Raw genomic sequence first — 72,089 nt, forward strand, 5'->3', positions numbered from 1 at the left:
CAAACTTCTGGGTGATTATTTTTTTTTCCATTTTCAGCTAGATTATTTTGGCATCAGAGGCACATGGCCTTTGTTACATTGTCTCCTTGAAAGCAGCTACCACACCTATCATGTTTATTGTGTGTCTCTTTTGATTAGTATTGTCTTGGCTCATTTTTGTACTCAATAAATAACTGTTAATGTTGTAAAAACTTACAAAGTTTTAAAAATTTCATGATATTTTTGTGCAGAGGGCATTTGCAAAACAGATTATAATAACCCAAACTATGACATGTAATTGCCATTATTAGACATTTAACTAGGTATTCAAATAGTAGTTGCATTGAAAGGCTCATATTTTCTAATCAACCCACCTTAAAACCAATGGTGTAAATCAGTGAATTGCTGCAATTTTGTAACAGCTCAGAAAAAATAAATTTAATAAGTATACTATAACTATTACTGAATAACTTGTCACTCACCTGTAACTCATAGAGTACTGAAAGTGTGTTAATTAAAATTAACACATATTTTTATCAGCCCACATGCTTAACAAGTGCATGATACCTGACAGGCTTCAAAATGAGTACGGACTGAGAGACAGTAGATGCCACATCACTGACAAGGTGGTGTTCCCCTGTTTTCTTTTTATTAACGACCCAACTCCGTTAAAGACTGCTCTTAGGACTTTCTTGCTTTATGCCAAATAATGCCTGCTCCAATAAAGACAATTCAAAAGCCCTGGAGAAAAGAAAAAATGCCTGCCTTACAACAGACTCTGATAGGCTCTCTCAATTCTTACTTAAAGATCAAGGAAGCAGGGGCTTCCCTGGTGGTGCAGTGGTTGGGAGTCTGCCTGCCAATGCAGGGGACACGGGTTCGAGCCCTGGTCTGGGAGGATCCCACATGCCGCCGAGCAACTAGGCCCGTGAGCCACAACTACTGAGCCTGCGCGTCTGGAGCCTGTGCTCCGCAACGGGAGAGGCCGCGACGGTGAGAGGCCCGCCCACCGCGATGAAGAGTGGCCCCCGCTTGCCGCAACTGGAGAAAGCCCTCGCACAGAAACGAAGACCCAACACAGCCGAAAATAAATAAACAAACAAATAAATTTATAAAAAAAAAAAAAAAAAATCAAGGAAGCGGGTAGATTTTGAAGAACAAAAGTGTCAAACTGAACACTGTCTTTTTGCAGTAAAGGGGAAAGGTCACCGGGAAAGAATGCTTAAATTAAAATTGAAATCTAGGGCTTAAGGATCTAAATGTGGCTCTAACCTTTCACAAAATAAGCACAGCACTGTAAGATGAGGTGTTCTTTTATAAGCCCCTCTTTTATCGTCACCTCTTCAGGGAGAATGTCATATACGATATATAGATATTAACTCTTCTCTTTGGCTTAGGTTGGAAGAGCTATATGAAAATGACCAATATGAGAAGAAAGTCCTTACATAACATCTTGATTTAGAACAGGAAGGTACTTTACTGGGTGAGGTTATCTGTAATCAAAAGTTCAGTAACATTAGCAGAGGTTGTTTATGGAGCCCCAGAAAGACTGAAGACCAGCTCTTGCCCCTTGCCAGTGACCTGTATTCTTTTGTTGAAGTCAATCTGGTCATATCAGTCAATCTTATCTCCCTGATTCTTTTCTTACTTGTTTTTTTTTTTTTTTTAAATAGATCTTTACTGGAGTATAATTGCTTTACAATACTGTGTTAGCCTCTGTTGTACACCAAAGTGAATCAGCCATATGCACACATATGTCCGCATATGCCCTCCCTTTTGAGCCTCCCTCCCACCCTCCCTATCACACCATTCCTCTAGGTCATCGCAAAGCACCAAGCTGATCTCCCTGTGCTATGCTGCTGCTTCCCACAGGCTAACTAATTTACATTCGAAAGTGTATATATGTCAATGCTAGATGCTACTCTCACTTCGCCCCAGCTTCCCCCTCCCACCCCGTGTCCTCAAGACCATTCTCTATGTATACATCTTTATTCCTGCCCTGCAACTAGGTTCATCAGTACCATTTTTTTTTTTTTAGATTCCATATATATGCGTTAGCATACGGTATTTGTTTTTCTCTTTCTGACTTACTTCACTCTGTATGACAGACTCTAAGTCCAACCACCTCACTATAAATAACTCAATTTCATTTCCTTTTATGGCTGAGTAATATTCCATTGTATATATGTGCCACATCTTCTTTATCCATTCATCTGTCCATGGACATTTAGGTTGCTTCCATGTCCTGGCTATTGTAAATAGTGCTGGAATGAACACTGTGGTACATGTCTCTTTTTGAATTATGGTTTTCTCAGGGTATATGCCTAGTAGTGGGATTGCTGGGTCATAAGGTTAGTTCTATTTTTAGTTTTTTAAGGAACCTCCATACTGTTGTCCATAGTGGTTGTATCAATTTACATTCCCGCCAACAGTTTAGGAGGGTTCCCTTTTCACCACATCCTTTCCAGCATTTATTGTTTCTAGATTTTTTGATAATGGCCATTCTGACTGGCATGACGTGATACCTCATTGTAGTTTTGATTTGCATTTCTCTAATAATTAGTGGTCTTGAGCCTCTTTTCATGTGCCTCTTGGCCATTTGTATGTCTTCCTTGGTGAAATGTCTATTTAGGTCTTCCACACATTTTTAAATTGGATTGTTTGTTTTTTTGATATTGAGCTCCATGAGCTGTTTGTATGTTTTGGAGATTAATCCTTTGTTGTTTCATCTGCAAATATTTTCTCCCATTCTGAGGGTTGTCTTTTTGTCTTGTTTATTGTTTCCTTTGCTGTGCAAAAGATTTTAAATTTAATTAAGTCCCATTTGTTTACTTTTGTTTTTATTTCCGTTACTCTAGGAGGTGGATAAAAAAAGATCTTGCTGTGGTTTATGTCAAAGAGTGTTTTTCCTATGTTTTCCTCTAGGAGTTTTTTAGTGTCTGGTCTTACATTTAGGTCTTTAATCCATTTGGAGTTTATTTTTGTGTACCATTCTTTTACATGTAGCTGTCCAGTTTTCCCAGCAACACTTATTGAAGAGGCTGTCTTTTCTCCATAGTATGTTCTTGCCTCCTTTGTCGTACATTAGGTGACCATATGTGCGTGGGTTTATCTCTGGGTATTCTATCCTGTACCATTGATCTATATTTCTGTTTTTGTGCCAGTACCATACTGTCTTGATTACTGTAGCTTTGTGGTATAGTTTGAAGTTGGGGAGCCTGATTACTCCAACTCCGTTTTTCTTTTTCAAGACTGCTTTGGCTATTCGGGGTCTTTTGTGTTTCCATCTGAATTGCAAAATTTTTTGTTCTAATTCTGTGAAGAATGCCATTGGTAGTTTGATAAGGATTGCAATGAATCTGTAGATTTCTTTGGGTAGTATAGTCATTTTCACAACATTGATTCTTCCAATCCAAAAACATGGTATATTTCTACATCTGTTTATGTCATCTTTGATTTCTTTCATCAGTGTTTTATAGTTTTCTGAGTACAAGTCTGTCGCCTCCTTAGGCAGGTTTATTCCTAGGTATTTTATTCTTTTTGTTGCAATGATAAAAGGGATTGTTTCCTTAATTTCTCTTTCTGATTTTTTGTTGTTGGTGTATAGGAATGCCAGAGATTTCTGTGCATTAATTTTGTATCCTACTACTTTACCAAATTCATTGATCAGTTCTAATAGTTTTCTGGTGGCATCTTTAGGATTTGCTATGTATAGTATCATGTTATCTGCAAACAATGACAGTTTTACTTCTTCTTTTCCAATTTGTATTCCTTTTCTTCTCTGATTGCCGTGGCTAGGACTTCCAAAACTATGGTAAATAAGAGTGGCGAGATTGGATATCCTTGTCTTGTTCCTGATCTTAGTGGAAATGCTTTCAGTTTTTCACCATTGAGAATGATGCTTGCTGTGGTTTTGTCATATGAGGCCTTTATTATGTTGAGGTAGGTTCCCTCTATGCCCACTTTCTGGAGAGTTTTTATCATAAATGTGTGTTGAATTTTGTCAAAAGCTTTTTCTGCATCTATTGAGATGATCATATGGTTTTTATTCCTTAATTTGTTAATGTGGTGTATCACATTGATTGATTTGTATATATAGAAGAATCCTTGTATTCCTGGGATAAATCCCACTTGATCACGGTGTATGATCCTTTTAATGTCTTGTTGAATTCTGTTTGCTAGCATTTTGTTCAGGATTTATGCATCTATGTTCATCAGTGATATTGGTCTATAATTTTCTTTTTTTGTGATATCTTTTTCTCACTTTGGTATCAGGGTGATGGTGGCTTCATAGAATGAATTTGGGAGTGTTCCTCCCTCTGCAATTCTCTGGAAAAGTCTGAGAAGGATTGGTGTTAGCTCTTCTCTAAATGTTTGATGGAATTCACCTGTGAAGCCATCTGGTCCTGGACTTTTGTTTGTTGGAAGATTTTTAATTACGGTTTCAATTTCATTACTTGTGATAGGTCTGTTTATATCTTCTAATTCTTCCTGGTTCAGTCTTGGAAAATTGTACCTTTCCAAGAGTTTGTCCATTTCTTTGTGGTTGTCCATTTTATTGGCATATAGTTGTCTGTAGTAGTCTCATAATCTTTTGTATTTCTGCGGTGTCAGTTGTGATTTCTCCTTTTTCATTTCTAATTTTATTGATTTGCATCCTCTCCCTTTTTTTCTTGATGAGTCTAAGGGCTTATCAATTCCGTTTATCTTCTCAAAGAACCAGCTTTTAGTTTTATTGATCTTTGCTATCATTTCCTTCATTTCTATTTCATTTTTTTCTGCTCTGCTCTTTATGATTTCTTTCCTTCTATTGACTTTGGGTTTTCTTTGTTCTTCTTTCTCTAATTGTTTTAAGTGCAGGGTTTGATTGTTTATTTGTTTATTTTTCTTGTTTCTTGAGGTGAGATTGAATTGCTACAAACTTCCCTCTTAGAACTGCTTTTGCTGCATCCCATAGGTTTTGGGTCATCGTGTTTTCGTTGTCATTTTTTTCTATGTATTTTTTTTTTATTTCTTTGATTTATTCAGTGATCTCTTGGTTATTTAGTAGCGCACTGTTTAGCCTCCATGTATTTGTGTGTTTTACAGTTTTTTTCCTGTAACTGATTTCCAGTCTCATAACATTGAGGTCAGAAAAGATGCTTGATACAATTTCAATTTTCTTAAATCTTCCGAGGCTTGATTTGTGACCCAAAATGTGATCTATTCTGGAGAATATTCCGTGTGCACTTGAGAAGAAAGTGTATTCTGCCACTTTTGGGAGGAATGTTCTATAAATATCAATTAAATCTATCTGGTCTATTGTGTCATTTAAAGCTTGTGTTTCCTTATTTATTTTCTGTTTGGATGATCTGTCCATTGGTGTAAGTGGAGTGTTAAAGTCCCCTACTATTATTGTGTTACTGTCGACTTCTCCTTTCACGGTTGTTAGCATTTGCCTTATGTATTGAGGTGCTCCTATGTTGGGTGCATAAACATTTATAACTGTTATTATCTTCTTCTTGGATTCATCCTTTGATCATTATGTAGTGTCCCTCCTTATCTCTTGTAAGATTCTTTATTTTAAAGTCTATTTTATCTGATATGAGTATTGCTACTCCAGCTTTCTTTTGATTTCCATTTGCATGGAATATCTGTTTCCATCCCTTCACTTTCAGTATGTATGTGTCCCTAGGTCTGAAGTGGGTCTCTTGTAGACCACATATATATGGGTCTTCTTTTTGTATCCATTCAGCCAATCTGTGTCTTTTGGTTGGGGCATTAAATCCATTTACATGCAAGGTGATTACTGATATGTATGTTCCTATTACCATTTTCTTAATTGATTTGGGTTTGTTTTTGTGGGTCTTTTTCTTCACTTGTGTTTCCTGCCTAGAGAAGTTCCTTTAGCATTTGTTGTAAAGCTGGTTTGGTGGTGCTGAACTCTATTAGCTTTTGCTTGTCTGAAAAGATTTTGATTTCTCTGTTGAATCTGAATGAGATACATGCTGGGTAGAGTAATCTTGGTTGTAGGTTTTTCTCTTTCATCACTTTAAGTATATCCTGCCACTCCCCTCTGGCCTGCAGAGTTTCTGCTGAAAAATCAGCTGATAACTTTATGGGGATTCCTTTGTGTATTACTTTTTGCTTTTCCCTTGCTGCTTTTAATGTTTTTTTTTTAATTTAATTTTTGTTAGTTTGATTAATAAGTGTCTTGGTGTGTTTTTCCTAGGGTTTATCCTGTATGGGACTCGCCGTGCTTCCTGGAATTGGGTGACGATTTCCTTTCCCATGTTAGGGAAGTTTTCAACTATACTCTCTTCAAATATTTTCTCAGACCCTTTCTTTTTCTCTTCTTCTGGGACCCCTATAATTCAAATGTTGGTGCGTTTAGTATTGTCCCAGAAGTCTCTGAGATTGTCTTCAATTTTTTTCATTCTTTTTTCTTTATTCTTCTCCTCGGCAGTTATTTCCACCATTCCGTCTTCCAGCTCACTTATTCGTTCTTCTGCCTCAGTTATTCTGTTACTGATTCCTTCTAGTGTATTTTTCATTTCAGTTATTGTGTTGTTCACATCTGTTTGTTTGTTCTTTAGTTCTTCTAGATCTTTGTTAAACATTTCCTGTATTTTCTGAATCCATGCCTCCATTCTATTTCCGAGATTCTGGATCATCTTTGCTCTTATTACTCTGAATTCTTTTTCAGGTAGATTGCCTATTTCCTCTTCATTTATTTGGTCTTGTAGGTTTTTACCTTGCTCTTTCATCTGTGACATATTTTTTTGCTGTCTCTTTTTTTTTTTTAATAAGTGGGATTTTATTCCTGTCTTACTGGTTGTTTGGCCTGAGGCTACCAACACTGGAGTTTGTAGGCTGTTGGGTAGAGCTGGGTCTTAGTGCTGAGATGAGGACCTCTGTGAGACCTCATTCTGATGAATATTCTCTGGGGTCTGAGGTCCTCTGTTAGTCCAGTGGTTTGGAATTGGAGCTCCCACTGCAGGAGCTTCAGCCCGACCCCTGGCTCATGAACCAAGATCCCACAAGCCGTGTAGGGTGGCAAAAAAAAAAAAAAAGAACAGTAACAAAATAAAAAATAAAATTAGACTAGGAAACTAACAGATATGTTAGAATATAAAAATAAAAATATAGATGAATCAACAACCGGAAGGTACAATAGTACCACAATAGTAAAAAAGAGGAGGGAAAAGAAAAAAAAAAAAGAAAAAAAAAAAAGGGGGAAAAGGCCTTGGCTGTGGAGGGCGGGGCCTAAGCAAGGGTGAGGTTTGGGCAGTGGGCAGGGCCTATGCTCAGGACCCACAGGACTGGAAAAGGCCCTGGGGGCTGTGGGGGGTAGGGCTTAGGCTCAACAGAACAGAAGGGGCCCAGGCGTGCCCCCCACCCCTGGTCTCAGAGGGCAGGGGACCTCACCTGGGAGCCCAGCAGGCTTCCTGGGTTCGAGTGGGCAGGGCAAACACCCTCCTCTTCTCTCCTGCTCCTCTGGTCCTGGAGGGCCCCTCCCACCTGCCTCTCCTGTTTTCCCCTCAGCCTCCTTATGACCCCAAGACTAATGCGTCCAGGGGGGGAGTGGAGACCTTGGATGGCAGGGGACCGGCCTGGGAGCTCAGCAGGCTCCCCGGGCCCGAACGGATGGGGCAAATGCCCTCCGCTTCTCTCCCACTCTTCCTGAAGGGCCCCTCTTGCCTGCCTCTCCTGATCTCCCTGGCCTCAGGGGTACTGATCCTGTCTGGCCTCCACTTCTCCTCCCCCTTCTGTCCCCCCACATCCTACCAGTTCATTTGGGGGTTCCTCCCATCTCCTTGGGCATCAGGGTCTCCCACCAGCAGCCAGCAGGCGCCCTAGTTGTGGGGAGACGCTAACTCTGTGTCTTCCCACACTGCCATCTTGACACCGCCCCCTTGCTTGTTTTTATCTCCGATCAGAAGTATTTTTAGAAATATGATCATGTATACATTGAGCTTTTTTCTTGTCCTTAAGCTGCCATACTTTCTTCATTCAACTTTGTTTGGTTTTGTGTGTATTGTTTATTCATCTTTGTATTGTGAGTATAAAAACAAGGCTCAAGTTGCAGCTTTCCTCTCTTGCATCATATATGAGGACAGGGCAATGCATATTTTTCCTAGGTGAATTTTGAGGTCTTAATATTCAAGTTGGGTAGGGTCTCCACTGTAACAAACTGTCACTAAATCCCTGCCCCATATTTATACAAATAAGTCCACTTATCACTTTGTCATAATTTTCAGCTTGATCTCAGTAAGTTTCACTTATGCAATTTCCTTAAACAATTTATCTTCACAACTTTATATTAACTTGATAGTAGTTTATATCTTGGATATGTTATAGTTAGAAATGCTTCAAGCAGAATGTAAACACCACCACCAACATTAATATAATTTGAAGCAGTGGAAATTCTGAGGGAAGAATGCATGTCTACTAGACAGAACCATATTTACTCATTATATATTTTATTGCTTGTTGGTTATAAATTGCAATGTCATAAAACTTGTAACTTTAAATAAATTTGACAAAGATATTTAGCACACACCATGCATTGGGCTCGCTAATAAGTGCTGAGGACTGAGATCCCAGAGACCATAAGACATGGAAACTGCTCTCCAGGAAGTAAGGGGACCCTGGAGAGAAAAAGGCATGACTACACAACTCTAAAACAGTGAGGTTGCAATAAAATCACAAATACAACACTTTGAGAGTTTAGAAAATGGAACACTACTTACAGCTTTTATGCTATGTGGGAGAGAGGAGGAGATAACGAGAAAACTTTATTTTTCATTTACTCTAATATGAAGATGTGATGAAAATGATTGCTTCTTTCCATGAAAAAAAATGCATGTATCCAAATATAGAAAATAATTTTATGAACAGTGGCATGCTATTTGGAAACCAGTTGCATGCCATAAGGGACCCAAATTTAAAAAAATTTTAAAAACTTGACATATTCACCAGTGATTTATTAAATATTTATGCCATACTAGGCCCTAAGTTAGGTCAAGCAAGTACTAATACCAGGGCAGATACACAGAAAGTGGAATTAGATTTTATTTTCCCAGGAAGGAGCTGCAATGAATCTGGATATATTTAATCTATCAAAGTAGGTTAAGTACAAGAATTTTCTAGTTGAATTATTAGCCATCCATAATTTAAAATAATTCAGGGATTGTTAATTCCCTATATACAATATAACCCATGACCTTCTGTCATAAATGCTCCATCGGACTCAAAGAACCTTGAGCAATGGCCAGCACAAGCTCTGGTACATAGAAGGTACTCAGTAATTACTTTATGAGTGATTAAAATCTTTTTTAAAATATTGATTAAAAATAATTGATAATTTTATTTTTTAAAAGTTCAATAAACTGTTTGATAAATTTAGCCTGATAGAGACTCATCCACCATAAGAGTAGTGTGCTGGAACTAGCTTTTACTGGCTCACAAGAGCTAATTGTTCACATTTTCAGGAATTTTTTGAGCAAGGCTCACATTTTCATGGTAGCGTGAAATCAGCCATGATGGGAGAATTACACTACAGAAATCAGCAAATGTTATAAATGTTAAACATTTATCAGCAAACTTCTGATAGTGTATCTTCAGCATTGTGCGTGTCTAACCTGTTCCCTGTATTCTTACATCTAGATCTTTCATCTAAACCCAGGCTCCTGGGAAAATTTTTTTCCTGGTCAAGGATTATTTAAGAAGCCATTGTTCACAATTCAGATTTTGAAATAGCAAGTCAATTTTTCTCTATGTTCTTCCTTGAATTTTATATTTTGACTCTGAGATGTATAAAGCTCCATCCTGTTCCTAGGACTGCTAATCCCTATAAGACTGTGGTTTGCCTTGTTCTTGCTTACCCTTCAGGTGATCTAGAAGTTTGACCCCAAAATTTAGCTCTGTGACAAACTCCATTTGTTAGTATCTCTGCATCATCTATTCTTTCATTCTTAGCCAGCCTTCTGGGATAACAATCTGTCACTCATTCTTGATCTCCCTGACACCAGCCTCCCTTTGCCTGGCCTACTCTTACCAAGGGTTAACCAGAAGATGCTGCCATGGTCTGTTTTATTGCACTTCTGTTGTCTCTCTGTGGTTCCCCCATCCTGCTTCTACCACCCCTATAGACACACTAACACATCCCATTGACCTCACTCACTGCCAGAAAAGCTTGTGAGTAGCCAAATCCAGAATTAAATACTTTGATTTGTTGGACCTGTTTTGACATGGTATTAATGGTGACATGACCAATTTGGTCATATCAGAGTCATTAATTCATATAGATCATGCGTGATTAATCGACAAGATGGCAGCCACATGTAAATAGCTACTGGGCACTCTGCCACATGCAGATGTTATCTGATTTTATCTGTATCAAATGTTCAAGCAGCAAGCATTTTATCTGAGAAGAAATGTTAAAAGGTACTCCCTTGCTCGATACATTTCAAGTCTCATTCTTTACAGAGCTACTAAATATTGTGCAAAGAATTATCTGACTCATTGTATAAAGATTTGACAACTATTCATACAAGAGAACAACAAATTATCCTTAATGGCAAAGAAATCGCATTAGCTAGAGCACTTGAAACTCTCTGTTTGTCGATAATAGACACTAATCTAAAAAGCAGTAATCTCCCCACTTACTTTCATTTTGATATACATTTGTTTGATCAGGAGAAGTAGTGTTTCATCAAGCATGATAATTCTCCACTAGTTCTGCCAGCTACAGAGTAAAGCTACAGCCATAAAATATTTTGCCTTTCAAACAGAAACATGCCAAGCCAAAAAATAAAAAATAAAAACTATTTTCCCCCCAAATAATTTTATGTGTATAGGTATACTACATAATTACTCAAAAATGTAGTTGTTTGTGCCAATTTATGTTAGGGAGATACCTCTCAAAGCTTATCCTTGAAAAGCCTTCATACAAAACGTGCTTGTTGTAGCAGAGCTTCTTAGACATACTGCAATAATTACAAGTTCAATGCATGCCTCTCTAAACATATCAGTTTAGCTGTGAAGTGATATATGAGGGACATGAACAAACACATATTGAACACTTCTATATATCAGGTACTGTGCCTGTTTCTTGTAATATAATGGGTCTCGAGTCTAAGGTTGAGGTTAATACTGTTCCGCTTATTGTTTTCCTAAATTTCTTACATTCGTATTTTTTAATACATCCAACTATGACAGCAATTTTGTAAGTTTTACATGACTGATATTGATTCTCATCTTAGAGCTACCAAAAATACAATAGAGAAAGAAATGACTTGTATATCACCCAATCCATTCTGGGCAGACAAAGGGCTACCAGATTCTCTGCATCACAGTCCCTGCATTATACTTTCACATAGAGAAAACCTTTTCATTATAATATTCATTCATACATATTTATAAGTTCTATTTTATATTGAGAATTTAATTAGAAGATGCAAATAAAAGGACTTAGATACAGCTCCTTTCTTCAAGGAGCACATAGTCTGCAGAAGATGAAAACACGAAAATATGTATCAAATAATGACACTTGAAATGTACTAAATTGGGATATGGGGGTCAGGGATGGTTTCCAGGAGGAGTGATATCAATCTAAACATTTGTGTGGGAAATTGCTACTAGTCAAATTAAGTGAGAGAAGTAGAGGAAATTGGGGACAGTGAGGATACACTTAAGAGTACACTTAAATGCCTAGAGATGAAGAGAGACCAACACATTTGGAGAACCACAGAGCTGGACCACAGAGCTTGTGAAAAGGTAAGTAGAGGCCATAAAGGGTATGGATTAGTTTTACTTTGTTGTGAGAACACTGAACACCATGAATTCAGTACAAGTGATGAGACAACTAGTTGTTGGTTTAAATGTGAAAACTCTTGATAGATGCCAATAATTTTCTCAAAAATGCCTATGCTTCACCATCAGTATCCTACTGTTAAAAGATATTTCCCTAAGCAAAATGTAGTCATATTATGAGAGGCTCCAACTATGACCTCCGTTTATAACTTGTATTTTATTTGATTTGTAGAAAGGATTTGAAACAACAAATTACTTATGTAATCTATCCCAACAACTGGTCATCCTAGTCTACTATTTGGAAGTAATTGTTTATTCAAGTGAATCACTTACTTTTCAGCTTAATTTAATGCACTGGTTTGCATTTATAGTTTTGACCACTACAGCCATGATTTAAATTTTAAGAAAAAACTAAAATATTGATGATCCTTGAAGAGATGATATTTTAGCAAAGTTAGATCACATGTTTATAACACATAAGTAAAAAACAAAAAAAAAACCAAAACAAAACACCAGACTGTGGACAGAAAATGTGGGCAGAGGAGAAGAAATAACCACTGATAACTGTCTAAGCTGGGTGATGAGTTCTGGAGCATTCATTATACAATTCCCTCTAATTTGTATGTTTGATGATAAAAAATTAAATAAAATTAATATTTCTTTAGCATTGGCTTCTTCAAGAGTGTCAGCAAAAGAATGAATTCTGAGCTAGCTGGGGAAAAGTCTTACCTCTTTGAAAGATTAAGAGGTCTTCTGACCCTGCATTTATAATTAAGAGCCTAGCTTGTATGTCAATTTTCCCAAGCCAATACATAACATTAATTTGATCTCAAAAAATATTCCAACAAAAATTTTTTTTCCTGGAGGTAGAAAATTAAATTCTAAAGTTAATACAAAAAAATAAATATCCAAGAAGATATAAGAAACTCTGAAAAATGAGAGAAATGGGGAAAGGGAACTAATACCAAATATTAAGACAGATTATAGAACATGTATAATTTAACAAGTTGGTACCGGGACATCAATAGATAGATCAATAAAAGATTCTAAAGAACAGCAATTAGCTTGATTTCTTTAAAATGTCAATGTCATGAATGAGAAAACATAAAGAAACAGTGGTACTGTTCTACATACAGCTTCTTCCTTCAAGGAGCTTAAACAGACATGAAAACCAAACACAATATGTGATCTCTGATTGGACTCTAAATTTTTATAAAAGGGGGTAATTGGGTAAATTTGAATATGGACTGAACAATATTCTGATGTAACTATTAAATACCTTGGATGTTACAAGGGTATCATGGTTACGGAAGGAATGCTCTTGGTCTGAGAAGACAAGGTTGAATTATGCAGGGATGAAATTTCACTATTCTGCCACTTAAAAAGTCTAAAATGTGGGGTCCTGTTGCCTAAAGAACTCCAGGGTTTGCGGAAGCCCAGTGATCCTGGCTGCCTAAACTTAATGAGACTTGGTGCTTGCAGACTCAGGGACTTCGAAGTTCATTACCAATCACCAGGTCTCTCATTTCTGCATAGACACTTAAGCTTCTGAGAAAGCAACAAAGCGGTCAAATGAAAGACTAATGGGTCTTGTAAGTAAAATTTCACCTTGATAACAGTAAGAAGTGTTTGTCTGCTAATGGGAAAGCAAGGTAGACCACCAGCTCTAAGCCTATTTGGGCTCAGTGTGCATATGCCCTCTTCCATGAGATCCTGGAACCAGATAGCTCCTGCCTGACAAAACCTGTGGAGGAGAATGGATCTGGCCCAGAGGTGAGAAGAATCATACACCTCTCTCAAGAACTGTCTGAAGGGTCTGGACCCTGATGACATAAAGCTGTAAATAAAAGACAGACCTATTGATACATTATGGATGCCCCGATGCCACATCTGTTTACGTATCTTATCTGTTCAGAATTTGTCCAAAGAATACTAATGCTGAGAGGTATGGAAGCAAAAGCTGACAGTTTTCTCTGCTTTGAATATTACTATGCACTTGAGATGATGCATAGTAAGGAAAAAAGCATATTATACTTGAATATAAATGAAAAATAACAGGGTCATTTTCTCGAGTTCTAGTTCTCAAATGAAATCTTGAGCATCTACTTTAACCTGAACTTCTTAGCAAAAACAATTTTGTCCCTGATTTTTGCTATGGTGATGTCTAAAGATATGACATGATCTTTCAGAATATGATAATCATGTGAGGTTATTCCACTATGGACATGATAATGTACACTTGGTAACTTTGCAAATTTTGTGTTTTTCCTTTTAAATGCTAGCTGGCTTCTTTATTTGGCGAGCCAGTCTTTGTAATATCTGACTCTCTTGCATTTTTGCAAGTAAACTTTTCCTTCCCTTTTATAATGATTTTGTCTCTGAATTTCCCTTTGACTGAGGTAGAACTGCATATCCCCAAGGCAGGTCACATTCTAAATTCCAATGAAGTTGGTGTCAGCAATGCATTTAAGGCAGCAGCAGTCACCACGCTAACTCAGACAAGGGGAGAGTGTTCACGACAGACAGGCAAAGCTAGGAAAGCTCCAGACCAAGAAGAACTCAGACAGACCATCAGCGCTAATAGCAGGAAACCTTCAAAAATAGTTCTGTGCCGATAATGATGGGCAGCAGAGGTGGTAGGAATTGTGGTAGCTGAATTCTAGAGGGCTCCAAAGCCAGTTTAATCAACTGATTGTAACAGCATTAGAAGGTACCTTAATTGTTTACAGGACACAAAGACCAGGCACAATGAAAATAGATGTCTTATAGGGGGCAGGGCAGCATAGGGAAGAGAAAAGTCTCTGTGAAAGAAGATGCAAGATGTTGGCAGCAGGGCCACAGAGGTAATACCTGCTCCCTATGTTAATTCTTGGCTTTAACAGTCCATAAATATTAGTTAAAACATAGTAAGGCAAATGCATATGAGTGTGCGTGTGCATGTAATATCCTTCAGAAGAGCCCACAGCCATGGTGTTCAGTGGGGAATGAATTGGCTATTTGCCTTATCATGGGGCTTGGTCTGTCTAGAGAAAGAGGTACCTTTTTCTAGTTTCACAAAGGTGTCATTTGGGTTAAACGTGACTTCGCAAAAGAGTGTCTTAAGAGCCAAACTAAACAAGATGCAGTTAAGATCAGAACAGACATAGATGGAGAAACAGTCAGTATAAGTTTGCCACTGGGGCTAGGAGGACTATGTCAAGACAGGCTTCCCAGGAGGGCAACTTGTATGTTTGTACAGCACCTGCATTCAGAAGGGCCCTGCATTTGGCTTAATGCTGGGCTGCCACCATCTTGAAATTCTTAATAATCTTATCTTTGATCTTGTGCTTGGTAAATGAAGCACGGCAATGGAGCATGCACACAGGCAAAGGTGTTATATGCAATATGCATGTTTTTACCCCATTTGCATATAGAGGACATGCTGCCATGTGAGCACAGAATTCCAGTGGATACACAGTGCTTGGTTGTCCAGCAAGGCTCAAGAGTACAAATAACTCTATGCTGAGTAAGCAGAGGCACTGACCATCTCTAGAGACCAAACATGACATTTGAATCAGATCTTGCTTCAAACACAGAAAGAAGACATCAGTGTTCTAAGTACCACCAATGACCAAGGCATCTTACCATATCTTTTTTTTTTTAACATCTTTATTGGGGTATAATTGCTTTACAATGGTGTGTTAGTTTCTGCTGTATAACAAAGTGAATCAGCTATACATATACATATATCCCCATATCTCCTCCCTCTTGCATCTCCCTCCCACCCTCCCTACCCCACTCCTCTAGGTGGTCACAAAGCACCCAGCTGATCTCCCTGTGCTATGCAGCTGCTTCCCACTAGCTATCTATTTTACATTTGGTAGTGTATATATGTCCATGCCATTTATACTCATATTACTTGCCTAAGTTAGCCAACCACTTTTGCTGAAAAAGATGACACAGAAGGAAAGGAAAAAGATAGGGCAACCCACAGTTCCTTTTCCTTTCAGTTCTTCCTTACTCTTCAGGAGGTAGAAGATAAAGAATGTTAGTAGAATATGCATATAGCAAGAAGTAAAATAAAAGACCATTAAGTTAGTTTTGTATAGAATTCCCACTGTTTTTGATGAAAATGAAGTACATATGTATATGTGAGCTAAGAAACATGAATTGTGTAATTTTGACACTTCCATTTATGAGATAAGCACATATTTGCATTTAAAACTGTCATTGCACAATATGAAGAACAATAAAATTCAGGCTAATAATTTAAATTTTTAGTGTTTCTTTAATTAGAACAAAAGTAAATGGCAAATAAAAAGCATCTTGATATATTGATAGACAGGAGAGGAAAGAGAAAACTTTATTATTAGTATTTATTTTTTAGTATCTTTAGTGGCACTTTTTCTCCCCTGCTTTTTGAACGTGGAATTCCATATTTTCCTTTTGCCCTGGCCCTACATAATGCAACGAGGAAATTAGAGTAGAGATTTCCACACTTTGAGGACAGTGGATCTGCCCCAGAGATGAGAACTGTAAACTTTCCTCCAGAGAGCTGAGAATTTAGAGGATTTTGGAAAAAGGTACATATACCCAGGAGTGACATAATAGTGACCTTGCTTGCAGAATGTAGAAAAAACAAGAATAAACAAATAAAAATTAATCCTTTAAAATATAATTGTGCAAGGGAAAAACAGATATGAACTTTAGAATTAAGCATTCCTGTCCAAAAACAAACATCAAGACCAAGCAAAACTCAGGAAAACAAAGCAGCAGCAATGACCAAAAAAAATTAGAAAACTAATGAGAAACTAACTTGGGCCTAATATTATAGACAACAAATCATTACTAAAATTTTGCACGTAAAGTACAGTTAAAACTACTCTTAATCGTAAGTAATGTGTTCATGAAAAATATATAAATAATTTGGACCTGTGAGAATACAACTTTTAATGATCTCTAGAAGCAGATTTGCTATTTTCTCTTTTTTTAAATTAAGAGTTACATAACTATAGATTAATGAAAATTTACTATAATCAGTGACCTTAATTAAATAAGTGGAAAGGGTGAACCAGCTCAGCAGCAAATTCCATAAAGTGAGCTACAGCCAACCATAACTAATGTCACAGCCATAGGGATGCATGGGTGGAAATATCTAGCTTGTAAACAGAACTTCCCCTTGCCAACAGACTTAGAGAAGCTGTGAGGGAAATCAAACAAATTCAGACTATTGCTGGGGGGAAATAAAGAGTTGCCAACATTTTCATGAAAGAGTACCATACATGGCAGGTGCTGAGGCTTGGCAATGAGTGTATTGCCCTTGTCTTGTGGGTTGGCCAAAGATTCCTTAAAATCAGGGTGATAATATTTTATAGTGCTTGGAGTCAGAGAGGCTCTGATTTAAATACCAGTTCTGCCACTTATCAGCTATGTGAATTATAGCAATTTAATCTCTACAGGCCTTGGTTTCTATATCTATAATGTGGGGGTAAAGAGTACTTATCTTTCAGGGTTGACTTGAACTTTAAATGAGTTAATAGGTATGAAGGACTCAGTCCAATGGCTAACAAAGAGTAGGTAATTACTATTATATGTTGAATATCGATTGACTAATACTCAATTATTATTCATACTCACATTATTATTATATTTCCATACTCAATAAATTGTTGCTATTATTGTTGCAAGATTAACGTATAGCTAAACAGCATTATAGGATGTAAACCACGTAGATATTAGTTACAAATTTGGAAAATTATCTCCTGCCACATAGTTAAGGGCACTGAGATTACACATTTAAAATCATTTTCTTTGTTCCAGGAAAATGATTCAGAGGGCAGCATGTTGTGTGAATCAGTTTAATGTCAGAGCACTTTTCACCAAGACAAGCTGCTGAGAGATGACCCCTTAAAATACATGTCAAAAGAAGAGCAAGCTTTGATTGATGGAAAGGGAAAATAATGAAGAAAAGAGAGAGATTTAATCCACAGAGAGTTCAATCCCCAAAGAAGGCACAGTGCACCCCATGGAAACTGTGGGTCATTTGAGGGACCTGGGAGGCTTTAACAAGATTGTGGTGATGGAGGGGTGGAAAATGTACAAATTTAGAAAGTAGAAGGGACAAACAACAGAGTTTTTTTTGAAGACACCTTTGCTTATTTTAATCTGATGTAAAATGCACTTGAGAATATGAATGAAATTTGGCAGAGTATAGTTACATTAGAAGAGTGAGGAGCTCTATTTTTATCAAAATGGAAGTCAAATTTAACCTTTGATGAGGTTAAGTTGCCTTCCTTCCTTCCTTCCTTTCATCCGTATTTTCCTCCATCCTAATATCAAACATCTAACAGACAGCAATCATTGTACTAAATAATGGGCATAAGTAAAACGATCAGTCCCAACACTGTAGGAGCTCATAGCATGAAAGACAGTATCAAAGATATAAACAAGTGAACTCCATAGATAAACAGCATAAAGTGGATACACAAAGGACCACTGACTCTCAGAGTTGTTGAGATGGTCAAGAAAGGCTTTGGAAGAAATGATGTTCAGCTTGAACATACAAGCTGAGTTTTAAATTGTTTGTCACATGAGCAAGGCAATGATTGGTATTTTAAGCAGGGAAAATACCATAAGAAAATTAATTGGTAGGTGTCGTAGCATGACACGTGGGAAATACCTACGTATAACATGGCTGAATTTTGGTAGGAAGGAGATTAGCTAGAAGGATGCTAAAATCAATTGTGTTTTCATCATGGAGGGCTTCATTTGCCAAGCTAATGTGTTTACAGAAAGAAAAAAATTAATATCAATGATAAAATTTTCAGGAATGTTGGCATCTTTCAAAATATATACTGACTACTACTCATGCCCTAAGTTTTAATGGACAGACATTTAAGTCGTAAGGGAAAGTTGCTTCTGCAACTATTCTCATAGCCTTCTAAATACAGTTACTTCTAGGGCATGTGTATGATGATTTGTGATGTTACAGGGGGTAGAAGTGGCTATTGTAATTATGGATTAGACTCCATTAATATGGATGATAAAGGCAATAAAATTTTCAAAGATTCTATCAGTATTTTTCTGTGGCTCAGGACATAGACATGAATAGTTGTAGGCTACTTTCTCAGAAACTAAAGTTGTTGCTAAGGAAGATGACCTCCAAATTTTATTGAGTTTCTGTCCAGTAGACCTATATAGCAACTGATTTTGTCTAATTACTTAAGAGATATATTTAATTCATTCAGACTAACTCAAAAGGATATCATATTGCCTTAAAGAAGATTCCCTAGTAATATTATACAAATATTTCTATAGCTGTTCTGGATTTTTACACATGGGATAACAATATTTGCTAAAATACTGTCTTGGCCATTGTAATAAAGAAGTTGACTGTTTTTGATGTTTCGCCATTGACATCTTTTAGATCCCCATCACTCTTCCCTGCCTGCTCTGTATCTGGGCAAACTGGATAAAAAGGTCAACAAAGACCCTTTGTCTCTTCACGCCAAAGGAACTTTGAGTAGTGCAGCCTCTAGCCCACATGGGCTCCACTCCCTAACAACAATGAAACCACAAGCTACCTTCCACACTTTAAACCCTACCCTTGGCCCTTGGCTTGACTGCTCATCAGACTTCTGTTTGAGCCCCTACCCTCCTGAGAAGCCCCAGCTTACTGTGACTACAGACAGTCCCTGACTTATGATTTTTCTACTTTATGATGGTGCCAAAGCAATAGGAATTCAGCAGAACCATACTTTGAATTTTGATCTTTTCCCAGACTAGGGATGCGCTCTATGATACTCTCATGATGCTGGGCAGCAGCAGCGAGCTGCAGCTCCCAGTCAGCCATGCTGTCACAAGGGTAAATAACCGATACACTTACAACCATTCTGTACCCATACAACCATTCTGCTTTTCACTTTCAGAAGAGTATTCAATAAATTATTTGAGGTATTCAATACTTGATTATAAAATAGTCTTTGTGTTAGGTGATTTTGCCCAACTGTAGGCTTATGGAAGTCTTCTGAGCACATTTAAGATACACTAGGCTAAACTTTGATGTTTTGTAGGTTAGGTGTATTAAATACATTTTGACTTACAATTTTCAACTTATGATGGATCTGTACTAAATTCATGTTATTCATATTCATTGTTGAGCGCATTGTGTCATCTGTTTGGATACCCAAATAAACTCCTGGGTAGGCAATCATGCTTGCCTTTGGACAGGCTGATCAAAACAACCATGCTCTTCAATTACTTTTTAGTGGTTCTCAACATTTTTTCTAACCAAGTACACACAAAGGATCTGACACTTCCATTAATAATCATAGCTCACAATAACAGGATTCCCAGAGTAGGGAGAATAAAGGGAGTTCTTAATGTGAAGAGCCAGTATGAATTGCTGGCCTTCTAGATGATTCTGTCATGTCTTTGAAGAATTCACCATGAATTCCTGCAGAAGAATGGTTAGTGGTATAAGAAATTACCATGGTTCTTTTCTAAAAGAAAAAAAAAAGAAAAGCTAAAAATGTTTTGCATATGTTTTAAAGTACTCAGCTTTATCTATCTCCTGTGTAGGAAAAAACCCAGCTCTTTCCTACTACCTCTGTCTTCCCTGTAAGTCTCCTTTACTACTTACATAAAACACTTTGCTTCCAGTCATCAAGTATGTGGAGACTTTTCCCCACACCAAGCAATTCTCCATGACACCAACTGGGTGTCCTACAATTTAATTCAATTGTGACATCCAGAGAGAGTGTCTGATACCACAGATTAAGGGCTCAGTCCCAAGAGACCGCCCACCCTCACTTCAGACGCCCATTGCAAGCAGTAGGTGTTCAGGTTACCCACAACTTCTGTCTGACTGGCTATGAATTGGAGGTTCCCATGACCTCCTCCTCCTTGGATTTGATTATTTGCTAGAGAGCGGCTCACAGGACTCAGAGAAACACTTACATTAACTGGTTTATTAAAGGATATGATAAAGGATACAGATGAACAGTCAGATGAAGAGATACATATGGTGAGGTCTAGGAGGGTCCTGAGCCCAGGAGCTTCTGCCCAGTGGAGTTGGTTGTGAGTTGGAGCAAATCACCCTCCTGGTGTGATGTGTTGACCAATCTGGAAGCTCCTTGAACCCCATACTATTCGGATTTTATGGAGGCTTCCTCACATAGGCATGATCAATTATTAATTACTTTTCCAGCCCCTCTCCTCTCCCTGAAGAACTGGGGTAGGGGAGACTGAAAATCCCAAGCTTCTAACCATGGCTTGGTCTTTTTGGTGACCAGCTCCCATCCAGAAGCCATCCAGGAGCCCACCCAGAGGGGCCTCTTTATAACAAAAGATGCTCCTAGTGCTCTTATCACTTAGCATTTTACAAGGGTTTTAGAAGCCCTGTGTCAGGGATGGGGTCAAAGACAGATATTAGAATAAGAGTGTTCCTAGTGTTCTTACCCCTTAGAAATTTACAAGGATTTTAGGAGCTCTGTGTTGGGAACTGGGGACGAAGTACCCAGTTATATTGGGTACTTCTTACTCTTTTACAGTGTATTATAATCTAATTTTTTAAAAAAGTAACCCTACATAAGCAAAAATGAGACTAAATATATACAGTGATTACTTGTGTCTTGTTGAAATTACAGCCAATTTTTAATGTGAATTTTTCAGATATTCTGTATCATTATTTTTAAAGATTAAGTTTTATTGAGATATAATTCACATACCATAAAATTCTCCCATTTAAAACTGTATAACTCAATGTTTTTTAGTATATTTATAGTGTTACAACCATCACCTCAGTCAATTTTAGAATATGTTTGCCTTTCCTCCTCCCCACAAAAGGAACTCTGTCCCATAAGAAGTCAATTCTCATTATTTCCCTACATCTGCCCCAGCCCTAAGTAGCCACTAATTTGCACTCTGTCTCCACAAATTTGCCCCAAATCTGGACATTTCAAATATAACAGGTGAATTTTGTGTCTAGCTTCTTTCACTTAGCATAATGTCTTCAAGGTTCATCCATGTTGGATCATTAATCAGTACTCCATCCTTTTTATTAATGAATATTATTCCATTGTATGGATATATTACATCTTGCTTTTCCATTTATCAGTTGATAGACATAAGTTGTTCCCACTTTTTGGCTATTATTAATAATGCTGCTATGAACATTATTGTACAAGTTTTTGTGTGGACATATATCTTCATTTTTGGGGGGTAGATACTTGGGAGTGGAATCAAAACTGGAGCCTTCATACACTGCTGATGGGAATTTAAAATGGTACAGCCACTTTGGAAAAGGGTTTGGCAGTTCCTCAGAAAGTTGATAAAATATTGTCACTAAATAATATTATTAATAAAATATTATTACATTATATAATATTATTTAAATAAATATCATTTTAAATGATATAAAAATGAAATATCCATGTATGCAAAGCTAGATCAAGAAAATTTACATTTTTAAATCTATCCATCTGTTTAACCTTTATCTATCTATCTATCTATCTATCTATCTGGAGGTTATGCTCTTACATCATTTACTTTTTTTCTCCAAATTCTATCCTTAGGTGGAGTTAGAGCAAAAAAACCTTATATGAGATTATATTTACTTGGATTCATGCAAAACTGTCTCCTATAAGTGGCCTTTTAATGTGTTATCCTTAGCTTTTATAAAAGAATCCCAGTAATCTATCACTTGAAAAATATTACTATTTGATGTATAGAAATGCTAACTGAGAACTCATTTACCACATTGCTCATATTGCTGTCTCTAAGTGTATTAGTCAGTGAGGGCTGCCATAATAGAATACCACAGACTGGGTGTCTTAAACAACAGAAATTTATTTTCTACCAGTTCTGAGGCTAGAAGTCCAAGATCAAGGCAGGCAGCATTGGCTCCTGATCAGGACTCTCTTCTTGGCGCATAGGCAGCTACCTTCTCACAGAGTCTATTTTGTCGAACCCAAGCTTGTGTGCCCCATGCACAGTGAGGCCAAACAAATCGAAACGTTAGAGTTTGGAGCAAAGAAAGGTTTATCGCAAGGGCCAAGCAAGGAGAATGGGTGGCTTATGCTCAAAAACCCCCACACTCCCTGATGGGTGTCAGGAAAGAGCTTTTAAAAGCAAATTTGGGGGAAGGGCAGCTGGATGTGTGACTTTCTTCTGACTGGTTGGTGGTGAAGTGACAGGGTGGTGTTCCAGGAATCTCAATCATCTGCCTTCTGGTTCTGAGCAGTCTGGGGTCAAGGGCTTATGCTCAGCCTGATGTTACCATCCTCCACCTGGGTGGGGGCCCCAGCTCTTCAGTATGTGAAAATTGCTATTCACATCCCCAAGGAGGAACCAGGACCCTGCCCCATCGCTGCACTATTGTTTCTTCATTGCCTTCCCTTTGTTTCTGCATTCCCTCTCTTCTCTAATTAGCAAATGTTTGAATCTGCCCTTTGGAACTGAGGGAAGCTCTATGGGGCTGAAGCCTTTTTCCTACAAACAAGAAACAAGAGACATGGAAAGGCTTTTGTACTCAGGAGGGCCCCACAGGGTCTTGCTCAGTTTCATCCTCACATGGCCTTTTCTCTGTGTTCATACATTCCTGTTGTCTCTTACTCTCTCTTAAAAGAACACCAATCCTGTTGGATTAGGGTTCCATCCTTATGACCTCATTTAATCTTAGTGATCTCTTTAAAGTTTCTATCTTCAAATGCAGTCACACCAGGGGATAGGACTTCAAGATATGGATTTTGGGGGACATAATTGAGTGCAAATATTAAGGTAACTTGTTTTTGCTTTTAGATCTTAGTGTCATAATGTTCCTGGTGAATTTAAGGTTCTTTCTTTGTCGCAAAAGAATTCAGAGACGAAGTGATAGGTAAGAATCAGATTTATCTAGAGAGAAACACCCTCCACAGACAGAGTGTGGGCCATCTCAGAAGGCGAGAGACAGCCCCAAAATATGGCATGGTTAGTTTTTATGGGCTGGGTAATTTCATAGGCTAAAGAGTGGAATTATTTTGGGGAAGGGGCGTGGATTTCCAGGAATTGGGCCACCACCCATTTTTTGTTCTTTTATGGTTAGCTTCAGAACTGTCATGGCACTGGTGGGTGTGTCACTTAGCTAATATACTACAATGAGTGTATAATGAGGCTCAAGGTCTACTGGAAGTTGAATCTTCCGCCATCTTGGACCCAGTTGGTTCTAATTAGTTTTTGTCATGTACTATGGCTATGTCATTCTTTTAAAGGTTGTGCCCTGCCCCCTTCCCTCCTGTTTCAATAATACAGCTTTGATCACCTACAGAATGATGTAGTTCTGCTCTACAATAATCACAGCTATATTGCTTTTTACTTTAGTTGTTAGTAAACATGAGTCTAACTTCAGGTTCAATGATCACAAGTTCAAGGACCACAGGGCCTGAGGGCATGGATTTAGTTGGTTCTCTGCCACTCCTTTTTCTTCCTCCTGCTCCTCTTATCAACTCTACCCAGTGATAACTATCTACTTCTATTTATATTTCCCCTGTTTCTGATTCTTGCTTCTTTCTTATTTTTGCCAACATTTTATTATTCATGTTCTGATTGTTAGATGACTCATATCTTTTCTGAAACAAGACGAAAATACATAAAGAAAAAAATTGAGTAGTCAATACAGAGAACTTGAATCATTTCAGAGATAAAACCTAAGTCCATTATACACATAAGAACTGTGTACCTGTGCCTGTAATTCTAGTTTACTGTTTCCAGTCTTTTTCAGTTTTCACTTTCCTTTTGAATCCCCCTATTAAGTAGAAAGTTAAAAGGTTTTTGAAGGAATACATTTCCATTCATTATAGCATAAACATGTTGGGAGACTTTTACATGCAAGTATCAAAAGAATCACACTAGTGCTAACAAGAAAGAACTGCATTATAATGTCATTTTTCAGTACCTACATGTTCTTTTTCTAAAAGAACTGAGAGTATTTTGGGGAGAAGGAAGCAAGATAATAAGAGAGACCCCTCTCATTCTTTGCATACCTTATCCATATTTACCACTGTGCCTGAAAGACTTCCCAATTCCTGAAGGAAGATTATCATGTCAAAAATTTAAAAGTCTCTGTCTCTTAACTTCATTAAATATCTTCCAAAGATATATAGGGCAGTAAAAGAAAGAGAAAGAGAACACAGATAAAAATTTAGACCCTGCTAATGGAATTTAAAGCTCAATAATATGTACTTTCAGATGCAATTAATATTTGCTCAGAGAAGAACCAGGTAATTAGAGCAGATGATCTCCAATAGGTGGGTGTGAATATGAGAGATCAAATACATCTTTAAGGGATGTGCAAGACTAATGTTTGTTCTCAACTTCACTGGGTAAATTAACTCATTTGTGAATATTTCAAAGAATACAACTTACTCAAAGGGAGAAGCTTATCGACCAATTGATAATCTGTTATATTTTTATAAAAATAAAATATGCATAACAGATCCTTGAAAACAAATTTAAATTTTTTCTGTAGAAAGGAAATGTGCCATGAGATAAGGTGAGATAAAAGAAAATAGAAACACATGTAACAGTTCTGTCTAGGTTACTAATGAATTTGAGGAGATTTTTAGTAGACTGTTGTGGTTTTTAACTACAGATTTTATCAACCACATAAATATATAGTCCTATTACTAGCTGAAGACATTATGTTGTTGTGAAAAGTCGACTAGGATAGGAAGTAGGAACATGGGTTTAAGCCAAGGCCCAACTTTTATTTGCTTTGTGACCTTGACCATCTCATTTAATTTTTCAAAATCCCAGAAATATTTTCCTATCTACCTGACCCAACTGTTTAACAATCAAAGGACAAAGGAACAAAGGAGAGACAGATATGAAATCATTATATATTCGAAAGATACTACAAGTACTATTACTTTATTATTTAATGTTGTTAAGCTCTTATTTTTCAAATGTTATACAATTGGCACACTGTACTTAACCTATGAAATATTTCTATATTGATTTTAAGGATGCCACACATCCATCTGTAACATGTAAGAAGCTGACAGCAAGGACTTTCATTAGCAGCATAAGTAAAAGGGCATTTTAAATGTTTTAATGTGTTATAATCTGGAGTTGAGAAGAGCAAAGCCATATCCTTGTTTGTGTGTGTGCTAAGACTGCACAACCCAGAAATGAGTGACTCTATGCTAGTAGAGGCCATGTGCCAAAAGACTGCTAGAGAATTTAAGAATTATGAAGAAATAATTCTAGAGGAGAGACAACCCTGTTCATTAGCTACCACTGCCTTATACTTGGAAGAACAATTCCACAGAACATTCTGGAACAAGATTTGGAAAACTATGGCCAAATCTGTCATGCTGCCTGTTGTTGTAAATAAAGTTTTATTGGAATATAACTGTGCTCATTCCCTTGGGTACTTTGTGCTGCCGCAGCACAGCTGAGTAGTTGTAAAACAGACTGTGTGGCCTAAAATATTTACTATTTGGACCTTCACAAAAAGTTTGTTGACCCAGTTCTAGATCACTGTCTTACTGATGTCATTGGAAACCTCCCAGAAGTCAAGGAAGAAAGACAATTGGACCATTAGACTTATATTTGTAACCACAGACTTGGGTATTAATCTAGGTTGCTGTTGTAACATAATGCTTTTCAAATGTGAATATGAACATCAACTGTGTAGCATAGGGAAAAATAATTTTTGTTTAAGAAAGGAGTCCACTGCCTTAGAGTGTCTCTTTGAAAACGTAAGAGATCTGATAAAAAGGCTTGATGTTTGGATTATACAATTCAAGTGCCTGGTCTTCTGACCCTTGAGAATTGTGAACATTTACCTACAGATTTAACTCAGGGGTCTCTCATGGGCACAGGCGCCATAATCACAAAGATTGTCCTCTTGTCTCTCAAGGGAGTAAGAGAAGTTTTAATTGTTCTCTCTTCTGCTTTTTATATAAATTTGTGTGAAATTCTGTCCAGATTTTGTAGTCACTTTCATATGAAAGGTAGCAGAATATGCCACCCCAAAATATGCTTCTTTGGAATAAGGATTATTTTGAGTTGATTATTTTTGAGCAAAAGTAGAAAGAAGAAAATCTCTGAAAACAGAGTAGAAGTTACCTTTTACAAAGGCATTTACACACCAAGGGGGTAAAGAGGGGTGGGATGAATTGGGAGATTGGGATTGATATATATACACTACTGATACTATAAATAAAATAGATAACTAATGAGAAACTACTATATAGCTCAGGGAACTCTACTTAATGCTCTGTGGTGACCTAAATGGGAAGGGAATCCAAAAAAAGAGGGGATATATGTATACATATAGCTAATTCTCTTTGCTGTACAGTAGAAACTAAAACAACATTGTAAAGCAACTATACATCAATAAAAATTAAAAAAACTAAATAAAGAAATTTACATTTATAAGGGCAATCTTTATTTTAAGGGTGTCTCCCTCTCTGTACCAGGAAGAAAAGAAGGACTAAATCAAGAGTTACTTCTCTCAGTGGAGAAGGCATGGACTTAAATCTGTGTAACAAAGCTTACCTTTACCTGTTTACGCTGTTTTTCCTGCTAACATCCCTTAACTGGCTTCCCTGCCCAACCCCCAACACTTTCTTTTGTTTTTAGCTGAAGATGGTATTTAAGGTGGTGGCTTTGGCCATTTCTGGGATTCTACTCATTTTTCCTGTGTATGTCCTATGTATAACCGAGGTATATATATTATTAAATTCCTGCTTATTTTTCTTTTGTTAATCTGTCTTTCAATACAGGGGAGTCTCAGCCAAGAACCTAGAAGGGTGAAGGGAAAATTAGTTTTTCTCTGCTATACATATTACCTTACCTGCATCGGCCTCTCATAATGCTTACCCAATATTAAAATGATGTCCTCTCTCTCCCTCTCTCTCTCCCTCTCTCTCTCTCTCTCTCTCTCTCTCTCTCTCTCTCTCTCTCTATATATATATATATATATATATATATATAATTTCTACATTAGTATGGAGGGGTCTTCTGTTAGTAGAATGCTTTTTTTTCCCCTCACAGTACGGACATGGCTAAAATGCAGATTCTTCTTGGTAGACTTGGTGAGGCACTCAAGATTCCACATTTCTAAGAATGATGCAGGTGATGCTGATATTCTGAGGAACACATTTTTGAGTTACTAAATTCAAATAGAATTATTATGTTTTAGATTTTCTAAAACTAAATTTAGCTTTTAAAACCCCATTTCTATTCCAAGTCACTTGCAATTAAAATTCAGTCTCTTTTGGGTAATGTCAAGTAAGAAAAAATAACTTTTCCTCCAGCCTTCTAAGTTCTCAGCTGGGAACCCCACAACAAAAAGATTAATAAGAGAAAGACAAACATAAATGAATTAACATGTGTACCTCATGTATATGTGGAAGATACCTAGAGAAAAATGAGTAACTCTCAGAAGTAGCTTAGAATTCAGGCTTAAATACAATCTTCAACTAAAGACAAAATAGTGGGTGTGGGAGTGGCCAGTTATTGTGGGGAGACCAGAAAAAAAGTATGGTAAACAAGTGTAAGATTTGTTATGCAGATTTAAGTTTACACCTCCATCCATAAGAGTTTCTCTTGATTTTGTCATTCTCCTCTTCCAGGTTCAGAGAGGGAGATAACCTTACAAATAGAGATTTCCTTTATGAATGTAAATTTCCCCCATAAAAGGGTAACTTCTACTTTGTTTTCAGAGCTTCTCCTGTGTCTGCTCTTTCTCAAAATAATCAGCTCAAAATAATTCTTATGTCAAAGAGGTATATTCTGAAGTGGCATGTTCCACCACCGACAGTAACAACTGAGTCAAATGCACAGCTCTTTTTTTCTTCCTTTTTGGCAAGGTGGTTTTACTCCTGAGGTGCTGGGGAAATTTACAGGTATCTTAGGTATTGTTGGCATGCCTTTCTGCCTTACTCTGATGGCATTCATTGAGGTTTGATTTTCTTCCATTGTGTTTTCATCAGCTTGGGCTTCTGCTGCCGAGTCTAAATCTGTGGGCTCATAACATGGCCAGTCACTTGGGCCATCCCATCTAACTTCTCCTTATTCCAGGCTCAGAACCCTTGTTTCATCTGGCCTTTCTCAGCCCTTCTGAACCTCATAAAACCCCTAGCTGTTTACTCTCTCCAACGATGTAGTCAGGGACTTGAGGCTTTCCTTGAAATCAACAAACTAGCCCTGTATGTAGGCATGGCTTCTCCAAAACCCTTACAGTATCCTGGTCTATGATAGGAGTGAGGCAAAAGCTTACTGTTCCCCAGTTCACTCTAATCCCATCTATGGTTTCATCCTTCCCCTGAGACTCACTTAGGATAGAGTCATGACTTGTGGTCCTTTCAGAGACATTCATTCACCCACAGGGTTTTTGTCTTTATTTAAAATTTTTCGAGTTCGATTGGTAGCGGGAGCGGAGAGCGGACCCCAGAGAGCCCTGAGCAGCCCCACCACCGCCGCCGGCCTAGTTACCATCACATCCCGGGAGGAGCCGCAGCTGCCGCAGCCGGCCCCAGTCACCATCACTGCAACCGTGAGCAGCGAGGCCGAGACCCAGCAGCCGCCCGCCGCCCCCCCCCCCCCCCCCGCCCTCAGCGCTGCCGACACCAAGCCCGGCACGACGGGCAGCGGCGGCCCGGGTGGCCTCACATCGGCGGCGCCTGCCGGCGGGGACAAGAAGGTCATCGCAACGAAGGTTTTGGGAACAGTAAAATGGTTCAATGTAAGAAACGGATATGGTTTCATCAATAGGAATGACACCAAGGAAGATGTATTTGTACACCAGACTGCCATAAAGAAGAATAACCCCAGGAAGTATCTTCGCAGTGTAGGAGATGGAGAGACTGTGGAGTTTGATGTTGTTGAAGGAGAAAAGGGTGCGGAGGCAGCAAATGTTACAGGCCCTGGTGGAGTTCCAGTACAAGGCAGTAAATACGCAGCAGACCGTAACCATTATAGACGCTATCCACGTCGCAAGGGTCCTCCACGCAATTACCAGCAGAATTACCAGAATAGTGAGAGTGGGGAAAAGAATGAGGGATCGGAGAGTGCTCCTGAAGGCCAGGCCCAACAGCGGCGGCCCTACTGCAGGAGAAGGCGCCCACCTTACTGCATGCGGAGAGCCTATGGGCGTCGACCACAGTATTCCAACCCTCCTGCGCAGGGAGAAGTGATGGAGGTTGCTGACAACCAGGGTGCAGGAGAACAAGGTAGACCAGTGAGACAGAATATGTATCGGGGTTATAGACCACGATTCCGCAAGGGCCCTCCTCGCCAAAGACAGCCCAGAGAGGACGGCAATGAAGAAGATAAGGAAAATCAAGGAGATGAGACCCAAGGTCAGCAGCCACCTCAACGTCGGTACCGCTGCAACTTCAATTACCGACGCAGACGCCCAGAAAACCCTAAACCACAAGATGGCAAAGAGACAAAAGCAGCCGATCCACCAGCTGAGAATTCATCCGCTCCCGAGGCTGAGCAGGGCGGGGCTGAGTAAATGCTGGCTTACCATCTCTACCATCATCCGGTTTAGTCATCCAACAAGAAGAAATGAATACGAAATTCCAGCAATAAGAAATGAACAAAAGATTGGAGCTGAAGACCTTAAGTGCTTGCTTTTTGCCTGTTGACCAGATAACTAGAACGATCTGCATTATCTATGCAGCATATGGGGTTTTTATTATTTTTACCTAAAGACATCTCTTTTTGGTAATGACAAACTGTTTTTAAAAAAAAAAAAAAAAAAAGCCTGGTTTTTCTCAATACACCTTTAAAGGTTTTTAAATTGTTTCATATCTGGTCAAGTTGAGATTTTTAAGAACCTCATTTTTAATTTGTAATAAAAGTTTACAGCTTGATTTTTTCAAAAAAGTCAACAAACTGCAAGCACCTGTTAATAAAGGTCTTAAATAATAAAAAAAAAATTTTTTTTTTCTATTTTATTCATGATGAATTTTTTGCATTAATTTTGATTAAAAAATTGCATTAAAATATGACATCTTGATTAATGATTTTTTGGTGACCCCTTAAATTTTGCACCCTATTTGAGTGGCTTGCTCACCTCACTCGAATCCCAGCCATATCATCTTTTCCAATTTTCTCCTTCCTGCCCAGAGCAAATGATCTATTACCCCATTTGAGTGGGAAACTAGCACTTAAATTATCATGCATCATCATTACATACACTTGCTACTGATGATCTTACAACTCTGTTTTTTTTGGATCTTGGTTTCTTGACTCTCAAATGCCTTTTCCTCATTTAGAAGACAAAAAAGAAGAAGAAAAGCCCTAGTCCTGTGAATTGAATGTATTGACTTTCATGATTGTTGTTTTCTTCAATGAGTTAAAAAAAAAGTGTACTTGGCAACTCAGTTGAATGTGTTATTATTAATTATTTTTTATTATTATTACTATTATTGTTTTCCATTTATATCCACTCTCTGCCTATATATAGTGCATAAAAAAGCCATCATATTTTCCCAGTGAATAAAAACACAGTTAATATCTGAAAATATTACTTTACTATAGTTTACAATAATAATTGAGATAAGGTTAGATTAGGTAGAAAACTGATAATTGGCCAGTATCTAGCTGCTACAATGCAGATGAACAGATAATAAAGTCCTTTAAAAAAAAAAAAAGAGGATAAGGAAATACTTAGTTGATTGTAAGAGCCTCTGAAGGTATGGGTTGTGTTTCATATATTTTGGCAGATAGGAGAGAGTTAACATATATTTGGTAACTAAGTATGGAATCATGGTTGGCATTTTAATGATGTCATTTATTTCCTACTTACTATATTTTGTAGCATCTCAAAAAAATCGACCAGAATAAGAAATATCAATCATGAGAATATATATTTTCTCCACATTTTAGGCACAGGCCACTGGTTATTAAAAACTGTGGAAATAAAAAATTTTTTAAAGGGAGGAAATTTAATTCAGGCTCCACTTTGAAATAAAAAAACAATAAAGTAGAATGAAAGGGGGAAGGATAGGGAGCAGAAGGCCACGTAGAGAAAATAAACCTTTTGAATTGATTTCGAAAAGAGATAGTAAACTGGACGGAAAGCATAAAAGTACCGCTGTAGATGGAATAACTTGATGCCAGTTCCAGAGGCAGGAAGAGCCACGTACCGTCTGCAACAGATGTGTGGGAGGCACAACAGTCCTCTGGGAGCTGTGAGGTTAAGGAAGTAACTGTGCAGGAGGCACAGTGACAACTGGCCTCTTGCTCACTGAAAGCAATCAGCACGAAGGAGGGTTGGAAGGTGTCTGGAATTTCACACTATGCTCTTGAAATAGCTAGTAGCTTATTTTTATGAGAGCCCTGAGACATATTTTCACTGATCCTTTACCCAGACAGTTGAGTTTCTTTAATGAAATGACATTACTCCTTTGGGGAAAGGATTTGAGGACAGGGAACAATCAGGCCTACTAGCAACTCCCACTATGAGAGGTGCTCTCAAGAGCTGGCTGGCTCTGCACGCAGAAAGGAAGCAATTATGCTTTCATTGCAATGCATTGCTGAGAGGTAGGGACTTCTTAAAGATAGCTCTTTTTAAATCCACCTCTCCCACCCCTCACTGTCATCTAAATGAATATAAAATAAGCTTAAAGGAACTGGGAAACTAAAATTATAATGACAGTGATGATAATAAGGACATTACCTTATCTATAATTTTTATACTGTAGTATGGATTTTCTTGAAAAAAAGTATTTCACAATGCTTATTTAATATGACGAACTCCACATTAGTCTTATTTTCTAATTTTAAGTAAGAATTTTCCCATTTTTCAGTTATATAGTATTTACGTAGTGCCATATTATTAAATGACTCAGAGCACCTCCTCCATCTTCATTTTTTTCCTTTACACGATGAATGAATTCGGGATCTGACAGTAGATGGTGCTATTATTTCAAAGACCATACAGTACCAAAGACTTTCAGATTATTTTAAGACTACAGAAACAAGTGAGAGAAAAGTGTGAAACTTGACACCGTTTTCTAGTTTGCAAAGGTTATGGAGTGGGAAGCTATTTTTACATAGTGACCTATTCTGTCCTTTTGGGGGATAAAATAACAATCAAAGCTTCCCTTAGTAATTAATAAATTCTGGCTCCATCGAAAAGAAGAGCTATATCCACACTTAATTTTCTCCTTTGAAGCAGCAACAATCACAGATGCTGTTGCTCATACCGACTGCCATTACAGACAAAAAGCAATTCACACGTGCTCAGCAATGCAAAAGATGATATTAAAATGTAAAACATGTGAATGTGAAGTTTCCTTAAAAATACTGAAAAAAATGATATTTCTAATATAAAGCAATTTATATGTAAAACATCTGTAATCACAAAAGCACCTTAAATACAATATTCAAATGCAAGCAATGAAACCCTGTATCTGACAATGATAAATCAGCATATTAAAAGCTTGCCTCTTCTGGCAGCAGATGTTCTTTGAAAGAGAATTGGTAACAGATGCACACCATAGAGGGGGCTCAAACAGTGGTGACACAGGCAAGGGCCTGAGTGGAGCCAAAGCTACCCTCACTGCTGGATCATGGCACCTGCAGCTAAAGCACAACTGCTGTCGAGGTTCCTAAAGAGCAACAATACAAGCTGTCTCTTTAAAACCCCATTACTCAGCCTTAATGGCCATTGATGGGAACCCTTTACCTCTCTCAGTGGCAAAGGTTTAGATTATTCTCATTTTTCATGCCCAAACAAAACATATGGTGATGGGCTCTCTTAAGGGTGAGCCACATTCTCCACCTAAATTTGCAACTCAGAACACCTAAATGTAAAGAAAAATGTAAACCAAATGACGGGTGATATTGTGGAAGTAATAACAAACACCGATATTTGAAACATCTGGATAATTAATTGCATCATTTTAAAATCTGTATGAGTTTTGTGCTGCAGGGCCAGCCATATTTTCAAACATGCACTTCTAAGAAATTTCAGTCTTTTAAATGGTGTCTCTTTTAACCCTTGAGCTCCTAATAAGAGACTTTTGAATTGAATATGGGTTTTAATTGTCGATTCACAATTCTGTTCTATTAGCACTGCTAATGTCTCATGTCCCTTATATGCCTCCTAACCTTGAGAATTATAGAATTGCATGAGTAATATCAAAAATAAGTAATATGCCATTTTAAATAGGTTCTTTGAAAACAATTGCTAACACTGCTTTATTTCATATTATACACATTTTTCTGTTATTATCTACATGTGGCAATTTTAAGGCATGGTCTCAAATTCTTAGACATTTCTACCATTTAGAGGTGATGTCTATGCCCATTTCCCTTGAATCTGGGTGATTATTTTGACTAATATGATTCAGAGGAAATGATGTCACATGACTTTGACTTCAAGACAAGATCAGAAGGAGCTTTAAAGCTTTTGCCTGCGTCTCTCGGAACGCTCACTCGCTCACCATAGGACCCAGGTGCACAAGACCCCACATTCTGAGAAGTCCAAGCTGCATGAAGAGGTTGTGCCTTGATTAGGTGCCCCACTCCACAGCTGAGGCTACCCTTCCAGTCATCCCAGCCCAGGTGCCAGAATGAGTGAAAAACCTCCAAATAATTCCAGTTCCTAGATGTTGATCACCTCAGACATTTGAATCATTACAGCTGAGGCCCTGCTGTGTCCTCTTGGGATATCTGACCCACAGAATCACTAAGTGTAAGCTGTGGGTTGGTTTGTTACTCAGCAATTGACAACTGGAGCACCAGAGGTGGGTTATAAACTGCGGCAGCATTGCCAGTTGTAAATTGTGAAGATATTCAGGTGAGTATGTTAAGTTTTAGATACTTCCAGTATCCCGAGTCTCCTAATAAAGTTTCTTGCTTTGACCCTCTCCTCCCTCCATCCAACCTAGTTACAAAGCTAGTTACAAACGTGTATCCCTGCTCTGCCACTCTGTACCTCTTCCTCCCCCCAAATATCTCCTGCCTTCCCTTTGCCGGTAGTCCACCCTCCTTAGATGGGTATTTACTGACCTTTATTCTCTGTCACCTACATATACCTATTTATTTCCAACTATTCCTACAAATGGTTTACTAAATCCTGTGAATTTCAATAGCAAAGAACTAGAAGAATCTCCAGGGTCATTTTCAAACTACATGTCCACTCTGTGAAGTTCACCTCGAACCCAAGCACGCCTTGGAGAATCATTGATTCAGTTTTCCAGTGCAATGGATAAGTTTATGGCTATCCTTAAAATACAATAAAGGGCATAGATGTAGTTAAGAACCTCTAAACTTTCATGTTATAGACATTGTTCCTCAATATCTTTGCTTTTTCTATTCTTACTATTTAGGATACTGTCTTCTGTTGCTTCCTCTTAGTTTATCAGAGTCAAATTATTTTTCAGTCAAGAAGCATGTAAATTCCTTTTCCCTAGGTGTTCTTCCTAGGATTTAAATATGATGTTCCTAGATATCATGTATTGACCACTCAATGCCAGGCACTTTGCTTAGCTCTTTACATATATCACGTGTCACTCAATTTTCTCAAATGCTTTCTATTACCAATCATTGGCAATTGCCCTATCTTACTTTTCTCTGTTGTTTATACTTTTACTAACATTGTCTCAAATGTTTAAAATGACCCCCGAAAGACAAGGATTTATTTATTTTTTTCTTGGTGTCCCTAGGATATTTATATAGTGAGTTGGGACATAATGGGTGACCAATAACAATTTATAAGGAAAATTCAGCTAAAAAATATTACGTACTGTTAGTATCAAATCTATTAGAATTTCTAGATATCTTTAATCATTGGCTCTTTTCATTATATCAATCAGGTTCTGAAATGATGTAATGAGATTTAAACTTATTAGTAATTTTATAATTCCACTGAGGCCGTTCCCAAACACAATTTGTTCTCAGGTGGCTATTCTTACATGGCAAATTGGATATACTTTTTTAAGATGGGAGATAAGAACATTATACATTTCCTAACTTTCACTGAAGTTAATGGATTTCTACAGTACTTTGTTGCTTCAATCTAATTAATCCCTACCTTATGCCAAGTACTAGTGATACATATTTTAAACAGAGAATCATCTCTTCCACATTAGATTTCAAAAAAATGCCTACTAAACATTTATATTAATGATGCATTTCAGAAACCTATAAAGCAGTTTGAAAAGAAGTCATAAGCCCCCTATAGTTAGCAAGATTTTCTCCCAATTTTCCTGTTCAAGGTGCATTAAAACTTGCTAAAGCTCATTAATTTCAGAAAAAAAAGTGTATATGTCTTTCAAACTACAGTATACTATTTTAATATGTGAAATTCCTTAAGTCTTTTCTTTCTCATGTATTTATACTTTTAACATCTAATGCCACAAATACATATGCAATAATATGTTTTCCATATTTCTATATGTTGCCAGTTCAGTGAAATATTTCTTTATGCCATTAGAGCGGCCTCATAAGTTCCATGGAGAAAAAAAGATATAGATCTTTTTGGCTGCATGTGTGTTTTAGACAACCTTCTTCTCCTTTTTTGTTTTAATTTTAACTTTGCTGCAGCTGTAAAAGATAAAATGCTGCAATGCTGCACTGGACAGCTAAGGAGATGATTTTATTCAGGCTACTGCAATAGGGAAAACATTCATTAATGAGGAATTTCTCAAAAATAAATAAATAAGGAAGGAAGGAGACCTGGAGTTTTAGAGAGGCAGGTAAACAGGGAGCCATCTGTGAGTCTTAAGGGAGTCATGAAGATGGATAGAGATGAGTCATTGAGGAAGGGTAGAGGTGGGTCTTTTCTGAGAATAAAAAGGGCAGGGTGGTCCTTTGCTGTTAGCTGCTAATTGGAACACAGAAGGGTGAGAACATGGGGCTCAGACAAAATTCAACCTTGTCTCAGGGAATGGGGATGGAAGAATGCTAGAAGTTAATGCACACAACTAGGAAGGAATTCTGATGACTTAGTGGTAGAAAACAAAAGGTCTAACCCTGGATATGGAGCCCTAATGACAAATTATGACTGGTGGAAGAAGTGGTTTTAATGGTGTAAGTTAGACTGTGGGGAATGTGTTCCCAGTTCTCTTAGCTTCACTTTATCCATCCTCAACCCCCAACTCCCCACTGGGGATATGGGGTTATGGCTCCCTTAGAACAAGAAGGGCCTCTGAAATGGGAAATAGAGAGGGAGAGGATTAACAGCATAGGAGGGTTCTGAATGCTTTGAAAGTGACTGTTTTAGAAACTGCTATTAAACTTCCTGTAAATGAGATTAGAACTGCCAAGACAAATGGAAACACGATTCTGGCATTAAAGTACTAATAAAGGTTTTAATATAATTTCCAGAAAACATGGTTTGTACAGTGATTGTTCACCACCTCTTTCAACTTTACACCGAGTGAAGGCATCACACAGAGAACTACTTAATGTCAGCTAACCCTTGCATTACTTATAGGTAAATGCTAATTAGCAAGGCTTCCAAACTCCAGACAATAAAGAGGACCTACTTCACAAAATCAGTGGGTTTTGGACTTCGTGGAGAGCAAATGAGAAATGGAACTCAACTTCCAGCACTTGTCCAGTCCCACTGTGATGAGTGTTCTGTGTAAAATGGTCACATGACAATTTATATGAGAAGACAAGCTATGGATAGGCATGATGAAGTAACTGCTTGAGAATGCCATTGTGTAACTGTACAAATTGTACTCTGGGAGAGTGAGTAAGACAATTTAATAGATGCTGCTTGCTAGATATGCATTTCTAATTTAGCTGATTAATCTTCTTCTGTCAAAACTACTTTATTTTAACTACAGCTCTCACTGATTTTCCCTTTCTCTCGCTCTCTCTCTCTCTCTCTCACACACACACACACACACACACACAATTTAATTTCACATTTCAAAGATTTTTACTAAGGGCAGTTTATTCTTCACAGTCTCATCTTCACATCAAACTTATCATAGATGAAGATACTGAACTACAGGTTAATGAAACGGTAAGTTCAAGATAACTTGGTGACACATCTAAAACTAGAACCCAGAGTTAGAAACTACTCCTACTAAGTAAAAAGCTAAAACTATACGCATTAAATGAATGCATGACAGAAGGAAGTGAGTCAAGTGGCAAATGGAGAATCTTTATCCATGGACTTAAAATTCAGGGGAAGGAATCATTTATTTGGTATCATCAATTTTAACTACCTAATGATGTGGGGAAAAGGATGGCCAGTGAGAAAATTTCCAGTTGTATTGATTATTTTTACTTAATTATTATTTATGATATCTATTCACTATTTTAGTAATGAAAGTATGTATATATTTCTGTGATTAATGTGGACTATAAGTACAGCAGAGTTAGCTATTGAAACTTAAGATAGACCAAGTTTTCATGGCAAGACAAAACTTCACTCTGTCAGAGTGTACTCTATCTCAGTGTATATTTACTACCATTTTCAAACTTCAAACTCAGCTCTAAAATGTAGAAAGCAACCTTCTTTTTAACATATAAATTAGGTTGTATAATCAGGCAATTTTACTGTTAACCTCAAATATATTAAGGATATAGATAGAAATATGTCATTGTAGTTATATATATGTATATATATCTTTAAATTTCATTTTCTGAAACTTCCTTATCAGTATCTCAAAATTAATACATTTGAAAAATAGTTTGTGATGAACTATTATTTGTAGTATTATAAGGTTCCAGGTGGAGATTAACTATAGTCTTCCTTAAAGTGTTTTTAAAATCACAACTATTCCATTGGCAACTAATTCCTAGAGTTGATATTTGTCACTTTGACAGACAAAAAAAAGTTTTTTCCACTGTTCAAAATGTACTCAAGAAAAAAAATTTATTTTATCCAGTTTCATTCAACACAATATGCACTAGGCCAGGGTCAAAGTATGTGAATGTCAGAAATAGATTTAACTAGGTCTTGGAAGGTGAGAAAGGTGAGAGAGAGAACTATGAGAAGGGCTAAGGGAATCAAATCATATAAAAAAGAATATAAATAAAATCAGGGAGATAGGAAAGTTGGTGCAATTTAAGGGCTAGTAGTTAAAGACTCTGATGACTGAAGTTAGGTAGGTAGGGAAGTTTTTGGTGACCTGATAAGAAAGAATCTTAAATGGTAGGCCAAATAATTTGTATTTCATTCTCTATGTAATAGGAGACAATGTAGGTTTTTTTTTTTTAACTTTTTATTTTATATTGGAGTATAGTTGATTAACAATGTTGTATTAGTTTCAAGTGAACAGCAAAGTGATTCAGTTATACATAAACATGTAGAAGAGATAAACAATGTAGGCTTTTGATAACAGAAATTGTCAACTTTACTCTTTGTTTAAGAAGAGAAATATGATGGTGATATAAATCACAGATTGAAAAAACAAGAGACTGGAAATCAATACACCAATTAGGAAGCTATTATAATAGTCCTGGGAAGCATTGGGAAGAAAAGAGAGATCACTGAAACAAGTGGTGTGGTTAAGAGAGAAATGACAGAGTTTAAAAAGTGAATCAGAGAGTAAAGGTGATGGTGACTCAAAACTGAGTAAAAGGAAACAAGAAGGCTTGGAAAAGAAGGTAATGACGTCACTTCTGGTTGTGACTGTGGAGTTGTCAGCCTGGTTACATTGAGATATTTAGGTACCAGCTAAGAATCGAGGCTTGATGATACGGACTTCAGAGTCATGAACTTAAAAGTAAAAGTTAAAACTCTGAAGGTAGATGATACTTTCAAGGGCAAAGTGTGAGGCAAAAATAGACAAGGTTGATATTCAAATAAAGGATGAACTTACACTTAAGCAATTAGAGGAGGAAGCTACAAGGCATCTACAACAGAAAATTTATAGAAGTAGGAAGTACAGATATTACTTGTACTTTATAGAAGTAGATGAGTACAGGTATTAAAAAAGGTAGAAGGTGGTGTTCAATAATTTTATGAATTAAAGTCATGAAGACGTCATTAAAAGGCCACCAGTTATTTCTAAGAGAGCAGTATCAATCGAGTAGAACTGTGGAAAACCAGATGGTGTGGTGTGGCCGAGTGTACTGTGAAACCATGGTGGAATAGATACTCCTGTTTTGTGATACTAGCAATAAAGGGAAGGTAGTTTGGAAGTGCAGTTGAATCAGGAAAAATAATATTTTAGCAGAGAGAAATCAGATTCCAGAAGGATTTGTTTCTTAGGTAAAAGGGTAAAGAGCTTAGGATAAACTGGAGGATAAACTGAAGGGAAAAAAGAGATAAGTCTGTAGAGAAACATGAAGAAAAATACAAACTCCACCTGTAAATCAGAAATATTAATACTTAATTCTGGAGTTATTGTCAGGCTTGGTGGTTAATGTCTAGCTTCATGAATAATAGGCAAGTAATAAATGACAACTCATTACTTATCAATATAAAAAATATACAATTCATTTACACACTATTAGTCAATATATTCATAGATGTGAATTTCAAGGAACAGAGCTTTTTTCCTGAAAAGCTAAATTTTTAGCTACTTTCTAAAATACATATCATATAACTTTCCCTTCTTTGAGAACACAAGAATGACATATTTTATCTTTTCTCGTGATTCAGTGTCATTTTGAAATCATCAATGATGTATTATCGTATTCCAGAAAAGTGAGACAAGCAAGAGAAACATTATTGTGGACACGCGCAAATGCCAGTAAAACAATTCTTTCTTGTGGAGGCAAAACCACTGAGCTGAATAAACACAGAGAGCAATGCTTTTAAGTTCTTCCTGCAACTTTTACTGACATCACCTTGATTTCCTCCTGTTTTACCAACCTCACAGGATCAGTTTAACCGCTAGATGAAAATCCACTTGGTTAACTGAAATGATCCCTGCAAATGCAGGGAAATACAGCAATCAAATTTTTAGAAAATTCAGAATAAACTGCAAGAAGCAAGCATAAATCAATAGGTTCCTCTCCCTACTTTGTATACATATACCATTTTCGGATCAGCTACTTTTAAGAGAACTTCAACTTGGTTTCGAAAGAATCTAATAGAGAAGAACCATGCAGAATTTTAGTTCAAAAAAGCAAATGGCACATGGTAACAAAACTGAATGACTGGGTAACCCAAATAGATTACTTCTGTTGATGGGACTGTTATAGGGTGATCTCTCCTGGGTAATTGGATTGGCTTCCTGCTCAAGCCAGGGTTTGCCACTGTGCCCTTTATAATCCATTGCACACTGTGATCCCCCCTGAAGAGTTAGGGCAAGCCTGTTAGATTACGTCGGAGTGTGGTCTGATGCAGTGGTATTCAAACTGTTCCTTAGTACTTGAGGGTTCCACAGGGGTGATTCAGGGACATGTGGTTAGTATGAAAGATTCCAAGAAGGTTTTGAAGAAAAGTGTTCAAGAAGGCAAAACTCCCAGAGCCCTTCCCTTACTTTAAAAAAATAACTCCACCAGTATCTGTTTAAATATCAGGAAAAAAAAAAAAGAAAGAAAAAAAAGAATAATTCAAGGAATTGGGGGAGGAATAGCTGAAAATCGTTAGAATGTGGTGTCAAAGAAAAGAGCATAAAAGATGACATGTTTAAAAATACAGAAACATTTTCAAAATAAATGTGTGATTGAAGGAATTCATGTTAAACGACTTCAATGAATGCTATTTGGGGAGAACAGCAATGATAGAAGTTAGATTGGGGGCTAAAGAAGCATGGAAAATGTTTGGAATTCCCACTAGGAAGAAAGAAATGGGGCTTAATTTGAGATAAATACTAGAGTTGGCTAACACCAGGGCTGCCCAGCAAAGGTCATTTATTACATGAATCATAATCATTCTATAATTTTCCCCTCACTTCATTCTGTAAGTCAAAGGCAAGAAGAGAGAATACAATGAAGGTCATGAAACAATCTTATTTGAAAGGTACAGATTGGCAATATAAATAATAATCAATTTTAGATCAGAGTCTCAATTAATATTTGAATTGTAAGTAGAAAAATAATGGAAAAACACAGTACGCTTATCTCATACGGTACTAAGCTGTGTAAAAAGTTTGTGCTCTGTGTTATATTATTGGGTTCTAAAATAATGACAATGATTTGGACAATTCTTTGACACTCAAGAGTTGAAGATATGGGCCCTTCATCTAATTGTCCATGTCCTTATCTGTTATATGATTTTTAACAATAATTAATTTTTTTCTTAATATTTAAAATAACTAAAACCTGGCACTGCAGGTGAAATACTAGGTTCATTTGAAAATACTTAGTTTTGTACCTTGGTTCGGATCCTTGTACACAAGGGAGCCACAAACTGAAGGGGTAAAGAGCACAGATTTGAAGTTCAGTCTCTATGAGGTGGGGTCCCTCTTAATTATGTGCCTATGGGCAAGTTGCTGAAACTTTCTCAGTTTTCTTAACTGCAAAATGAGAATTTAAAAGTACCACATTCATAAGAAGCTGTGAAGATTAAATAAAAAGCTCTATTTAATGAGTAATTCATGGCCCATAGTTCGAGCCAACTACTACTAACAATACTATTATTGTCTATGATGTGGCATCATACCTTAAACATCATACTTTTAATTTTAACAATTCTCTTGAGACCTGTTGTCTTCAACTCCTTTAACTTTACCTCCCATTTAAAAAAATAGTACCAGAATGTAAGTTTCACGAGGGAAGGGGTTTTTGTTCAACTTTGTTCACTGCTCTGAAACCATGACTTAAAATAGCAGCAAGTATATAATACGCTCTTAATAAATATTTCTGAATAAATGTATACAATTTTATGCTTTATAATGAAAGATGAGAATACTTAGATCAATATGCTTCTCTCTCCTTTTACGTCTGTCCTTTTAACAGAAAGAAGAAAAAAGTTAACAGAAACAGAAAAATGTTTATTACTCACAATCACAGCTAGTTAAATGGTGGATTTATACTGTTAGATAAAATGGATGCTTCTGCTAAGATAGAAAATAAAAATGAGGAACGCAGAGAGAAATACTGTTTTAATTGTCTGAACAAATCCTAATAAATTAGTTTGGTTGGACATATCTTGTTAATATAGAAGAACATGCCACTTTGCCTCCTAGTCTTGGGAGGTCATATCTATAAATGATGAAGATGTGGAGATAATTCTAATGGGGAAAAACAAATCACTGGAGCTTCTGTGTTATTATGGCTGTTTAGAAATTATCAAAGGAGCCATTCTGCACTTGATTGTCACTTATGCTAACACCAACTATAAATGTTTTTAATTTTAACTAATACAGTATTTATACTGACATTCTTTCCATTTTCCCACTATTTCCCAAGTAGAAATACTTACCACTGTAGGAATCAGTCAGGAGAAGAATAAAAAGGCATGGTATAAAATTTCAGTGACATGGATGGATACATACTGTGATAATTATATTCTGCCTCTCTAAAGTTTTCATGACTTTTAAATGAAAAAAATTATTCTCTTATTTAAAACTTTGAGTAATAGGACTCTGTATAGGTACGTCTCTTTGCTATGTTTCACTCATTGGCAAAAAAAGACTCAACTACAATCGGCTGAAAAAATAATTTTCAAAAAATATTTTTTTCCCTTCTTCCCCAGCACATCAAAATTCATCTAGATGATAGGTATAGGACTATTATCATGGTACAGGCTATCAAATTTCCTTCAGTTATTGGATTTTTTTTTCCTTTCCCCTTGGATTGTTTAAGAAGCAGAGCAATCATTTCACTGGAGAAAGTTCATTGGAGGAAGACGAAGTTACAAACAAGAATCAATATTCCAGGGGGCAAAGAAACTCAGTCATGTAAATCTCATTAAAATACATCACCATCATTGAATCAGCCATTATGAGCCTTAGGTACACTTTGAAGAAAGGTCCTATACTTGACAGATTTCCTTTTCCCCCTTCATGTGCCTCCTACCTTAAGTCACCATCACTTAAATAAAATACTATCCCCAAATCCTTCATTTCTTCCAGGTGCTCTCAGCTGAAACCTAAAGATTATCTGAAGAGGGAAAGAGACAATCCACCAAAATCTTAAAATAAAACTGATGCTCTTTGATAATCAGCTGGATTTTCCAAAAAAGATGACTCATGCAAATATGATGACAGAACTCTGGGGAGAAATTTCATCTTCACTCCATCAACTAGTCTCAGGGTAAACAGGATTCTAAAGTGTGGAGCGTGGAACTGGAGATGGTTCATATCCACAGAGTAACTGCCCTTTGGCAATTTGCTAAGAGAATAAAGGAAAGGTATAGCAGATAAAGCCTTGTGAAATACATTCAAAGAATTTCATAATTTTCTCTACCTTTGCGTCGGGATTTATAAATTGTGGACAGTTATTTGGTAGAAAGGAAACCACTACATCCCTAAGTGTCAGTTTGAAGAAACTATCCTTCTCTACTCCCCACTATTTCTTCGATGATCTCTTCTCTAAGGCAGTGGTTCTAATCATGGGTGCACATTAGAATCTCTGAGGAAGCTTAAAAATTACTAGTGTCTTGGCCTCAGCCTTGCAGATCCTGATTTAATTGGTTTGGACTGGAGCCAGGCCTTGGTTCTTTTACAGAGTACCCTGGGTGCTGTGGAAGTGCAGCATGGGATGAGAAACATTAGTTTACATACTGGTATCTTTTACTCTCTCCACTTGTCAACTAACATCTGTAGTTAAAACTAACTGTAACCATTCTAACTCTTAACTGGTCAGAACGGTTAGAGTTAGTTTTAACTACAGATGTTAGTTGACAAGTGGAGACAGTAAAAGATACCAGTCAGAATGGTCATCATCAAAAAACCTACAAACAATAAATGCTGGAGAGGGTATGGAGAAAAGGGAACCCTCCTGCACTGTTGGTGGGAATGTAAATTGATACAGCCACTATGGAGAATAGTATGGAGGTTCCTTAAAAAACTAAAAATAGAACTACCATACGACCCAGCAATCCCACTACTGGGCATATACCCTGAGAAAACCATAATTCAAAAAGAGTCATGTACCACAATGTTCACTGCAGCTCTATTTACAATAGCCAGGACATGGAAGCAATCTAAGTGTCCATCGACAGATGAATGGATAAAGAAGATGTGGTACATATATACAATGGAATATTACTCAGCCATAAAAAGAAACAAAATGAGTTATTTGTAGTGAGGTGGATGGACCTAGAGTCTGTCATACAGAGTGAAGTAAGTCAGAAAGAGAAAAACAAATACCGTATGCTAACACATATATATGGAATCAAAAAAAAAAAAAAAGGGTCTGAAGAACCTAGGGGTAGGACAGGAATAAAGACGCAGACGGAGAGAATGGACTTGAGGACACAGGGAGGAGGAAGGGTAAGCTGGGACAGAGCGGGAAGGGTAAGCTGGGACGAAGTGAGAGAGTGGCATGGACATATATACGCTACCAAATGTAAAATAGCTAGCTAGTGGGAAGCCACCACATAGCACAGGGAGATCAGCTCCGTGCTTTGTGACCACCTAGAGGGGTGGGATAGGGAGGGTGGGAGAGAGACGCAAGAGGGAGGAGATATGGGGATATATGTATAGCTGATTCACTTTTGTTATACAGCAGAAACTAACACACCATTGTAAAGCAATTATACTCCAATAAAGATGTTAAAAAAAAAAAAAGAAAGTATTGCTTTTCCTTGCAGATGGAGGTATTGAGAATTATGTTGAGTTACTGCATTCTGAGATATCCAATCCTTGCTTATATCCCCAAGGTACAGGGATTTCACACATACAGATACACAGTATATTTTGAAAAACAGTTAATTATTTTTATTTACCCAAAATTAACCAGAGGGACTTAACTGGTGGCGCAGTGGATGGGAATCTGTCTGCCAGTGCTGGGGACACGGGTTCCATCCCTGGTCCGGGAAGATCCCACATGCCGCGGAGCAACTAAGCCCATGCACTGCAACTACTGAGCCTGCGCTCTAGAGCTCGAGAGCCACAACTACTAAACCCACGCACCACAACTATTGAAGCCCACACGCCTAGAGCCTGTGCTCCGCAACAAGAGAAGCCACCACAAGGAGAAGTGCACCGCAATGAAGAGTAGCCCCTGCTCGCCACAACTAGAGAAAGCCCGCACGCAGCAATGAAGACCCAATGCAGCCAAAAATAAATAAAAATTAAATCTTTAAGAAAAAAAAAATTAACCAGAATAGTTTGAATATACAAATAACTCATGACAATAGCTTTTATCTCTACTGGGGTCCCTCTAACTCTCTGGGCCACAGTTGATTCAGTTGTAAAATGGAAAAATAATATGATAGCTGTATACACATGGTACTGATTTCTAATTCAGTGTGGGATTGCTTGTAGAAAAAACCATATTGGACTATTTATAGAAGAAAATTTTAACTTTGATTTTTTTAATTAAAAAAATAAGCTTATGGTATTCCTCTGAAAGCCTAAATGTCTACATGGCCCCAAACTGGGACACGACATCCTTCTTCCACACACAGGGCTCTTTATGAAGTACCTTCTGTGTTATCTCTGGGTTCTGACTTTCATCTAGAAAGGAAGGCAGGAAACTATCATTATACTGAGAGTGAACTTGGTAACTACCACGATGCTAGGTATTCTCCCTTTCATACCTCATTTAATATTACAGAGGAGAGGCAAAAGAAATAATATATTTAAAATTACATTATAACAGTAAGTATTAAGCAAATGCTGTGTATTTTATTATTTCTTCATAACTTTTTCATGTGGAAAAATGAACAAATTCCTTAGGAAAGAGAGTTCCGAGCACTATGGAACCGAACAGTATTATTATTAATCACCTGCTCCTTTTTAGGCTCAGTCCCAAGCGATGCTGAGGGGTACAAACTCTACTGAAACACAAGTCCTTTTTATTCATTGGTAGCCAACCATCTCAAAAAATTCTTTAATCTCTATCATTTTTTCACCTTACAAAACCTCATCCTCAAGCCTCCCACTCTGACTGGACACTGAAAACACTGAGGAACTAGGAGGAGTTGCTAAGAACAGTAACAATACTTTGAATGACATTGATAATAACTTTTGAGTATTTACTATACTCCAGGCACTATCTAATAGTACCTTCATTTACTAACCATATAAAATGGATAGTATACCTGTTAAGCCCACTTTATGGACAAAAAGACAAAATCTCATAAAGGATTAATAACTGTCACAAGGCAAGCTAATAAGTGGAGGTGACAGATACAACCCCAGGCACTCTGGCTGTGAGTCTGTGCTTTGACATCTAGTCCTGAGGCTCTTCAATTATACAGTATGGGAATATATTAATGATGTTGGACTTAGACCATTTTTTGAGCATATTTCTTTCTTTCACCCTTAAAAATTGGGAGAAACTTAGTATTCTTCCTCTTTAATAAACGTCTGTATTTCTAAATTACATCTGCTTTGTAATGAGCAGGAAGCTAACTTTATCCTGTCTTCGAAACACTAATGGAGCTGTGTGCACTAATGTAAAATAAGCAAGATTATCTAACAGACACACGTGGGCACCTTATATCCAATAGAAACATGTGTACTTTATATCCAATAGACATATGTGCACATCTTGGGATGACTGTTTTATACTAGGATTTAATAAAAAATTATTTCCATGATTACAGATGCAAGTATAAATTCGTTATTTGGGACCTTGTCTCTAAGTATTTCCTAAGAGAGTAGCTTGCGTATAACAAGTGTTTATAAAGAAATTTGCGTGGGTGGAAAGAAGATGGAAAAAGTACAGAAAAAGAGGTAAATTGAAAAATGAAATTGAAAGCAATCATGATATACAAACTTAGTTATTGAAATGTAACTGGCTTAAAGGATTATGCTTAAAACCAAAGTAAGTGGAACTCTCTGGGGGAACCAGTTACTAAGACTCACTTGGGCAAACATGATCAGCATTGAATAGGATTCCTGACTTGCCTCAATAGAGAATATTGTCTCATCTCTCACCAACTTTCTGATCTTTTAATTTCTTACTTGATTTGATGTATGTTTTTTAATTGGGGTTTTGTTCCATCATGTAATAGAATATTTAAGTCTCACTGATGTTCTGACTAAGCTCAGTGACACATAGGTAATTATGGAATCCTTTAGAAACAACAGTTGTTAACAATTTACCAAGGTTCTTAGAATCAACCTTGAGCCCTGAATAGATACCAGTAGATTCAGGACCCCTGATCTAATCAGTTGTCCAATTTTCTTTTGCTGCTTCATAACTGGTCTTTCGTAGTCCCTAATGTACTTCTTCCCTTTCATTACTGACTACAAACCTTTATTCAGAATCCTATACAATTGCTTCTTAAGATACCATCAAAGACAAATTCTCTGGAAACTGAACTTTTATGGTCACACAGCACTGTAAAAAAAAAAAAAATTAAGTTCACTAAAATGTGTGACTGAACTTAGACTAATTGTATTCAACATAGCTGGATGAATGAATACTGAATGGAACCGTGCATAGGAAAAAATGCAACCGTTTTTCAGAAATAGAGTTTGAAAACGTTCAGCTTATTTCCAGAAAAGAGTTATTGTCAGATTTGTGGTCAGTTATCAAGTGCACTGTTGCCCTTACTCTATCAATTAAATGTATGTCCATTCTTTGATACCTAGATAAATCAAACTTCTGGGAAGCCTTCACTGATCACATTAGTCCACAATGATTTCTCTCCCCATTCAACTCTAGTGTGACTCTCTGAATCACACCGCTCAATAGTGTTTATATGCTTCTTAACTTTGTTCCATGTATTCAGTCATATTTAATCAACAAACTTGGAAGCTCTTCAAGGGCAGAGATCAGACCTCATTTATTTTTCATACTCCCCCAGGTACTTAGCACCAGTGTCTGCCATGGAAATACTCTGTTGAATGATTCACTGAATCAAGTGCCACGTTACTACTCACTTTGGTATCTAGACCCTTAAGCAGGGAGAGATAGGGCCCCAAAGTGGAAAGCAAGATTTGTCTCAACAGAACTGGACAAACAATTCAAGTCAATTCAGATCAATGAACATTTATTACCCAGACTGCTGCAGTCTCCATTGATCTCTGTTTTCTTTGAACTTCTGAGCACTCTTGTCTCTAATATTCAACAAAACATTTACTCATGTGTTCTCTTCTACCATGATTGAACTGTTCTGGGTGTATCTGTCTCATTTCCCCTCCATTAGGGTGTATGAGGTTGAGCCAACTGATAATCACTTACATTTAACCATTTTGACCTACACATATTTCAACACTGTGTGGATCTAAAACATTCTTTAAAGCAAGATCTGTGTCGTATTTCATTTATCAACCAGCCTTTTCCCAGTCTGAGAGCTTGGTGGGTGTTAAAAACATATTCAATCAATTCAAACATGAATCAAGGGTCGAAGTGTCAGTAATTATGCTTTATGATAAATGATTTAAATGAATTCATATTTATTACGTTAGGAATACTTTGTTTCTTTGTACATTCAAAAATGTATGCGTGTGTGCACATATATACACACACATGTTTTTCATTATGTCTATATCTACATTTATATTTATGTGAGAATTAGCTTTGTTAAAAAAAGCAATCAGCCATGGATCTTGCTACTTAAAAATTAGAATATATGAGAACCTGTGATAAGTAGAAGGGAGTGCATTCTCTCAAAGTACAGAATCGAGTCATACCACATAGAAGCTTGGATTCTAAGAGGTCTGCCATCCGAGCCAGGCAAGTCAGTGAACAAACACTTTGGAGCATATGGTCTATTCAGTGTTCAATGATTTTTCCAGAAAAGCGATTCCACTAGCTGCACTGATATCCTATTTTAGTATCTAACTTCCCTGGCCATCAAGAAATTCCTTTGTATGTCTAACATAAAGTCTTAGTACAATTTAAGTCTATTTTTTCTTATTTAGCCCTCTGTAAAGCTATGTCACTATTGATCAACTGTTTCCTCCTCTCCCTTGGCTGGCTGGATTGTGAGAAGATTTAGGAATTGCCATCTAGTTAACAAGCCCTAAGGAACCTGCCTGCACCATCTGTGCTCATTTAATATCTGCTTTAAAAAAATTTTAGTTTAAGAGAAAGAAAATGTGGCAGTGTTTCAAAGTGATGGAAATAAAATAAGTATGTAGTGACTCGGGTTCAAAACACTGGCCGTACAAAGAATTATTATAATTACTGTCAGTGGTGAAAGACAACCTTTTTGCAGCTCTCTCTGCGAAACATCTGTGAAATATGTCCTGAAAACAGTCTGGCTTCTGACTAAGTGTCAAACACAGACTCAAATACCTATAGCCCTCAAATATAGAATTCTGCCTTCGTGAGTGCTTTTGCTTCATTTCTGAAACCTGTCAAGCAACCATGCCACTTATTTCCTCCCTTGCTTCCTCTCTCCCTGACCCAACACGACATGTCCTTAAGAAATAGATTAAGAGTCTCTCCTCCGTGAAGACTCCTCCCTCCTCTGATCTCCTTTTGTGTTTGGAACCAGACTCCAGCATTATGTTAGCTGAAGATTTCATTTCTTTTTTAATTGATTCATATGATTTAGTCTCCTCTCCCTAGTTACACTGTAAAATCCTTTAGGGCAACAATACACATTAATTAATAGTTTCTGACAAAATTATTCTTCTTTTAGGTCTCTAAGAGGCAAAATAGAAGAACTTCTGTGTAGTAAAACATGTGTGCCCGCGCGCACACACACACACACACACACACGCCAGAAATCACTGGCAATTCAGACCAAATATTATGAAAACAACAAGCCAGAATTCCTCTATATGTACAACTGTTGGTTCCTGGCTTCCATTAACTTGACATCCTTGAGCTACCCATTTGTCTGATCCAATATTGGTAAGCAGCAGAGAAATAATGATTGCTTCCTAAATATGCCATCACAAGTTTGGCAAGGCACGATAAAAAATAAGTCTCTAACCCCTGTCTCAACCACATATTGAGAATGTTTTAAAGCCTACTTCAACCACACACTGAGCGTATTTTATTAGACTTTCTCACTATATCAGGGCAGAATTTTCTTTAGTTGATTGTGCCTGTGCACCCATAACTCCTTGTTTTAATTCATTCTTTCAACCGAAACCTATAAAACATTCTATGTATCAGGTAATAAAAGACAGAAACACATTAGATTAAAGAGGTAAGAAACACGGGCTCTTGATCCAAACCATGGAATGAGCTCCATCACTTACCCAAAGTGTGGTCTTAGGAAGGCTACTTAATCTTTCTGATCCTCAGGTTTCTCATCTGTAAAATAGGGACAGTAATAATATTTATAACACAGAGTTGCCTTAGGGGTAAATAATTTAATATATGTTAAGAAGTTAGAATATTACCTAGTACTTAGAAGCACTATGTAAGTATTAGCTTTTAATTTTATAATTAATTATATTAAAATGTTTTTAAAAAGCTTTAAAAGACTCAGTGCATTCCCCGTGGGACAACTGGACCCATAAAACATATGGGCTGATGGATACAAAGGGGATATAGACAAGGGACAATAGAGGCACCGGGCAAGGAGTGCTTCTGTTGCTGAGGGGATCAAAAGACTTTCATAGAAGAGGAGCTGAAGGTGATTTTTGAATGAGGAAAAGGAGTTTTTAACATGCAAAGTAAGGGGAGGCAATTCTAGGCAGAGGGAACATTTATGCAATGTTGTATGGAATTGTACTACGGGACAAGGCAGACAGCACAAACAGACCACTGAGATGCAAGCCGTCTCTGCCTTATGGAAGCTAATGTGTAGGGAAGATGGAACATGTGATAAATAACCAGCACTGAACAGAGTGTATAATGAATCTCCTGTGAGCACTGAAAAGTAGTAAATAGTCATGCATTTGTATCTGTCCTTTATTGAGTATCATTAAGTCCTCACTCCAACTCTATACTGTGGATATTTTACCCATTTTACAAATAAAGCAACTGAGGCATAGAAAGACTGAAAAAAGATCTACCCAAGATCATACAATTAGTTAGTGGTAGAATGAGATTTGCAACCAAAATTCATCTAAGATTATGAAATTAACAATAAACTATGTTTGTTTATATTTAAGCCATATATTAATGAAAGAGTACAATCTGTATGAAGAAAATTAAGGGTTGACAGGTGGTATTAGGTGCTTGGTCCCCAAGAGAAATATTTTGAAAAAGCAATCAAAACTGAGAATCAGTTTATTTAAAGAAGACTCTTCTTGTCTCTTAAATACAGCATCTCTGAAGTGGCTGCTTTCTCATCTAATACATACATTTGAGGAGAAAGGTAGGTAGGTAGGTAAATAGGTAGATAAGATAGATAGATGTAATTTTTTGCTACCTAATATGCTAATTATTAATAGAATATCTACATGTGAGCATTTACTGAATTACTCTCTAAAATTGTTTTTGACAGAGCTCTATCAAAATAAAACTAAGACCTTGGTAAACATTAATCACTCTAGTATAAATTGTTGCTTTGAAGGTTGTATATGAATTGTTTGCCTTATGTGTCCTTATGGACAATTTAGATAGAAAAGGAAATAATATGAAAAAGAGGAGAAGGAGAAAATTTGGAGAAACAGGTGTGTTATTTTTCTACCAGTCACCTCAATCCTATTGACCTTTGCTTCAATTTAAGCTATTCTGGTCCATTCTGTTTGCTTTTCATTCTCTGTGCTGATGTGTTTTCATTTCTGCTCTTTTGTTGACTTTTGGTTCCTATTTCACTGAAGTTCATGGCTCCCTGGCTACTTCCTCCACCCCCTTGCCCTTACCCAAACCTCTCTATTGGAGGCTGGGTCTTCATACGCATAACTAAGTGGGAACACTAACGCAGTTACCCAAATAGTCAGATAAATGCATTTACAAATCTGAACCATCCATCTAATTGCTTCTTTTTTCCACTTTACCTACAGCATCTGTACTATGAATACAGTCAGTCACTTTCCAGCTGAAGCCACAATTATACCCATGAACATTCACTCCCTTCAGCCAAAGAACCAGTTTAACTGACTTTCCCCCCACTGACTTGAGTGGTCAGTGGGAGTGACAGATTAGTTGCTTCAGAGTTTTAAAGAGAAAGCTTCTGGATTTATGTTATAAAAGCATCTCTTTAACTAGTTCTGGTAGCTCTCTGATGCTTCATGCACCCTGTGCAGTTACTAAAGACTCTCTCCAAGAGTGAGTGGCAGCGGAGCTCTAAAACAATTACAAGCATTTAAAAAGTAATTATCAGAGAATTCTAATGCAAACAAAATATCTATTTTGACGACCATGAACAACCCTGTACAAACATTTCTCCCTCTCTCTCTGTCATAGATGTGGCTCTCCATTTCACAGAAGATTTAATTACAAATTTGTCTTCCTTATCTTTTGGGCCCACACTGCTGCTTGCGAAAAAGAGAGATAATACAGGTAGTAGTGGCAGAAGGGTCAGAGTCAAGAAAGGCAGAGAATATGGATTTAAGGTTAGGGAGGATATTTTTTAATAGAAGTGCACATGGTCTTGTAACCTTTAAGCTAAAAATGTGTTATTTAGAAATCATCTGTAATTATATTCTGAGAGAGGAAGTTGACAAATCATAACATAGCTCTATTCCTTTTGTTGCTTTATACGAAATATATTTTAAATAATATATTTTTTTAATTAATAACACTTTGGATTTCATTTTTTGTTTGATTTCCTTTTCTTTTTCTCTTAATGAAATAAGTGATACCACCTTTTGGTACATATCCCTACAAATATTGGCATGTAAATATAATATTTCTGATTTATTTGCTGTTTTATTAAATTCTATTAATTTTGTGGAAGACAGTTTGAAGACATAGGGTTATATGCGTTTGTTAAATGCACGTGAACACTCTTCTCTGAAAATACTACCATCCTCTGAACCTGTGTTGTACACTATGGTAGCCACTAGCTACAGGTGGCTACTGAGCCCCTAAGATGTGGCTAGTAAGAATTGAGATGTACAGGAAGTATAAAATACACACTGAATTTTGAAGACTTAGTTAAAAAAAAAAAAGACCACAAAATATCTCAGTAATTTTTTATGTTGATTATTTGTTGCAATGATAATATTTTGGATATACTGGGTTAAATAAAATATCTTATTAAAATTATGCCACCTATGTCTTTTTTTCACTGTGACAACTAAAAAATTTTAAATTTCCTATGTGGCTTGCATTATGTTTCTAGTTGATAATACTCGTCTAGGTAAGGGAGGGCTGCCTCCTAACTCTGTAAAGGCATTGAGAGAACAGACCATTTATTCTGTAAGATTTTGGCCTCAGTGAAGACGGAAACTGGCACTTCTGGGAGGAATGAAACTGATTACTGACTGAATTCTTAATTAGTCTTGGAGTTAGAATGCTCCTTAAGTCCACAATGGCGCCTACTAACTAAATCTTTGGCAGAAAAATGGTGCCATTTCAGCTACAGAATAAAATATTAAGTCCATCAAAGAACATTTGGTTGGAAGGAATAGAAGAGGGAGGGAAGAAATAATAAAGCAAGCCAAAACATCGATTGAACTTAACCTTTAAATAGAAAAAATAAACAATTGCCAGTTTGGTACCATTTAAGTAGAGAAAAGTAACTTGTAACCAAGTAACCAAGTAACTTGATTAATTATGCACTTACTGCCAAGAAGAAATCTATACTTCCCTTTGTTTCCCCAGTCAGTGACCCGCTGAGGAAATTTTGTGGTTTAGCATAAACTAGACTTTTGTTCTTATAGCACAATTTTTGGAAATTCCACTTTTCTTTGGTAAGACTTTCCTCTTATTGGTACCTTAATAAATAGAAGCATTTCTATCACTATGTTTTTCTTTTTTACTACTCTTGTCTGGGCTAGTACTACACTCCCTGAGAATAAATTATTCAGCAGTGAATTCTCTCAGCATACCATCTAACGGTCTGGAAGAGAGCTTACCACCCACACAATACAGTAAAAAGTAACCATGAAATAGAAGACCAATGACATAAGTAAAAGGTAGTTCGTTATTATAGTCAGAGAACTTTATTTTAAAATATCTCATCCAATAAAAGGCAGAAAATTACCACGTCCAATCAGCCAAATTGAAAGCCTGGCTCCTGTCTTAACAATTCCTTGTTTGGGGACCACCTTCCATTCTTTTGAAACACAGGGGAGAATGGCTGTCATGAAAATGTAATGCTTCTCCTGGAAATGCTAATCCTTGTTGCCACTTTATCATCCCAAGAACCCTCTAATGGGAATTTCATTAATATAATGGCATTCCTTGTGGCTTTTGGAGAGATGATCTCCTCTGAAATAGTTAAAACTCTAAATCATTTTCAAGCATCACAATACCTTGCTATGAATCAGGCAATGACACATGTGGCCAGTTAAATGAAGAAAAAAACTCATCAGACAGGACTACAGCTGCTTCTGCAAGTAGCTTGAGTCTATACTGATACCAATATTTTCTGATCAAAATAAATTCAATAAGCAGTACTTTCACATGGTAAGTAACATAGGGAGTTGGGGTTTTGTTTTTTGTTTTTGGCTTACCTTTATTGGTTTATTATAAAGGACAAAAATTAAGAACAGCCAAATGGAAGAGATGTACAGAAAAATGTTTGGGGATGGGGGGAGGCATGCCCTGCCTTGGGTGCATCACCCTCTCAGCACGTCAATGTGTTTACCAATCCAGAAGCTTCAGAAGATAATAGCACGTTTTTATATCATTATATACTTTAAAATTATGTTTGGTTGATCAATATTTTTAATCTATTTTAAATCAAAATATAAAACTAACTTCTATACATCCATACTATCCACAGCTTCAACCTACATACCATCCTACTAAAGGGCAGTCAGTATAATCTCCAGGTACCTGAATTTCAGGACTGGTCCTTGTCCAGACAGAAAGCGCATGCCTCTGGCCCTTTGTCTTCTGAAATATTACTTTTCATGTTGAGACTCTACTCTGGGTGGTCATACTTCTCCGTCTTCCTGGATTAAGAGATTTTCTTTTGTGCTGTCTTGGTACCCTGCATGGATTCCCATTATAGCCTTTATTACGTTGAACTTGAAATTATCTTTTTATCTGGCTGTCACTTGAACTAAGTTCCCCTTAAAGTAGGGACCATCTACCTACATCACCAGTACCTAGGTCACTACTCAGACTGTAGATGGTGGTTAATGTATTGTTGAGCTTTTTACAAACAAATGCTGGCTAAATTAGATCCCTGCCTCAGGAGGAAATTTTTCTCCTATGTTCTTACTGATAGTGTTTTGTATCGTGCTTCCAATAAAGGGTTCAGTAGAAGTGTTTCATAGGTGCATAAAATGTATGCCAATGGAACGAAAGGACTTGGAGAGTATAGGCAAGAGAAGGAAAGTATTTACTTAGTGCTGATGAGTTCTTCTGATAAAGCCCTTAAAGAGCATTCAACCTCAGAGCAAGCAATGGATGGCATATGTAAATTTATGATTCCTCTAATTTGCCTCAGTTTGCATGTGTCTTCCAGAATGTGAATGTCTTGCTATACAGTGTGTGATTCTACTAGTTAAATATCTGTCTATCTAATCTATTTGGGATAAAGACCAACAAAAACCCACCTCACCCACCACCAAATAAACAGTCGTCTAATCCAATACATAAGAAATACTGCCTGATCATGAATATTGAAGAGTGGTATTTTGACTACCAATTTTACATGTTTTTATGAAAGATTTAAGGGATGTTCAAAAGTAGTCAGACTTCACAAATTTTCTCTATTCCCTAATAGTGATTAAGAGCATAAACTTTTCATAGCAGATGGATCTGAAGTCAACACCTGCTTCTATCACAGATTAGCAGTTGAATTGGGAAAGTTATGTAATGTTTTTGGGCTCCAGTTTTCTTATCTGTAAAAGGGGGATAATAATAGGGTTGTTGGGAAGTTAGATGAAAAATTATATACAGAGAAGAGCTCATCTATAGATGTTACTAAATATTCTATTATATGCTGGGCACATTAATGGCAGTGCATTTAGCTACTGATATTATTATTCTTATTGCCAATTGTCTTATTGCCCTGCTTTACTGACTTGCAGCTCCTTGAAACCCACTGAGCAATTCTTTCCCTGGTGATCACTTTACTGCAAAGTTCCAGTACCTCAGAGTGACAGTAATTTTCTTAAGTCTACATTATAACTAAATGGAACATTCTGGTAATTTTATTTAAATTCAAAGGGGAAATTTTGACTTTTGTAGTTATTAAGCATTCCCAGTATTTTAAAAAGTGGTTAAATGTCATTTGTTATACTTTATGTCATATTCTCCATAGGAACATTTTTTTATTATCTTAAAAATAATTTCTTTCTAAAATTCTGAAAATAAATAAATGAACAAAAACCCCATCATTAAATTTCTCATTGGACCATTAACTAACTAGAATATGAAATACATTTCACAGTCACTTTGGAATTTGTATGTTATTGATCTGCAGGACTCAATACAAGAAAAACACACCTCTAAAGTAGACTTGGAGGGAGAAAAATGTTATTTTTTGTTTAAATCTTATACTAGTTACTCATCTCGTTCTACACTACACTCAGAGTAAGGACAATAATTTCTCATTTAATGAAAGTTTAATATTTTAAAAAACTTGAAATCTACCACTAGACATTATAATGTATAAAAATGTAGTCACAGTTTGACTATACTTGAAAATTCTTAATTATAGTTTTAAATTGGGTAAATGGTCATTAAGTTGGGTAATGGCCACTTACAGAGGAATTGGTGATTGATACACAGTGACGTAAAGTTGCCATATTCAATATTGCTCTAATAAGGGATTTATCTTTGATCTGTGTTTCTAAAATTAATGATTGATTAATTTAGTGTAATACCTCATGGCGGCCCTATTCTCTGTTCTCAAATTTCTATTTTTAGAGACCAGCTTTAGCACAAGAACTATTTAAGATTCAGGTTCATGCAAATTTCCAATGGCAATTATCTCTTATTTGCAATATTTCTAGTGTACACATTAGTTAGTTTCCTATTCCAGAGACATTTTGACATCTTAGCATTATCCATTCCTGAACATGTGAAATTAACATAACATTTTTTCATATCTTTTGGGGAAAAACTACCTTTCATCTAAGGATCAGGTATAATGAGCATTTAGTTGAATGACATTCTACCTTACAGTCCAAAATGAACCCAATTTGAAGGTCAATTTCTTCCTTTCTTTCTTTGTTAATAACAAAATAACTCATTAGGTTTATGGTCAGATCATTAATGCAATCTCAATTATCATCCTTCCAATTGGTTCAAATTGATAACATCACATTTTCAAGAATCACTACCTGCAGAGAGGTTGTCAGATATCTCTATTCATGCTCATCAACTGTCCTGATATCCTGGTGTTGCAAGAGAATGGTAACTCCCTAGGAGAGGTTCACACAAAATCAGACTCATCTAGGTGCTAATTAAAAATGCAGTTTCTTCAGTCTTACACCAGAGGTACTGAATATAAATTTTTGAATGCAGAGCAAGAAAATCTACATTCTGAATGCAGAGCAATAAAACCTACATTTTAAATATTTCAAAGGTAATCATTTTCTTATGCACTATGATATAACTGGTAAAGTCAATGGTTAGATCACCGTATCAAGAAATACCCCATCAAAAGTGTTTAACATGTAACTAATTGACCACCTCTGTTGGATCACATATTTTCAGGTCTGGGTTACGGGCAGTACATATAGACTGGCTGGAAATAGCCAGCGTAAAAGCTGTATTATATTATAACCATCAAGTTGAAGTGTTCTGCTCAGTTAAAACAACAGCACTAAAACTAGTTCAGGAGGAGAGTGATGCCTATTTTAGTACGTAGAGGTGAAATAAGCAAATGCTTATAAAATAAACAAGTCACAGTTTCCTGGAAACTGGCAGAATCACTTTTTGAAATGTGAGTGGTAGGGCAAAGGCAAGCATCACTGTATAAGGAGGACTTAAAGACTTAAGCAGAACTTGCTCCCTGGAAGTCAGTTAGGGAAGGAAAGTGCAAACAACTGAGAAGCTGGAGAGCCCAGAGAGAGGAACAGCTTTTCCCTGAATCATTTTCCTACACATGGCCTTCTCCGTTGCTTCGGTAAATACGCACACAGTTCAAAACATTTGCTTTGAATCTCTGTGGAACTGGCCTTGGCTAAACCAATCGTGGTCCTTGGACCAGCAGCACAGGCCTCACATGGGAGCTTGTTTCATACACAGAATCTCAGATCGCCCACACACTGGCGGACTCAAGCCCGCAGGTTAACCAGATGCCCATGGGATTCATATTTCCATACAATTCTGAGAAGCACAGGCTTAAAAAATTTTCAGCGCAAATATAAAGAAGTTACATCTGCCTTCTCACTACCTTGTGCCGCTTACTCTTCTCTCTTCCGAGCATGTTCTCCTAATCTACTTTTCATTCTGCTTCCCAACATCTTATAAGAAGCTTTCGTAGGGAACCAGGTTTCAGTAAACCCTTTCTCCTAAGAACATATATGAATTTTATTTAGACACTTCTACATTAATTTACATTTATGCTTTTTTTTAATTGAGGAAAAATACTATGTTTATGTACATTTGTATCTTCAGCATTCAGCAGTGTGCTTGTCTTACAATTGATGATTTATGGAATTTCGTGGATTTAAAAATCCAGATGATCTGGAAATCAACTGATCTGGTCAAAAACAGCAAATCTTCATAGAAGAGGATTATGATGACAAAGAGGTCTATTGCAAATACTAACTCAATCGACACTGAAAAATTAGCAAAATTATATCATTGCGATGATGATTGCTTTGTTTTCATTTCCAGTGATGTATCTGTTAATTGTTCACAGGCCTATTAAACTGGCATATGATCTAACAGTAGAATGCCAAAGAATAAGACTAAATTTCAATTTTTCCCTAATGTTTATTTTGTATATTCAAGGAAAAAAATGAAATTATACTTTTAAATGAACAAATAAAGCCATATATGTCTGAAATGGAAATAACATGCATTTATCATTTTTAAAAAAATATTTCCCTTCTTTTCTTATTAGGTCTCCTATGTAACTATTGCTGTAGTTAATATTTCTCTTCTGAAACTGCGTAGCAAAAAAAAAAAAAAAAAAAAGCTAAATTATTCAATAACTGAAAACTTAGAGCTGGAATGACTTATACATCTAAATTATAAATTTTATTTTAAATAATATGTGAGCTTATGCATAGAGTACTATAAAATGTCAAATTCCCTCCTGAGAATTCTTCCTCAGGAAAATAATTGTATTACAGCGCGATAGTAATTTAAAAGGACCAGCCACTGGATTAAAAGCAACTTCTATTGTTCTTTTTTCCTTTTAGTTTCTACAATAAACAAGCATTTCTATTTTAATAACATGTTTTAAGTGAAATGCAACAAAAAGTATCCTCTAAACACCAGCAAATATTCATTAGACTACACAATGTACAAAAAAGACAGCTTTGAGCTATGGCTACACAGTCTATGAATGTGATTATTTTGCCTCTTTAATAACAAAATCAGTCCAATAAATGTCAGATTAGTAGGCACTTTGTCAAACCACGTTAAATGTAACCAGTTTAACTGACTTTATTGTTTTAAATCTATCTGATTAAATAGCATTTTTACTTTAGTTTTTAAAATATTTAAATGTCAGGGTGAAAAAAATAGCACAAGAGGACTTATAATAAACACTTGTTCTTTCATCATCTTCTTCCCACCGACCCCAACCCTACTGTTCCATTTTAATCTTTGATGGTTATTTCAGTAATTTAAAAGTGTAAGCTTAAACTACTATTTCCTAATTTAGATAAAGCCCTCCTGCTATGTAAGGTGATAGTTTAACTTATGTCTCACCTCCTTTTTCTTTCCTCTTCTTCCTCATTTATATAGTTTGTCTGAGGTCTTGTATAATCAAACTTCTATTACTACTTCATGTTCCATTTACTTTCCACATTATCACTTGGCATTCTATTATGTAAGATGAAAATATTAGCACACTTACATTTTCTCATTCCTTTCATTTGCTAGTTTTTATGAGATGGACCCACTCTTTTTCATTTCCAAAGCATGTGTATATTTATGTGCATATGTGTATTTAAAATTTTTTTTGCCATGCCTATGTTTCTCTTGATCAAACTTTTTAGAGTTTTTACTATTTTACTGGTATTTTTAAAAACTGGGTTCTGAATGTGTTGATCATCTCCATTGTGTCTTTGTTGGTTTTCATAGCATTCTTCCCTTTGATGGTAGTAATTAGGATTTTTTTTTTTTAGTTGTCTTCTATCTACTATCAAATGTCTCCTTCCTTCCCTGTCAATTGTGTTTTTTTCTTTGGTTGGCTTATATAGGTATTTCTCATTCTGCTGGTGACCCTTTGATATCCACATAAGAATAGGAATAGCGTTATTAATGCTAGTATTCTCCCATAACCAGCCCTAATGTGGAGTGCCAGGATCTGTGCTCTTGTTAAATCTCTCCTCTTACTAAGAAGATGGGGAAATGCCATATGCGTCGGCAGGGTTTGACAACCAGCATGAATTCAGCAGAGAGAGAGAACTAGCCATTAGATTATTTACTCTCAAAATTGTAGAATAAAGAGTTTTATGCTTTGATGTCTATGCTAACAGTGGGAGCCTTAGTTCTCCACAGTCTGCAAAATATGTTTAGTGTAATGTCTTCTGGTTTTGCTCAGGAGAAAACACCAGGATGTTGGTAGCTGTTAGTGGAGTAACTAGGGGCTAGGGGAGGGATGGTGAAGGGTAGGAAAGGAAAGCCCTAGAGCAGCTGTTTCATAGGCAGCTTTCCAGTGAACTTCCATTTGTCCAGCCCCTTTCTCAACTATCACCCAGCACTGTGGACACCAAGACTGAAGTCTTTCTACAGGTCATTCATTGGCGCTCCCTCCCACATTATTCTGGCTAGCATATCATTAATATTATTCTATTTTTTTTTTCACTTATTATCAGGCTTCCATCAACTTTCTGCCTTTTTTAATGTGTTGAAATATACTCATGGACCTGTCTTATTCTTTTGGCTGCTGCTATGGATTTACTTTGTTCTCTTCCCAATTACTGTTATAGCTTAAGAATTACGTTAGTTCAAATGTGTAGGTTGAGATAACATTTAATTCAGAATGCTACTAAGAATCTAAATAAGATTTAGAACTCCGTGAAAAAAACTCTTTCACATCCTAACAATGTAATGCCATAAGTAACAATAATAATAATCATGATAACTTCTATACACAAAAAATTAGTATGTATTCCCCCAAATTGGTCTGGGTGTGGTTTTCCTTCTTTCTCCAGGGTGCCTCTTGGTATTGTTTTTTATGTGATTATTATGCCAGCAAAAATGCAACTGTTTATAGGTCATGTTAAAAAAATACGTCCAGCTGAATCTAAGGGACACATAGCTAAGCATTCTGTATTTAGAATATACAGAATATATTTTAAACACTATTTTGCATGCTTTTATCATGCAAGACAATGGATTATACGTTTCACATGCCAGAGGTTATTTAATATTGACCACACCCCAACTACCACGTGTTAGAATATTTGATCTCTTTTTACAAATGAGGAAACTGAGACTCAGACTTATTAAGTAATTGTATCTGTTAAGCTTCTAATAGTAGTGGCTCCTCAACGCTACAGCTTGGGCAGCTATGGAGAAAAACAAGGCTCTACGGCTAGAGCTGACTCTGGGACACTTACAGCCAGGTTGATGAGACAGAATTGAGGCAATGGGAGCCTGAGCTCCAACGAGAGTAGGGTTTGATCCCTCATCCTGTTCCTGGCTATGGCTGTCATGGAGTCAAGCTCCTAGAAAGGGAAGCAAGGCTTCATCCAGGACCACGATGATGTCATTCAGATGATGAAAATTCATGCTCTCGACAGACCATCTCACGGCAGATATATTTAATCTAGGCATGCAAATTTTCTGAGCGAAACAACAGAGTGGAGAGACTGATTACACCCAAACCTGACATCTCTGGACATAGGGACTGACACAGACAACAAAGATCAGTCTAGCAACAAACTACCTCAGACTAATCTGAGCACACTGATTGTCCCATCTGCACCCTTCCCAGCACCCAGCACTCTAGAAGCTCCCTGCCTCGCCTACAGTGCCTAGGCTTCCAACCCCTGCCCTCCCTCGCCAAGAAAAGTAATCTGGGCTGAGGTCATCTTCCATATGCAGAAGATGACTGTCCATGCTCTGCTGTATAACATGCCTAGGCTCATCTGGGCAGTTGTTGTATGTATGTGCTCATTCTAGCCAGCACCCAGTGATCTCCTGAATAGCACAACTGCAAATTTATAGTCTCATGACAGGTGTCAGAACATGATTTTATTTTTAAATATGCATGTATTTCTGAACATTAACTTTATTTAAAATTAATCTTAAATTTCTAAAATGTTAACTGTCATATTTTGAAGTTAACATGTCTATGTAATGTCTATTAGAATTCTGTGAATTTTGACTGTTTTAAGAACAAATTTTTTTTCCAGCAGAATCTGCTTCTACCTTTCAAAACATGCATTTAATCATGTGTTGCTGTCTTAGACTTTTATTATTTTATATTGAGAAAAAGATCATAAATTGTATTTGAAATATGGAATACAACTCAGCAATAAAAAGGAATGAACCATTGATGCACAAGGCTGCTTAGATGAATTTCAAGAGCATTAAGCTAAAGAAAATAAAGTCAAACTCAAAAGGTCACGTAATGCATGATTCTATTTATATAACAGTATTGAAATAACAAAATTATAGAGATGGAAAACAGATCAGTGGTGGCCCAGGGTTGGCAGTGGTGGGAAGGGGATGGGTATTATAAAGCAGTAGCACAAGGGATATTTGTATTGATTGTGATTATTTTTTATCTTGATTGGTTTGCTGGTTACAGGAATCTCCAGGTGATGAAATGACATAGAACTTTATACACATATTGCACCAATGTCGCATTCCTGGATTTGATACTGTATTCTGATTATGTCACATATAACCACTGGGGGAAAGTGGGTTAGGACTCTTTTGTACTATCTTTATGACTTTCTATGAATCTGTAAATACTCGAATAAAAGAGGTTTAAAAAAAAGAAAATTGAAAGAAACATTTAAATAGAAAAAAGTGCATTATATTTAGAAAAAAAAATACAATTGGCTAGTACAATGTATGTTTGCTTGATACAACTACCAGAGAGACAGCACAGCCTGCTGGTTAAACACATGAACTCTGGAGGTCAATTACTTACAAGCTTTGTGACTTTGGGCAAATTTTTTAACCTCTCTGTTCCTCAGTTCCCTTATCTATAAAATTTACGTAATAGAGGTACCTACTTTGTAGGGTTGACATGAAGACTAAATGCATTTCAATTTGTAAGGCATATAAGCAGCGCTAAGAACATCATAAGGGGCTTGTTAGGTATGTAAAAATATAGACAGTAATATCGTTACTATAAGAGCTTAAATAATTAATACAACAAAAATGTATTGATTGCCTATTATTAGGCAGACACTATTCTAAGTGCTGGAGATAGAGCTGTTAAAAAAATAAAGCCCCTGGTCTTTTCCTGGAATTTACATTCTAGAAGAAAAGAAAGAAAATAAGCCAATTAATAGGTGATATAATAGCAACCTAAGCTAAAAAATAGAAGAAGAATACAAAGGAAAGGTGGGCAAAGTTTAGAGAGTGGCGGAGGCTACTGTTTGGGTACAGTGGTCAGGAAGGTGCTCTCTAAGGAAAAAACATTTGAGCTGAGATACTAATGAGGTGAGGGGATAATGAGGCAGGCGCACGACTGATGTGTCCAAGGAAGAGACTGGATTCCAGTGTGGCTGAAGTGGCGTGAAAGAGGGGAAAGTAATGAAACAGAGATAGTCAGAACTGAACCACTGAGGCCTTTAGGCCATGGTGTGGACTTTAGGTTTTATTCTGAAATGGGAAGTCACTGGAGCATTTTGAGCAGGAAAATGAAATGACTTCATCTGTGTTTTAAAAGAAACACACTGTATACTTTATCACCAGCAGATTGTAAGGGTGCAAGAGCAGCAAAAGGCAAATGAATTAGTTTTCTATTGCCGCTATAAAAATTGCCAAAACTTGGCACCTGAAAACAACAAAAATTAACTATCTTACAGTTTGAGAGGCCACATGTTCAAAATTAGTTTCCCAGGCCTAATATCAAGGGGAAAAATCTTTTTCCTTGCCTTTTCTATCTTCTTGTGGTCACCTGCACTCCTTAGCTTGTGGCCCCCTTTCCTCCCATCTATCCAAAATGTTGCTTTCATTGTCTCCTACTTCCTTCTTTGACCTTCTTGCTTCTTGCCTATAGGGACCCTTGAGATTCCATATAGGTTCCACTTGCATAATCCACGATACTCTCTCCATCTCAAGACCCTTAATTAAATAACAGCTGTAAAGTTCCTTTTGGTATATGAGGTAACATTCACATGTTCCAGGAATTAGGACATGAATATCTATGGAGCCATTATTCAGACCACCACAGTACAATTCTGAGAGAGCTAGTGCAAAAGTCCAAGTCAAATGTAGGTGGCTTGAGTTTGAAGATAGTGGAGGAGGTGGGGACCAATTCAAGATAAATTATCTTTGGAATGTGCCTTAAAAATGACAGCAAAGTTATAGTGAAGTCATAAGTCTTTGGTCCACAGGATCTGGAGGTGTATTTTTGTTGGTTGTTTGTTTTAGGGAGGATACGAAACAACGGTCTAGAAGAGGAAATGAGAATTATCCGAGACAAAACTCCACCTCCGGTGGCATGTGTGAGGCAAAGAACAGCCACCCGTGGAGAGGGATGAATGGGATCAGGATTCTTGAAGTTGCCAGGTTTCAATTAGAGCAAAAACATAAACAAATGATAAGGAAGAGACTGAGTACTGTGTGGACGCCTCCTGGAGAACGGGTGCAACTCCTCTTCCAACACATACATCTAAAATTTGTTTGGATGCCCAGACTATGCCACACATGCACCAAGAGTTTATGAAAAAGTTTACTGCTCGTACAATGGGACTTTCTGGATAGGGTTGAACAGGCACCCAAGATCCTTAACAGCTTAAGTGAAGAGAGTGGTGGTGGCACTAGTATATGTTGTGGAAAAAGGTTGCTGCTGGGTGACAACTCCCATGCCTGCCCTGGGCTTTGCACGGCTTGAACTTCCATGCCAGTGCCAAGGGATGGAGCACCTGGGCTTTCCCATCACCTTGTCAGATGTGGTGCAAAAGGGGAAGGTGGAGGTGTGGGACCTGAAACCTGTCAGTGTGAAGTCAGACTTTAATTATACTGAGGATACAGGAAATATTGCCAGTGACAGGCCATGGGTTCCATAGGGCACAGTGGAACGTCTACTGCCAGGGTCTCACTCGTGGTGGTCTGAGTCAATTTAGGAGACAGACAGAGCCATAAAGATAAAGTGTGACCGGAAAAGGCTGAGCTGCTTCTGGTAATTGTGGTAAATTGGGATGCAGAGCATATTGGAACTAGTTCTAATTATGACCTCTATTGGAAATGATAATAATAATAATAATAATAATAACAACTGCCCTATAACCTGTACTACAATTAAAATGACAGTACTTTTTTCAAATTTAATTTGTTAATCCTTAACAGCCTATTGATGTATGTATTTTTCCCCTTTTAGAACTGAAGGAACTTAGGATCAGACAGATTATTTATCCACAGTTTTATAGCCGGTAAATGTCAGCTTTGGGAACCCAAACCAGGAGTGTGTGATTTTAAAGGCTATTATTCCCTTTCAATCATGCCACGCTGCTTTCTTCAGATGGGAGTAGCTAAAATTTACCATATGATTTCACCTAGTAATTTCCATTCACTTAGTAGAGAGGCATCTTGGTTGAACAATTTGCTAATATTGATTTGATTCACCCAGGAAATTCTAGCCTGAAGAACATAATATATTTTCAAAATGTTTCTTGTTGCTCTCTGATGCCAACATATCTGAATTACAAGTGAACAGGCAATCACAATCCATCATCTCCAGATATTCTCATGTCATGTAGCTACTGACTTTGACAATTACCAGATCCACTCCTTGGATCGGTTCCTCCTCTAATTACATATATAAAGACAAGAGCTGATAGTAAATTCTTCACTGTTTTTCTGTTGAAGCTTCCATTCTGCAATGATTTATCACATATCAATTTTAATTCTTGTTGACCTAAAGTTTGTCACGCACCATTTCTTTTCTGTTGTACTTTTGGGTGAATGAAAAATGCTTCTAAACACCTTTATTTAATTTAACTTTTGTTGTTGTAGTTGTTGTTGTAAACATGAGAAGATGAATGCCTGTGATTTCAGGACTAAGAGTGAAGGCCTATTAAACTCCATATGCAATCAGTAACACCATCTCCAATGATGTATAAATTGTTATGATTTTGAGTTGACATCTTGCTGAATCTGAATGAGCCGTAGCCCTATGCACAATGTCACTTTTAAAAACAGGTTTCGTATATCTGAACACATACACTGCACAAAGTGGAAAAAAATGGTCCTATAAAAGCAGTAAAATAAGCACTTGATTAACTTCGTCACAAAAAGATATTAGGGAAAGGTCTGACGATTATCTACTATATTCAAGTCAATTAAAATTGTTTTTTTTTTTTCTCTTCAATGTGAAAAATGGTCCCTTACAGTAAGTACATTTAGAAAATAGCTTAGAAAATGTGAAGGCCCCATAAAACTATTTAATCAATATTGAGAAAGTCACTCTAAGAATTATGGATAGATTGAGAAAAGAAAGTTGCCCCAAATAATGATGTATGACAGATTACAGAGTTAAGTATACTTAAAAATCAAAAAATGAACAGAAATATTTGGGGTGCTTCTCCAATGAGACTGAGATCTTTTTAAAATCTATGGCCGCATCCATTTCATTTTTTGTTTTCTCTACAGTTTTTGTTAGAAGATCGATTAGAGATAGTAATCAGCATTTTCATAGTTTTGTGCATTTGACAAAGAATATTCATCTCTACTGTCTCATATTAGGAAAGAATGATTCTGATCTTCACCTAATAGCTTAGATAACCAAGCTCTGAAATGAACAGATTGGCTCAAGGTCACACATCAATCTGAGACAGTAACAGAAATCATTTACCCCAAATTCTGTACTTTTCTTCTATATTATTCTGTGAATTATGGAAGCAGAAATGTTTTATTAAATATAGATATACTGCTGCTAGCACATAAAGCAGGTATATAGTAAATATTATTGTGTGATTACAGAATATTTTGTGTTTTGATAATATATCAATAAAGAAACAAGAAAAAAGACAACTCAAAGTCATTGCACATACTGGTACATTTCACGTATAATTTATAATCATAAAACATAGGAATTGATTCATGGCTCACATTCATGTTTTAAAGTTCCTTACCTGAATGTCAGACACTAAGTCTTCTCTTTCTTTATTCTCATCTACAACACCAAGAATTATGTCACATGCACAGTAAGTGCTTACTGTTGTTAAAAGAACATTCAGATTCAGGGCCAATATGAGTGTAAATGCACTAATGAATAGTGATCTAAAAGAAATGCCATTAGAATATCATGATAATGTACAATGCCATAAATATTTCACTTTTATTCCCTAAAGAGATTGAGACTAGCTTAGAGACTGAAAAATAGAGGTAGATAATTTTTTCTTAGGCCAGCATACTTTTTTAATTTAATTAAGCCAGCATTTAATAACCATAAGATACTACTTAAATTTGGATTTTTAAATTCTCTGGAATACTGGAAAATCTGGCTCTCCATTACCAAATGTCATTACCCAGTTGGTCATGAAAATCAGTTCGCTCATGTGGGCAACTCTTTTATTCTCTTGTTTGCTGCTTTCTCTAACTGGATCAGACCAGTGTCTGGTCTGGCCCTTGACACTCAAGTGTTTTACCTGCCTGGTCCTTGTAAGCAAGTGAGTTTGTAATTTTATGCAAGAGAGGAGTACTCCTTGACTCAGATTTAAAGGGAAGCCTGTAGTAAAAGGAAAAAAAAAGAGGACTAGTTTATTTTTTAAACTGAAAGAAATGAAACAAGTATCTCAACGGGAATACAATTCTACCTCATTCTATTCATTTTCAAACTGTTTTCCAAGATCTGTATCTCATCTGCTTCCTACTTCCTCCCAGGAAATCAGTACAACTATCTCTAAGTAAATCTGCATAAAGTACTAACATTTAAAAAATGATAATACAGAATTGTAAAGAACAGAGACAAAGAGTTTTGAAGAGATACCCTGCACATGTCCTTAAATTTTCTTAAAAATCACTAAAACACTCCTTGAAATAAATGTCTGTGGTTAGCTTAGCCCTCCACTTTCCAACTTCTGTTGCATGATGGTCAATGGAACTTCAGCATTAAAGTTAGTGTCATTTTAATGATTTAATGTGTTTAAATTGCAAATTTTAAATTATGGATTATTATTAATTCTTAGTGACACAGATGGAACATTTACGTCAGCGGTTCATGTTTATGATATTGTTCAATTCATTGAACATCTCAAATTGCATGTAGTACTTTATAGAACCTGGAACTTATTTTATAAATATTCTGAAAACTATAAACAGAACATATTATTTTGAAACTGTCCATATAGGCAGTAAAAACTTTAATGTTTGGCTTATAAAAAATGTGTTAGCTCTCAAAAGGTAGAGCTAAAATTTCATTCCTCTTAATAATTTGCTCTCAATGTTACTACCATGTTGACTTACCCACAGTAGCTACAGCGTCTGCCCAACTGCAAAAAGCAGGAGCCACTAGGACGCAGTTTTTGACTCTAGGAGAGCACAAGATGTATTATGACAAGTGTGTTAAGAAAATGGGATTGCCACAATATTAAAGAAAAAGTTTATTACAGATAATTGCTTGCTCTCTTTATGCTGCTTCTGTAGAGCTAGGATAAGCAATTTAGGTTACAGAGATTTATAACTGTTTTCATGAAGATGTATGAAATCCCAAACTTGCAAGCTTTCTTAATCCACCTATAAATAATTTTATACATTTAATTTCTTCCTGTATAAATTTTACAGGACCATATACAGGCAGAAAGTTTAAATTACTACATGCTTTCTGAAGAGGGAGATATCTCTGGATTTTTTTCCACATGTTTCCTATCTAATACATGATATAAATTCCAAGAGTTCAGCTGTAAATAGTTAACAAATGCTATTTTATTGCTCAAACATCTGCAGCTCTCAGGTACTAGACAGACTATCTTTGAGATAGATCTATCTCAAAGTTGGGTTTGTCTACACTGCATGAGAGACTATAATATTATATGTCCCATAAATCTCAAAAATAACAAATTCTAATCCAAGATCAGACCAGTATATTATTATCATAAAGATTTGATCTACAAGTGGGACGTGATTGACTTTCAACTTGCATACTTTAACTAAAATCATTATTATACTTATAGTCCTGTGCATTGCTAGACGTAGAAAACAGTGGTTCCAATTTCCTGGAAACTTTTGGACAGTTTTCCTATCTTGGTTTACTAAAGGGATGCCATTGGATCCTAGGATATTGTGACAGGTCCTAACCGTGCTCAAGAAAAAACATTCTCACAGTCAGATTTATGCTGGTAACCTAATCTTTGAAAACACCTTAGGCCCCAGGGAAGTTGTATTATTATTTTACTACTGGGAGTTCCAGCAGTATTTAACCTAATTCTATGGAACTATCAGACTTACTCTATGTGACTATCTGCCTGCACGTGACTTGATATAAAATGGGCAAGTTAAGTAAAAACACAATATATTTTGTTCATCTTGATTTGTTTATTGGGATTGGGGGAGTGGGGGTAAGGAGGTGGTGATAGGCCTAATTAAGTATAGCATATACATTTATGACTCTTTTTCAAGAAGATATTTTAACTACCTTGTTGACCAAACATATTAATAATCAGAATAAGACTGAAAATCAATTTGAACTCCTTGGGAAACCCTGTTTATTTGACTTATCTTCCAAAGTAATGAATCTAGGGCATGCAGTTTTGTTCAGATGGGCTCACTGAAATGGGACTTTGATTTATTTAGCTGGTGTCTTGTGTTTTCTCCATCAACAAGAACTTCTTGGGAAAATGCAATTTCCTTTTGGCACAATTGCAACTCTTTATAGGGGATCTATCTCCATTCATTTCTTCTACCTTTTCTTTAGAGAAACAAAGCTTTCACACTGTGAACAATTTAATTTATGAAGAAGAGCATGTCTGTTCATGCAAATACACAAATTAGGAAAGTACTGACTAACTTTTATATTTGACTGCACTACGAAAAATGTTATTATATATAAACATTAAAATACCTATTGCAATTGCAGTTAAGCCTTAAAAAGAATCAAATTTTTAATCTGCTTCTGTTTTAAATAGGTAAGTTTAATCAATTATATATGGGTTGCAATGTAAATTTTTTATTTTAAAATATATTTTGGGAATGATTTATGTCAGAAAAGATTTTTTGCTATCTCTGCCTTAAATGTTTCCCACATATAAATTATTTAATGAATTTGATTCATACTGACCAAGCTCTTCGTAGGTATATGGCATATCCATTGATGGAATATTAAGCCTTATTAAGTCTACCTCTTAAAATAGGAAATGACATTGACGACTGCTTATAAAGTATAAGAGTCTAATTCATTTGAGAGGCCGATAAAAATTTTAGAAACTCCTTTAAAAAGTAAATACTAGATTTACTTTATGCATGCACATGTTGAGTGTTTGTGTGTCCAGTTTTAAGGATCCTTCTATGCTTGGATAAGTTTGCACAGAACCAGGAGTTTAACAATGCAGTTAGCTATGGAGCTGCCCTGATCAAGTCATTTAATCATTATTGGCATCATCTAGAAAATGAGAGAGTGAGTTACTAAGTTTCCTTTGGACTCCAAAATTCCATGAACTTATGTACTTTAAGGCAGAGTTTTTCCAATTATAGTGTACCTCAGAATCAATGAGAAGGCTTATTAAAATAGCAATTGCTGGGCCCCACTCCAGAATTATGGATTCAGTAGTCCTGGAGATGGGCCATGAATTTGCATTTCTGACATGTTTCAAGGTGATGCTGATATAGATCTGGGGACAGTGTTTTGGGAACCAATATGCCGAAGATCGACTACAGTGTTAACTTACCAACACACCAGAGTTTCACAATTGTGAAGTTAATGGAAGGTAAAATTATCTGATTTCAACAAGTAGATAAGGGACAGCTCTTCACTAAATTTAGTGCCCTCCCCCCACTTAATGAGCAATATTTATGAACTAAATATATCTTCCAAAGTATCTCCTACATATAAGAGATCTTATACTGTAATTGTGGACTCACCTATATATTCTTAATACCCCCAGTAGAAAATGATA

The 72,089-nt window shown here is 36.7% G+C and overlaps 1 protein-coding gene across 1 annotated transcript; it reads left to right on the top strand.

The window, feature by feature from the left end:
* The first annotated feature begins 29,089 nt into the window (after positions 1-29,089).
* On the top strand, positions 29,090-30,319 carry LOC118897814 (Y-box-binding protein 1-like). Its single transcript, XM_036857178.1, has one exon. The coding sequence runs from the start codon at positions 29,090-29,092 to the stop codon at positions 30,257-30,259; it is 1,170 nt and encodes a 389-aa protein (XP_036713073.1). The 3' UTR covers positions 30,260-30,319.
* The last annotated feature ends 41,770 nt before the right edge of the window (positions 30,320-72,089 follow it).

Source organism: Balaenoptera musculus, chromosome 7, assembly GCF_009873245.2.
Source record: "Balaenoptera musculus isolate JJ_BM4_2016_0621 chromosome 7, mBalMus1.pri.v3, whole genome shotgun sequence".
NCBI classification, from domain to species: domain Eukaryota; kingdom Metazoa; phylum Chordata; class Mammalia; order Artiodactyla; family Balaenopteridae; genus Balaenoptera; species Balaenoptera musculus.

What these genes read in the sequence shown, in the direction of transcription:
- LOC118897814 (XM_036857178.1), top strand. Translation starts at nt 29,090, where the DNA reads ATGACTTGTGGTCCTTTCAGAGACATTCATTCACCCACAGGGTTTTTG.